The sequence below is a fragment of the Mus musculus genome, chromosome 8 (assembly GCF_000001635.26).
Source record: "Mus musculus strain C57BL/6J chromosome 8, GRCm38.p6 C57BL/6J".
NCBI lineage: Eukaryota > Metazoa > Chordata > Mammalia > Rodentia > Muridae > Mus > Mus musculus.
The window spans coordinates 11,575,604-11,636,551 of record NC_000074.6 but is presented as its reverse complement, the minus strand read 5'-3'; the positions used below and the strand labels follow the sequence as shown (position 1 = coordinate 11,636,551).

General features: G+C 46.8%; 1 protein-coding gene and 1 non-coding gene across 16 annotated transcripts; both read left to right on the top strand.

Annotated features, from left to right (window-relative positions):
* Positions 1 to 625: 625 nt before the first annotated feature.
* On the top strand, positions 626 to 24,971 carry Ankrd10 (ankyrin repeat domain 10). 15 transcript variants are annotated; one of them, XM_006508692.2, is made up of 7 exons: positions 776 to 1,141; positions 3,534 to 3,686; positions 8,022 to 8,113; positions 16,179 to 16,290; positions 17,255 to 17,490; positions 20,642 to 20,740; positions 23,605 to 24,969. In XM_006508692.2, the coding sequence occupies exons 5-7, from the start codon at positions 17,352 to 17,354 to the stop codon at positions 24,066 to 24,068; spliced, it is 702 nt and encodes a 233-aa protein (XP_006508755.1). In that variant the 5' UTR covers positions 776 to 1,141; positions 3,534 to 3,686; positions 8,022 to 8,113; positions 16,179 to 16,290; positions 17,255 to 17,351; the 3' UTR covers positions 24,069 to 24,969. The 15 variants fall into 15 exon arrangements, 14 of the variants coding, with proteins under 14 accessions (XP_006508748.1, XP_006508750.1, XP_006508755.1 ...); XM_030243220.1 differs by lacking the exon at positions 16,179 to 16,290 and adding an exon at positions 12,694 to 12,855; NM_001281974.1 differs by having other exon boundaries at positions 795 to 1,141; positions 20,642 to 20,737; positions 23,605 to 24,971.
* Mir7238 (microRNA 7238) lies at positions 816 to 858 on the top strand. The gene has a single exon (NR_106097.1). It is a non-coding gene; the product is annotated as a microRNA 7238 (primary transcript).
* Positions 24,972 to 60,948: the final 35,977 nt, after the last annotated feature.

Here is a 60,948-nt window from a genome sequence, read left to right as displayed (position 1 = left end):
GGCCGAGCTCCAACCGCTCCAGGTCACACCCACCAGCGCCAGGTCACGCCCAGCCGCCCCAGGAATCGACCAGAGCGCCGCTCCGCTCCAAATCCCAGACTCTCCTCCTTTAGTTAAGGCGTGGCTTTCAGCTGCCAATCACAGAGAGGCCGGCCTGGGCTTTGGCCTTGCCCCAGGCAAGGTTTACAGCCAGGGTCGTAGGCCTCCGGCTTCAGGCGAGGTCTCAGGCGCGGCCTCCTCAGGCTTCAGTCGCAGCCAAGTCTCCCCCCTCCTTTTTTTGTTTTGTTTTGTTTGTTTGTTTGTTTGTTTTTCGTGACAGGGTTTCTCTGTATAGCCCTGGCTGTCCTGGAACTGACTCTGTAGACCAGGCTGGCCTTGAACTCAGAAATCCACCTGCCTTTGACGCCCAAGTGCTGGGATTAAAGGCGTGCGCCACCACTGCCCGGCAAGTCTCGTCCCTCTAACCACACTAACGTGCAGGCCCACCCTCAACCCCTACACCTTCAGCGTTGGCATCAGTAGCGGCCTCCTCAAGCGGTGATCGCCTCCCAGCCCCTAACTTCACCACCAGACGCCTAAGGCGGCGTTCCTGCGCAGACCCTGAGAAGGCCCCGCCCTGCAGCCAAGGCCACGCCCTATCCCAGGCGCCAGCCTCAGCACCACCTGCGGGAGGCCCCACCCTATCCAGGCGCGGGCCTCGCCCCACCACGGGCGTCAGCAGCGGTCGGAGGCAGCGGACTGTTAGGCCCCACCCTCTCAAGGCGCAGGCTCCGCCCCGTGGCTCAGGTCCCGCCCTCAGTGCTCGCTGCGCTCGGATGCGGATGGGACGCGGCAGCAGCTCGCCTGTCCTTTGTGTTCGAGTGGCGGCAGCTTCGCAGGCCTTCACCGGCACATTCCTCTGGCCGATCAGTCGCGTGCTTCCTAGCGACCCATCATGTCAGCGGGAGCGGGCGCGGCCGTGGAGGCAGGCTTCTCCAGCGAGGAGCTGCTGTCGCTCCGCTTCCCGCTGCACCGCGCCTGCCGGGACGGGGACCTGGTCGCGCTCTGTTCGCTGCTGCCACACACGCCGCGCGCTCACCTGGCCGCTGAGGACTCCTTCTACGGCTGGACGCCCGTGCACTGGGCTGCGCACTTCGGCAAGGTGGGCGCGGGCACTTTAAGGCGCCATTTTCCGCGTGGTGTGCTGTTAGGGTCAGAGCGCACCCCACGGTGTCTGGAGAGCGCGGTCGGCAGCGGCAGCGCAACCCCTGAGAGTTCCAGGGCGCATGTGCGGTACCGCGCGGTCTGCGACCCAGGACGGTGGGGGGTGGGGGGCGCGGAAGCTGCTCAGACGCCGCGGGCGCCTCGAGGGCTTCAAGGCGCATGTGCGGCGGGCGGCGCGCGACCCAGGACCTCCGGGGGCGCGGGGAGTGTTGGGAGGCGGGGCGGAAATGGGGTCCGTCTCGCCGGCTCCCCCGAAGGATCCAGGGCGCATGTGCACACTTGTGGCTCTTCCGAGCGGGGCGGGCAGACTGCAGTTGAGGCCGTTTGCGCGGAGGCCGCCGGGCTTCGGGAATCGTGGCGAGGAGGAAACTGGGGGCCTCGCGCTTCTGTCTAATGGAAACCGGGTGCAGGGCCCCCTGAAGGCACGGAGGGATGGGCGCTGCCCTCGTAGCCGGGGGTGTCAAGTCTGCACCTGCTATGGCCGACGGCGGGGTCGCGGCCATGCCTATCGGCCCCCTCTCCACCGGGACCGTCCTGTGTAAGCTGCGCTAATTGGCCCCGTTCTCCTGGTGTTGAAAGGTGGCATGCAGTTGGGTGCAGGTAGTCGCTGGGAATCCACCTTCTCGTGGTCGCCTTAGTTAACCTGCACACAGAAGTGCTTCTGCGCCATAAAGCGGCAAAATTCACGCTGTACTGTTTACCAGAATTTGATCTAAAGCTAAAGGAGCATTTTCACGTCTACGGAGAACGAGTTGTAGACTTGACTTTGGAGACCAGTATTGTAGCGGAGGCGAGGACGTTGTAGTTCTGAGCTTTCCTATCTGAAACCTGGATGGTCTTAAGATACGGAACCATCTTGTTAACCCGTTCCAACTATTACGGAAAGCTCTTAGAGGCGAAAAGGCTGAGCCTTTCACCCCAGCCGGGCCATGTGTTACTGCTCTCCCTCCTGTAGGTTTCCAGCGTGTTTCCCTAGGTTGTACCTACCAGTGATGCTCAGGTTACCCAGTAATTTATGGGGCTTATTTATTCCCGGAAAACTGGCCATTGTGAAGGCTAACTATCTTGCTTTTACCAGATGCCCCATTTAAAAGGACCCTCCACAATTCCAAAGCCAGTTTCCTAGGTTGAACACGGCATAGCTAACAGGTTCAAATCCTGGCTCCACGTTAAAGGTTAACTAACTGCTTTTCTCTTGACACCTGTTCATCTTACTGCCACTTTGTACTTGTATGTTTCCCTTGGGAAATCTCACCAGCGATTACTTTTTGGTTTGGTTTGGTTTGGTTTGGTTTTCCGAGACAGGGTTTCTCTGTATAGCCATGGCTGTCCTGGAACTAACTTTGTAGACCAGGCTGGCCTGGAACTCAGAAATCCGCCGGTCTCTGCCTCCTGAGTGCTGGGATTAAAGGCGTGCGCCACCACCGCCTGGCCAGCCATCACTTTCTAACACTGTCCTAATGTCTGTTTGCTGTGGACTGTGCAAGTTTTGCAGCCTGCCGATCAATAAAAACTCAGAGAATCTGTGTTTATTGAAGTGACCAGTCCTTTGTAAGGACAAGCTTACCTTGCTTGGGGAGACAGATAGGAGGTTCGGGGTGCTGTTTGTTCTCAGGAATTGCTTGCAACCAAGCACAGCTTCTTCACTGCCTGTGGTCAGTTGAAGAGAAACAGACAGTCCAAAATTGGAGAACAAGTAAGTACCGAAGAAATTCCTGGCCAGTGTAGGCACATGTTGAATGTGGTGGACTCATAGCCAGCTGCCAGCGCAGTGGGACCTGGCTGGATCTTGTCTGCGCTTGCCAGTCTTTGAGTTAGTCACCTACTGGGTGAGCTCAGCCGTGGTGTGACTCTTTTATTATAGTTAGTTATTTATCTCGCATACTTGGTTTCTGTTCAGTTTTAAAGGCCGAGAGAGAGAGAGAGAGAGAGAGAGAGAGAGAGAGAGAGAGAGAGAGAGAGAGAGAGATACAGACTGGGCTTTGGGGCAGTTCAGTGTGTCGGGGTTGTGCACGGTGTGGGAAAGTCTGACTATAAAGAGTTTACTGCACTTTTTACAGTACAGTACAATTTGTACAATTTTTACAGCCCGATGTTTACTTACCATGAGTGTGAACGCCTTTATAGGAGGTTTGTGTGTGTGTTTTAAGAACACTCCACTCAGCATAAATGCTTTTAAAGTTTTGCTTAGTGATTGGAGAAAATTAACTTACTGTCAGAAGAAAATAATGCTAGCAAAAATGCCACTGGTGACTGTTAGAGAATTTAGGTTGTGTCCTATTAATTGCTATACTGACATGTACTGTTTCTCCTCCCACCTTTGTTTGAAGTTGGAGTGCTTAATGCAGTTGGTAAGAGCAGGAGCCTCACTGAATGTCTCGACCACCCGCTATGCCCAGACCCCAGCCCACATCGCTGCTTTTGGAGGACATCCTCAGTGTCTGGTCTGGCTGATTCAAGCTGGGGCCAACATTAACAAACCGGTAAGAAGGCCTGATTGACACTGCCTTTGTTTGTTTTTCCAGTTCCAGTTATTCACATGATACTGCTTTAAATTGGGCCCTTAATTAGAGTTGAATGTCTTCACCTGAGGTGAGCTGGAATCTGTCCCTTCAGTTACTTGTGACTAATAGGCCCTTTCCTCTGGAGGCGTGCACTCAGTTTATAGAGTGCTTTTGCGTGTCCTGTGGCTCCCTCAGATCTGATTTGATGATTTGCCCAAGGTCACAGCTGATAATAGAAGGCTGTTGGCCCACAGCCCAGATTTCTTGGCTCCAGCTCACTACTGCCTTAACTTCATAGACACTGCAGAAACATATCCAGATGTGCAAAAGGGTGGGTTTGCCCTTCACATACAAATTGGGTGTAGTGACTAGGTGTAGAAATGTCATTTTAAGTGTCATTTCCTTAGTGGAACACAGAATGACTTGAGGAATTTTTGTATAAGTATACAGTTAGAGGTTATGTGAACTAGATTTTTTTTTAAAGATTTATTTATTTTTATTATATATAACTACACTGTAGCTATCTTCAGACACTCCAGAAGAGGGTGTCAGATCTCATTACGGATGGTTGTGAGCCACCATGTGGTTGCTGGGATTTGAACTTCAGACCTTCGGAAGAGCAGTCAGGTGCTCTTACCCACTGAGCCATCTCACCAGCCCCTAGATTTTCTTTTAATATAATTTTAGACTCTCTTACCTAAGTGTATTCCAAATCTATGTTTATGTTATTAGCCTATCATAGAGAAACATCCAGTAGATGGTCTGAAAGGGAGCAGATGGAATTTGCTGCCCAGCCGCTGGCAGCACTGGTGGCTGATGTTTGTCTATGTGTGACTACGTGTACATGCCTGCTGAAACCAGAGGCATTAGTTTCTCCTGGAGGTGGTGGTTGTAAGCGCTCTGAACTGATAGGGGTGCTGGAAGGGAAGCTTGTACCCTCAGACAGATGAGCTGCCCTTCCAGCCCCTTAAGTAATTTCTAATTGCCATCCGCATCTTGTATGCAAAGAACCTTCCTTTCCTCCCTCCTGCATGGCTATAGCAGCAGTAGTCCCTTTCCTGAAGATAACTTAGCTACTCACATAAAATGGCAAGTGTTTGTTTGGCCATGGTTAAAAGCCTGGATGAAGGGGACCCACCTGTATCAGGCAGTTTCCTTCTCCTTGAGACTGACAGAGAGGCCCATTTTCTGTCACTGAGACTTGAGTAGGGACAGCTTTAGATCCTTACATGCTTGCTTTCCTTCTCTGACATGAATCTCTCTTTTGCACCGTCACCTTGCAGGGCAGGGGCTTGTCTGTCCGCCTGCTAACATCCACACTGTTGCCCCCTGGTCTCAGCAGGTGTGGGCTCGAGCTGGGTCCTCTGCTCACCTGGCAGTCCGGCTCTGGACGGCTTACTTAGCAGGCTGTGCTTCCAGCTCTACCAAAGAGACATATATGGGTAGTCATTCTGGGAAGGAAAATAACTCATTTGCTGTTAATATGGAATTTAGGTACATATTAACTTTAAGTAGTTAACAAAATGTAGTTTAGAAAGGTATAAAGAAATTGGTACTGTTTTAAGGCTTTTTCAAAGCTAGATGTTCCTTTGAGTTAGCATTTATGGTAGTTTCGTTGTTTTCAGCAGATGCGGAAAATACAGACTTGCAGGTGTGTCCCCGTGTCCCCGCTACGCTCTGGGGTGCCTTCCCAGAGCAAGTCTTCCTAGCCTTCCTAGCCTTGTTGTAATTTCTCAACTTCAGGTGCTCACCTGGACCTAGAATGTCTTGTCTCCTTTTGCTGGCTCTGGAGGTCACTGTAGATGTGGCAGTGACTTATGCTCTGTTGTGGGGTAGACAGTTTGTTTGCTTGTTTCTCACCTTGTTTGTGTCTACTTAAATTTCTTCTGTTTGCCCTTGGCATGTCAGCTGCCAGCAGTTCCATGGTCAGGTTTGTATCCACGTTCTTTTGACCGTCTGTCAGGTGAGACTCAGTGCTGCAGGTTTTCAACAGGGAAGTGGAGCTAGTCTTCATGCCGCTGTATTTTGGTGCCATTACTAACAGCCTTGCTAAAGACTTGCAGAGCATCTCTGGTTGGTTGTAACTAGCTTTTATTGGACTGGAACAGGGATAATAGTATTCACCAGACAAAAGCCAACATTTAAAAAATTAAAGAACAGTCTAAGGATCTGTGGGCTGGGAGTTAACAAACAGCTCAGTGGTAGAGCACTTGTACAGCATGAGTGAGGGCCTAAGTTCAGCTCCAGCACCAGACAGGGTGCTAAGTTCTCGGATCTCAGCCCTGGTGGGGTGGGATCTTCTGCATTAGTGACTGAAAAGTTACCTGGCTTTGCCTTCTGAGCCATGGGAGTGAGGAAGGGCACTGTTTAAAGTATCAGTTGTCCTCCCTGCAACTGGCCAGGATTTCTGGTGCCTCTTCCTCTTTCTTTCCTGCCTCCCAGAGTTTGTGATGGTTCTAGCCTCTTATGCATGCACACCACTGGGTACTTTAGAAATGTAATGGAAACTGGAGCATCATCATTCAGGGAGTTTCTGGGTTCTCTTGATTGAAGATTGCTTCCACATGCGCCTTCTTCAAGTGTGTAAATCACAAAGCAAGGGCTAGAAGTAGTCCTGCCTGTTCTCTAACCACTGTTACTAGTCTCCATCTTTTTTGAGAAATAGTTTGCTGTGTTCCAAAATTAACTGTAAGATTTTTTTAACATGTTTTGCAAAATTCTCATTTAAATCTGTTAGCTTTCTGCAGAGAGTATGTGTCTGTGGTATATGAATAATCTATTTGCAGGTGGGTGCGTGTATGTGGGAGAGGGAGCCAGAGGTGGGTGTTTGCCACAGTTTCCCTCTCCCTTACTCTTGAGGATGGTTCCTCACTGAAGCTGGGGCTCAGCAGTGTGACGAGGCACTTTCTTTACAGAAACTTCTTCCCTTCCAGCCAATTTGTGTGGGTTTTGTTTCTTCCATTTTTCTTTTAAAAGGTGGCTTGGCCGGATATGGTGGCACACACCTTTAATCCCAATGTTAGGTGGAGGCTGGTCAATGAATCTGTGTGAGGCCTCCCTGCTCTATGTAGCAAGTTAGAAGACATGGAGATGTGCAATAGAGAGACCCCCATCTCCAATAAAGGGGGAAAATGAAGGCAGCTTGGGGTTTTGTCTTCTTTGTTGTTGTTTTTCTGAGTTCACTAGGTAGCTCCTGGATAATCATGTGGCTTGCTTGTTTCTTTCTTTAAAAAAAAAAAAAAAAACAAACTAAAAAACAACTTTTTCCTGACCAGACTCTTGAATCACTTTTAAGTCCATTTAGAGCCATTTGGAACCCTTGTTTAAATAAGTGGCCAATTCTCCCTGTGTGGTGCTGTGCACTGGGAAGGACCTTGGGCTTTTGCTATATTTATGAGTGACCCTTTCCCAGGGCCAGTCAGTGAGCATTTGCCCCACCCCTGCCTTTTGTTCTTTATCACAGCCAACTGCTGTTCCCAGGAACCTTGAAGGGGGATCCATTTAAGTGCTAGGGACACTCTCTCCTCAGGTGTCCTAGAAGGCCCGTGGTCCTTGAGTCTCTGCCTCCTCTTGCTCGCTTTCGTCTTCTGATGCACTTCGTGCGTTGGTTCTTACAACCTAGAAGCATCACACTAGAAGGGTTTTCTCACTAACACAGTAAAGCAGGTTCATTTTTTAAAAAACGACTATCACTTGGAAGAGGCTTCTGAGTGCTCACTGCCTTCTGTTGGCCTTTGTGTTTGCCTGGCTGAAGGTCTGTCTGTGCTACAAAGCCTCGCCTGCCCAGCTTAGGTTTTCCTCTCTTTGCTTCATCCTCTGACTTGATCGTCTTCTAACATGTGGTTCTCGTTCAGCATAGAGAGTTGAAGGTGCTCTTGTGGTTTAGTGGCGTCAACACCATAGAAGCTGTAGAGGGATAGATGGGAACTTTTAAGATTCTTGTGGGCTTTCTCTTGTCCTGACTGTTTTAATGTGAATTGTTTTTTGCTAGTTATTTTGAGTTTCTATACAATACAGTTGTGCCAAGCTCCAGGATAAAATGCTTAGTAAATCAGCATTGCTGGCACGCACTAACCACATCATCAGAACTGGACATCTCCCAGGTCTTCTCTCATCAGGATCTTGTAGCAGAATGTTGTGGGCAGTCTGCCCTGTTGCCTGGCTTTCAGCCTCCTCTCACTGGTGCACTGTGTTCTATTCCACTTTAGGTTTTGCTCACACTACTTTATTTCAGGGACGGAGCAGGGTGTGTGGGCTCCCTGCTTCTCACTGTGAAGGCGTGGTAACCCTGAACATATGCATTCTGTTTTTCAGGACTGTGAGGGGGAAACTCCCATTCACAAGGCGGCCCGCTCAGGGAGCCTCGAGTGCATCACTGCCCTGGTAGGGAGCGGGGCTCACACCGAGTAAGTGTCTTCAATTATTCCTCCCACTTAGAGATGTAGTCAAGATGTTATATCCAGAAGGAGTGTTTAGAGCAGCAAAAGCCTTACAAGTCTTTATTCTGAAATTAGCAGTAGAGTTGTGCCTGTTTGGTCAGGTGTTAGTGAAGAAGTTGTGTTGGAGTGACCACTAGCAGATGCAGGCTTCATTCCCCCATGGCTCAGAGTGAGGCATCAGAGTGGCATGAAAAGAACAGTCCGTCCATGAGATGTCATTGACTGTGCCACAAGTAGTGCCACTGTGGCAGGTCTTCACACTTGGTTTGCTGGGCTCTCATTTCAGACAGGAGAGGGGTTGGATTAGAGGAGAGTGCCTTCGCAGGTCCCTTTGGCTCATAGTCTTGACTATTTCTAAGTCTGGTTTCCTTGGCTATGAGAGGCTTCATAAAAGTCTCCTTTGACCCAAAGCTTCATAGCGTCTAGTAACCTGGAGCTGCACGTGGAGAGACTGCATGCTGAGAGGTGAGGTTAGAACGTCCTTGAGTGAATTCCCGGAACTGGAGTCCACCTCCTCTTAGAGCAGTGCTAGTGTGTGAGCAGGTTAGTTCAGAATCGTGGTCTCATGTAGATCATTAGCTAGCCGTAGCATTACACGTTTATTTAGGTATTATATTCATTTGTTTCACTATTTTTACATTATAAAAATTTTCTTCTACAGTTCACAGCATTAACAAATGGATGCGGTTTTTTCACCCCAAAATGTTGAGTGTAAGCTATAGAGAGCTGTAATAACCAAAAAAACTGACAATACCAGCTTTTAAATTTTTACTGTAACTTAATGAGTAATTCATAAAGAAAGTATTTAATTAGAAACCACTTTATTCTAACAGGAAATGTGAACATCGAGACTTTGGATGAAATAAGACCCATAAAATTTAGTTTAACCCTTTGGTTTCCATTTTGTTATTCTGACTTCATATTACAGTAAATTCTAAACATAGGTCCTGGGTAGCAAAACCATGTATGTTAGATCATATGTCTGTCCAGAGCTCAGCTTAGTCACTGTCTTAGCTTCAGTTTCCTTCTTTATTGCCAAGTTTAGCCGTTAGCTCAGGCTTGGGTGTTTAATGTTATATATATGGCCTGGGTTGCCCAGGCATGTTAGCACATGACAGTAATCCAAGCACCCAGGAGGCTGAGACAGGAGTGCACCTTTGAGGCCTAGTTGCTAACATCTGAGAGAGACCCTTGTAACTTATATTTAGCTGGGATGTAAGGTAACGGAAAATCAACTTGATAATGTGAATATGTATTATATAATCGTAAAACATTTAAGATGAGTCTCAATTGCTTTAAAGTTGTAGAATCAGTTTTATTCTCTGTATTTATATTTAAAGACTCAAGCTTTAATAACAAGCTTTAATTATAAATACAGTCATATATAACAATTGATTAAATTATTTAATTATCATTTATGGAAATAATGAACAATTAAAGTTGGGTTTTTTTAAAAATAGTTTACTTTTATTTTTTTTCTAAATTATATTTTAATCGGTCCTGAACATTTTATTACAGAGATGTTTTAATTTTAATGGGTAGCTTAATCCTTTGAGCCATTAAATATCTGTCACTTGTCCTTTTTTTTTTTTTTTCCTTTAAGTAGGTATCTTAAATGAGTATCATATTTACAATTCTGTCCTTGGTTACAGGACCCTCAAGTGTCTCTTTTCTACCAGGTGTGGCTGAGCATGGCCTCGAGTGCCAGTCTGTCCCCCATCTCAGTACAGGAGCCACCCCTCGAGACCCTGCACTATGGTGACTGCCCTGGACTGAGCGCTCACATTTTTTGGGAAGGGAATTTAGCTTGAACTACCTAGGCAAAAGCAATTCTTAAAATTAGAAGTCTTTGGCCTGGACTTAGAACACAAGTAGTCATTATTGCTATTGTATATGTGGTTATTGGGTTTATAATCTAGAGAAAATGTTGCATTTTCCAGTAAGCTAAATCGAAAACTACTTCTTGGTGTCTATTCTGCACATTTTTATAATTGATCCTGTTTACTCTGTCTACATAGGCAGTTTGACTCCTCCCAAATAGCAGTGCCTAGGTCTATAATGATGCTTACAAGGCCAGATATATCTCAGCACATGATAGGACTTTTTCCCCCAAAGACCAAAGGTCTTTACATTAGTTTACATATTTAAAATCACTTAATATATTTTCCATTTCAGAATGGGTCATAATTGTTCATTTTATAATCTATAATATTTAGGAAATTAAAAACTTTCCTTCTATGAATAGGTTAAAAGCTGCCTCTTACTGCTATTTTTAAATTAATGACTCGGTTTTTAATTCCGACTCTGCTTTTTATATATGTGCTACATTAAAGTGGCCAAAGACTAAAGCTGTGCTTTTTCTGGTCATCGGGTAGATGAGGGTAACTGCTAAGTGTCTGTGGCTAGAATGGTTTGTTATGTGACTGACTTGTTAATGTAGGTTGCAACTGTAAGATAACACATTTCAGCAGCTGTGCATCGTATTAAATTTTCTAGCATCACACGTGAGTATGTTGACAGACTTTTGTTTTCTTCTCTTAATTTAAGTCTTGAGTTTTGGTGCCAAGTTATCTTTCCACGTGAGATTGTGCTTCTGGCTTCTGTGGTGGTGCTCCGTGCTTGCCACTGTTGACGCTGGGGCTGAGATACACAGGGTCAAATCTCAGGAATGTGGGCACACGTGTCCCCAAAGGAACTCAGCTGTTTCAGCATGGTGAATTGGGGCGGCTCTCAACTTCTTACCTGTGCTAGCTGCTGCCTCTGCTCTGAGTAGACAAGGGCGGCAAACACCAACATGGGAGAGCCGCCCACTTCCTCTGGTATCAGAGGAACAATAGAAGGTTGGGTTTTAGTGTGATTTTTTTTTACAGAAAGACAAAAATTTGCTATTCTTTTATCATGTTTGGTAACTTTACCTTCTTGAGGAAAGGGATGCTTCTAAGCCCACCTGATACTAAAGTAGTATTTTTTTCCCTCTGGGTAGAATCAAGGTACCCACACATGCAGGCATATTGTGCTTTTTCTCTGATTCAGTCTTAATGGGGTGGAAGGCGGGGCTGATAGCAATCTTCCCCTCTTTAGAATATGACTTCATCAGAACTTGTATGTTTTATGATAGGTGAAGTGGGCAGCCTTTGAAATATTTACGGTTAACCCAAGAGTGGGCGGGCAAGATAAAGCAGGGTCTGTGGTTCATTGTCAAGAGGCTTCACCTCGGATGAAGTGAGCTCAGTTGTCTGACAGAAGTGGCTGTAGGCCACAGATGCAGCTCCTGTGGAGCTGTTAGGCTTTTGTACTTAGGAAGCAGGTGTGTCTGCTTCACCTGAGAGGCAGGGCTAGCACCGGGACAAACATATCTTGAACATACAAACACATATGAACATAAGTGTTTAATGTGTTTGGTCAGAAGCTCACTTGTAACTTTTTTCAGGACAAAGCCAAGATTTACTGTTAGCCCCTTCCTTCTGATGCTGAAGGTTCCTTCGTCTTGATGCGTCTGTCCTTCAGAGCACTGATCCTGTTAGATGTCTCAGCACTGTGACTGAATTGGTCTGATGCTCTAGCGCTCCAAGGAGTTCTCTGTACCCTCACACGCAGCCTCTTCTCAGATGCTGCTACCACAGATCCTCTGCTCTTGCTGCTGCCTTTCCTCCATCCGGGTGGGACAGCTGTGTGGCTCTGCCTACAGGCAGAAGCAGTCAGTATGACTGACGGCGTCCCAGAGGTGACAGACAACTTAAATAAGAAGTAGATTTCACTATTTAACTGTTGCTTTTATATTAAATTAGTGCTTTAAAAACAAACCAGCAACTTCCAAATACCAATTTTCTCTCTGTTAAATCATACTGAAACATGCTAAGTATTTTAATGTATGCAAACATAATTGTGATTCACTTGCAATGCTAAACATCTTCAATAATGTTGAACTTGAAATGAAAACTTGGCACCAAATTTATTCAGGTAGAAACTTTTAAAAATTAGTTTCTTCCTACTGTTACCTGAAGAGTGCATTGATGAAAGTCTCCATGATAATGTGTTTGGATACCAAAGGGTTAAAAATACACGTGTATTTCTTTTACTGCAATAACAATGTTTGCTAATGTTTGTCTGTACAAATGGACATTTAGTAAATGTTTTTATTTTATCTTTTTTTTAATGATCCCATGTATTTGCTTATTTCCATCTAGGAATAGTTACTAATGTATTTGCGATACAGCATACAAATTTTAAAGTAACCAGAATCGTGAGTTGATGGTTTTCAGTCCATACTGTTAAAATTTTGTTGAAATATTGACATAAATTGGCTTCATGCTAAAGTTACTAGAGGTAACTCTTAAAGCCAGCACAAAAACAGTCAAGGTGGCTGCACACAGTGGCTCAGCTCTGTGTCTGCTCCTGCACCTCGTATGTGTGTATGTATTTTTAATCCAGTGTTGCCTGCAAATGTGATCCCTTATGATTGACGTTTCCTGTGTATGAACCATGCCCGTTTCAGTCACGCAGAAGATGCTGAATCTGTAAAAACTACACGTGTCAATGTTTTACAGCTGCGTAATTCGAATTGACTTGGTTTTTTCAAGTAATCCTAGAAAGGGGGAGCATTCCCATAGAAACTGCTGAAACTGCCACAGGTGCTTCTCCGAAACCTTACGGTTGTGGCATTGAATGTTCAGTATGGCTTCCCTTCTGCACACAAGCATACTGTTGAGGTATTTGTTGCGGTGATTGGTTTTAATGCTAATCTAGGAATTCAGATATAGATTCTTTAGATTTGCATGCTTTGCTTACCCTAATTTATGATATCTACCTTTTTATTTGTAAACTAACAATAGCTAAATTCAGATCAGAACTTTAACAGAAATATTATTTATATAAAAATTGTTGTTAATTTTTAATTGTCACATGGCATTAGCACAAAGAAAGTGTTACAGTGGTGATGTGACACTATCTAGTTCTGAAAACTAGATATTTCTTGATCTGTGATTATTACTCTAATTAAAGGGAACACTCATTGGAACGGCTTCTCTCTTCTGGTATTGTGACACTGTAAGTGGAAAATCAAAGGGGTCTTTGTGACAATATGTTCTAAAGTTCCTGGGGAGTGGTTCTTATGTAAGTTAAATTTAATACTCTGTTTAAAGTGTTTGAGGGCAGTTTGGTTCATTTTTGCCACTTTGGCAAAATATTTAATGTGTAGCTCCCATGTGCTAGTTTCCTGATTCTGAAACATTCGCAGGAGGGCTCGGTGGCGTAGAGCTTGCCTAGCGTGCTCTAAGAGATCGAACCTAATCTCTCAGTGCTGTGAAGATAGTTGGCTGGAGAACAGTTATTTTCCTGTAGCGGGGCAGTGAGAGCTGGGACTGGTAGCCAGGAGGAACATGGTTTGCCGCAGACTGGGCTCAGCAGCAGGGAAGTCTGAGCCTGCTGACTTCCTTCTCAAAGCTGCTTGCAGAGTCTCAACAAGACTAGCGTTTTTAATAGACTCCCTGTTTTCATATTTTTATATGGGTATTAGGACCAGAGAGAGTGGATAAGATCTTTCTTTAAAAGTTTTAGCGATTTCTCCCAGGTAATTTATGTCTGTTGATACTTCATTAGAGTCTGTGTCTACATGACCTAGTTAGTCAGAAAACACTCTGGTAAATGTTGGTGAATCACAGGCTGAAGGGGTGGACTGTTAGCAAGCACTTGACCCAAAGTAGACATGGAGGTCATAGAGGAGTTGTCTGATTCATTCATGTGCCTGCCTCCCATGGAACTTTGGAACTTAGGACGGGAAAGGTGAAAGTGCCTCCTTAAACTGGGAGCGCTGCATAGAGGTCAGTTAGCTTGGAGTATTTTACCCAAGATCGCAGTCCCACCTGTTAAAACACTGAAGTTGAAATGTGAGCTAATAAAGCAAGCAAATGTGAAAACAGAATTTTAAGGCCCAAGCTTCTTTCATTAAAAATTAGTATTTTGATGACTAAGGGTGCAACTCAAAGGCAGAGTGCTTATTGTGTGTGTGGCCCAGGATTTGATCCCCAACACTGCAAAAAAAGAAAAAAAAAAAGCAAAACCTGTTTTGAGGGGATATAAGTTAGTGCTTACTCTGATTTTAATGTAGCTTGAAGACCTTGAGAGCAGCTCTTACTCTGTATGTTCCCTGGATCAGATGTTCCCTGCTGATCAGTGAGGGCCTCTCACCCAGGAACAGAGTACATATGGTGAGTGGGGATGAGGAAGAGAGGAAACAGGTGGGACATTGAACAGAGGACAAGTGGAGAGTGGTGGCTGTGCTCAGTATACTGGCATCATCAAGCAGGCCCTCCAACTTGAGACAGTAACACAGGACGCCATGCTAGAATCAGAAGGGGGCTCCACATTCCTATTCTCTGATAATGCCACAAGTTACTGCCACTTAAAATTGAGCAAAATGAGCTCCTCTGTAGCACTGTGTAGCACAGATTCCAATGTATCCAGTACACTGTGTAGCACAGATTCTAACATTTTCTAGACGTTTTTGTTTCCAGTTCATGTTTACTTCCCATCCTTGAAAATCCTACTGGAGGCTCAGCTTGACCCCTGGCTCTGCCTGCTGCTGCATGGGACAGCTTAACTCTCACTTTTTTGAGCTTTTGAGTTCAAAAGTTGGGGAGGGCCTTTAAACATGTTGGCTCTGGTGTAGAGGAACTCTCCAGTGTTGTCAGCTACATGGGTAGTCAGGGGAGCAAACTGTTAGCCCGCTGTAGTTTATATCGGAGGATCCTAGTGCATTTCCATTTCTTACTGTTGAATGTTGGCCTTTTGTTTCTGTATTCTTGAATTTTGATGAACAGACCATATTCATCTATAGAAAGGGTTATTCGGGGACCAGTGAGATGGTTTAGTGAGTTCAATCCCTAAAACCCATTTAATGAAAGAAGACGAGTTGTCTTCACACACATGTGCACACACACACTCAGATGTAACAATAAAAGTGATCATCATAATTTTGTCTATAGGGCTGGAGAGATGGCTCAGCGGGTAAGAGCACTGACTGCTCTTCCAAAGGTCCTGAGTTCAATTCCCAGCAACCACATGGTGGCTCACAACTACCTGTAATAGAATCTGATACCCTCTTCTGGTGTGTCTGAAGACAGCTATAATGTACTCATAGAAATAAATCTTTAAAAAATAATAATTTTGTCTATAGCATTGCTCTTGACCTTTCTGAGGAAATTTATTTATCACATAGCAGTTTGCTTGAAAAACTGGACATGCCTAGACAATCTTTACTCTGCTGTCTGATGAGTTCCACATGTTTATAAGACCTGTGAGATGTGTGGCTGGGTGGGGCACTTAAAACATGGATATCATGTTTTAATGACAAGTGGGCTTGTTTGGGCCGTGTATTCACTCTTGTTTTCTTTTAATTCATGTATCAGTAAAGATGCTGGGATGGCTACATCAGAACTCACAGTGCTGAAGTCATAGCAGCTTTAGTTTCTGCTGGTCCTATACATAACTGCTTTTTATTTTGAAGAAAGTGCTACTGGTTTCTGGGATCCTCAAGTCTTGCCTCTTTGTATCTCCTCAAGCTGGGCTTGAGGGCTGGGGAGATAACTCGGTCACCACAGTGTTATGCAAGCATCAAGACCCGAATTTGGATCCCCAGGTATTGGGAAGACAGGGAGATGATACAGTTCACTGGCCAGCCACATCAGTGAATTTCAGGTTCAGTGGGAGACCTATCTACAAACACAAGATGGAGAGAGATTGAAGAAGACAGTCAACCTTTAGCACACACACACCAACACTACACCTGTGTGCACCACACACACAAACTCGGCTTGAGCCTGTCTTTCAGATACATATTTCCTTTCTCTCTCTCTTTTTAAGTAGATATGTTTGATGAGTATCTAAAACTTTCTGAAGCTGAAGCCTTGTGCATGCGACCACTGACTGGAAGTAGAATACAAGGCTGTGATTATCCTTGTGAACTAAGAACCATTATTTGTCCCCAAGTCTATAGTTATTTTTAAGTTTGTTTGTTTGTTTGTTGCCTTAACAGTAACCCTAACAAGCGCAAGCATCAGGGTTTGGATTGCTCATCTCTCTGATACAAAGCGAGGCCTTCATTTCATCACGTCTTGGTTGGACGTGAAGAATAGCTGGCTGAATAGGTATGGAAGCTCTCCTCACCATTGTTATATCCAGTACAAGTTGATGAGCCCGCAACTAACAGTGTTGCTTCCCTGCAGTTGCTCTCAGAGCAACACATGTACTTGCCTTCTGAGGGAGCTTTAACACAGTGGCTTTCATTCCCTCAGTTTTCTCTGTTCCTCTTGTTTACAAATTAAGCTGTTTCTTTCCTATTCAGCTCTTTGGCTTAAACTCTCCCAGTACGTCTTTCTTTCATCAATGACTTACTTTTTAGTGTTATCACTAAACAACACATACGTTCCTGTTGGAGAGTAGGCCTCAGCCTAAGGAATGAGCTCCTGTGGCAGTACTGCAGGGTTATCAGAGAAACACCCACCCAAGCTCTGTAGAATGCCAACATGTACACTTCTGAAAACTTTCCTATGGAGGGCCAAATCTACTGACGTGGAGTTGACCTTGTCTCGGATGGGGAGCCAGTGGCAGCTCACTTTGTCAGGATACCTTCTGAACTTCCACTTAGAGTGTCACATATCAGCCCAAAATCTGGCTTGTTGCTAAGCTGTGACTTTGCATTCAGGGAGCCGCTTGCTCTGAATGCCATGGACAATGCTGTCAGTACATGCTTGTTTGTATTCATTTACTCAGTTAGAGGATGGGCTTTAGAGTTAGCTGCAGGAGTCAGATCTCAGGTGAAGTCTGAAGTTAGAATAACTCGAGAGTCTTCAGACTAACATAAGACACAGCTTTGAGAAGTCAAACAGGAAGATGCCTTTTAAGTTTAGTATATTGATTTTTTTTTTTAACTGTCTTCCAAATCAGATATATGCAGGAGAAGTTAGTTAGAGAACAGGCTGATTAACTGCTCCCTTAATGAAGATTTGCTGTAGATCTGTTAAGGCCTTCAGATAGTTTAGTCAGCTTGGCAGGAGCAGACACCAGGGTCAAATGCTGTGGGATGTAATTCATTGTTTTTGTGTTGTACAGCCTGAGAAATGCCAGTGGCCTGACAGCAGCAGACATTGCACAAACCCAGGGTTTCCAAGAGTGCACCCAGTTTCTCTTGAGCCTCCAGAACCATCAAATGAGCCGTTTCTGTCATAATGGCACCTTGAGTGGAGGTCATGAGAGCATACTGCCCACTCACGTTAGCCTGGGAACAAACCGAAAGAGATGCCTGGAAGACTCAGAATCTTTGGGAGTGAAGAAAGCTAGAACCAGAGGTGAGATCTGTGGGTGGTGCGAAAAGGAAAGGGGCCTACCCTTTTTCATGGCTAAAGCAACTTTGAGAGGCATCTTGTACCAAGTAAGTACCTGGAGAGTCCTGTGTGGGGACTTTGAAGTACTGCCCTGTGTCACACTGTAATATGTCCCGCTTGTCAGAAAGGGAAATGCAGAAATAATCCTTCCCGTGTCTGCCCTAGCAGAATGCCATCTGACACGACTGGCTTTCCAAAGAACCAAAGTTTCCACTTCAGAGGTCATGGTATATAATTCCAGAATTCCAAGCCAGAATAGAACATGCCTAATTTTGATCTGTTTATATATACCCAACTTTTCTATATGCTTATAAAGTTTGTTTTAGTCAAGTGAAAACAGTAGCTTCAATTTTTGTCTACATATTTTGTGTCTGTGTATGTTTAGGTATGTTATGTGCATGTAAATGCATGTACTTTAAGAGGGAAAGATGTCAGGTTCCCCTAGAGTGGGTGAGGTAGTGCTCGCTTCCCTTCCAAACCCAAGCAGAATAAACGTGGGTCACTGAGACATCCATAGGCTGCTTTCTCAGATGTAGCTTAGATTGCTTCTTCAGCAATGACAGACTACAAGTACAAACACCAGTGACAGGAGAGTGGGGTGGTACACATGTCAAATCCAAACATGGTGTCGTTAGGATTGGGAGAGATCAATTTTGCGGTTTGAAAAGTAGATGATAGCTATGGTGACTGTGTGCAGCATGCTGAACAGCTGTTCATAGGCAGGAGGAAGAGAGAGCCTGTATGAAGATGTCAGCCAAGATCTGTTTTCCTAGCAACTCAGAAAATGAGATGCTAAGCTGTAGACTATGGAAGAATTTCACTCCTGCTCAGCCTGCTGGATCAGTGCCTTCCTATGGTGATAGGCTCCTCTGCCCTGTGCTGGTATAGTTCCATCCATGTCTTACTGCACCCCCCAGACCTGTTTGAGATCAACAATCATTGATGGTTTTAATACTGGAGGAAGAGTTACCTTCCTATGTTTTGTTTTTCTTGGCTGATGTGAGCTTCATTCCATGATAAGGAAACTGCCCTAGGTTTGGGGCATGGAGAATGAAAATCTTGTCCCTGTTCTCCTGGGGCTTTGTGGCTGCAGGCAGAGAAAATGCCCTTCACATTTGTTGGCTGTTTTTATTTTGGGGACAGAGTTTCACTATGTGATCCAGCTGCCCTCAGACTCATGATCCTTCTGTCTCGACCTTCTGAGTGCTGAGAATATAGATAACACCCCACATCTGCATTTCTAGTCAGTAGCTAAAGAGGTATTTAATCTAATTTTCAGAGATGTGAACTTGCACAAAAACAAGAACCTATAATTGTCACTTTGTACAAGGCCTGTTGAGATGCTGAGTATGGGTCTAGCCTCTAGCAGGTGTGTTTCAAGAGTGCTTGGGGTTTGATTAGAGACAATAGGCTGGGCATGAGCATTGAACCGTGGCCTCGCTGTCCTCGCTGTCCTCGGGTCCTGGGGAAACATCACCCTGGGGAGCATCTGTTACCCCTTCAGCTGGATAATCAATAATTGGGAAAGACTCTTGTGCCTCTGAAATGAGGACGGCCTAAAGCTGTGAAATTCTCCCGTTATGAAAACTTTGAATGCTGAGTTGCTTTATTTGTAGTCTCTGACCCAGAAATAATTGTAGGTACTTATTAAAGGAATGTTAACAAGTATGAGCTTATGAGTGTGTAAATGTGCTGTTTGTGAACACGCAGAAGGGAGGCACCCCAGGCTCAAAACAAGTGCCCAAGGTGTCTGTAGCCAACAGTAAATAAAAGATTCTTCTGGGCATTGGTGGCACACACCTTTAATCCCAGCACTTGGGAGGCAGAGGCAGGTAGATCTTTTTGAGTTCAAGGCCACCCAAATTGAGTTGAGCTCCAACCCTGTCTCAAAAAAAAAGATCTTTTGAAGTAGTTAGCATAGAAAATAATAGGCTCCAATGTGGCATTTTCATACGTGTAATATGTTTGTGTGTAATGGCCCTTGCTGTTTTCCCCTTCCCTCTAGACTTTTCCCCCAAGTGTGTGTGTGTAAATCTAAATTTTACATGTAAGAAGCAGTATTTTGTTTTTCAGGGTCTAGCTTATTTTATTTAGACACGGAATCTAAAACCTCGTGATAATGTAGTTCATAAAATTTCCTGCACATGACATTTTAGTCTCTTTTCTTTTGATTGATACATACAGGCTACTCTGTAGCCATGGCTAACCTGGAACTTGCTGTGGCTTGCCTCAAACTCAGACCTGCCTGCTTCTGTTTCTTGGTTGCATGAACCACACCTGGACAGTGATTTCACTCTTCCTGAGTGAAAAGCAGACTGAAGTATGTGCCAGTGAAGCAATGGGTAGTAGCAATTTTTGGAACTTTTTTTTTTTTTTTTAAACCATTCTTACTAGAATTAAGAGTCCATTTGTTAGAGAGGGGCTGGTCCTCACTGAGGGTTGTCAGGTTTGGCACAGATGAGGGGAGAGTGATGATGATGGTGGTGGTGGTGATATCTTTGCACTTCCACTCTTGGGCACAGGGTGGCAGTCTAAGGAAGGGGAGAGAATGTGGCCCAGCTCCTTTCTCCCGGGTCCTCTGGCCTGTGCCTGTGTGTTTGCCTTCAGGTTCCTGTATTTCTTCAGGGAGCTCAATCTGGACATTGCTGGGAGTGGGAGCCTGTGGATAAACTGTACTTGAACATAACCCTTTGCATAAATTTTTTAGTGAAATTAGTAGATGAATTTTAAATGTCATGATTGCTTTGAATGCTTCATATTAAGAATTGTCTTCAGTAAATTTCATTAAACTCACTTGTGGAGGGGGTGGTGCAGGAAAACTTAGAATTATCTGCAGGTTATACAACTCTCTGTGTTCCCCAAAAGAACCATCTGAGAATTAAGACTCTTGGCATCAAGAAAATGAGCAAAAATCTGGAATGTGTGACTTTGAGCTGAAATTGCATATTTTTTATTGTAGAAAGTAATTTCACAATAATATAAAGGTTTACTAGTGATCTTTGCTTCTTTAAATTACTTGAGAGTTGTAAAGCTTGTAGTGTAGATAAAAGCGATGCAAAGCACTGTCTTTGCTTTCTTTATGGACACGGAATCTAAAACCTCGTTTTCTGTGCAGTTCCCAGCCTGGATCACGCCATGCCTCTAGCAAATGGAGAGGCTGAAGATGATGCCGACAGAATGCACGTGGACAGAGAGTGTGCTGCTGTATCAGGTGGGACTGGACAGTTTCCTGTTAGCTGCAACAACACCCCAGTGGTGGAGGACACCAAGCAACAGGAGAGTAGTTCTGTTGGACCTAAAGAAATAGAGATATATACTGTTTCAGCAATGCAAACCCCTTGTCGTTGCAAGAATCAGTATGCTTACTATTTCTGAGTTCTCAAACTTTGCACTTTCTTGTCCAGTGTCTTGAAGAAAAAAAAAAGGGTTCTATTATAATTTTTGGCACTTGTACAGATGCAAGAATTAAGTGTTTTTGGTAAATTCTGTTGCTATGAGGACTAGCGCAATCTCCCTGTTAGATTTGAAGCTGTTACATGATGTGCCTTGCTTGTTTCTCATGAGGTCTACAGTTACGGTTTCCTGATGTGGCCTTTGGGTGGCTCTGCACATGCTGTTGCTCATACTCTGAAGGGAGTGCAGCAGGTGAACAGCTAGCTCACGGAAATGCTGGGAACTAACTGTGAGGGTGGTGGCTGTGGCTTGTGACCTACTCAAGACAAGTTTGGGATAACTGCCCCACGCTCTTGGTTGCTTTGGTGTCTAGCATTCCCTTGAAGACTGTAAAATACTGATCATTTTCTGCAGAGTTTATGTGTTACAGTGTCCAGAAGACTACAACATAACCCTTACTTTAATGTTTCAAAGTCAAAGGAGCTGAGTTTTCTTAGACTTAGGATTTCTAAAATGCTGTATTTATTTGGCACATGCCTTTTCCCCAATCTTTGGGTGATAACAAAAATACCATGGCTAATTTTTATATAAAAGTGTTTTGTTATGGTGTTCATTTCTTCACTGGAAATAAAAGGTCACCTGTGTGTTTCCTAACCCACAGGTAATATTGTCAAGCCCAGAACTTGCTCTGTCATAGGTGGTGATAACTTTGGCCAAATCATTAATGCACTGGGTGCTCACCCATGAACAGTTTGCTCAGAGCAAATGTTCATTTAAAGCAATGGTTTCTGAAATCAGCAGAGGCTGTTTTGCCTAACAGAGGAAAAGTGGTAAAAGCCAGAGCCTCTCCTTTATGGAGACAGCATTGTTCCCTTCCTGGTCAGGCAGGAGAAAGAAGCTCTTCGCTCTTCTCATGCCAGCAGGCAGGTCGTCCTGGATGTCAGAAGGCCACGTGGGCCTTCTGGTGTTTTCCAGTACTGTCTGACTCAGGAAACGTGTTGGCACTCCCTAGAGATTCTTGCCAATTCCTAGTGTGAAATAGCACGCTGTGCACAGAAAGGCTGTGGAGACAGCTACCCTGCCCTGAGATCTGCACAGACAGAAATAAGGAGTTTCCTCCTTAAATGCATCTCTGCTCTTTTTGAAAAGCTGTGAGATGATCCTGTCATCTTTTTAATGTCCCTTGCTTGAGACCCATCACTGGGCTTGATTGATCATCTCCCCAAGCTCAGCCTGGCTGCCTGTACCCAGTGCTTTGTACTGAGTGGCTTCTGTCCGCAGCTGAGTGAGTGGGTGTAGAGTGGACTTGGGTGAGCTGGCTGTCACTGTGAGTCTCCAGCTCCTGCCCTTGACCCAGACAAGGCTAGGCTGCCAGTCCTTTGATTTTGAGATTACATAGGGGTGCCTCACAGCCATATATAATGGGATCTGATGCCCTCTTCTTGTGTCTGAAGACAGATCATATGAATGAAATAAATCTTTAAAAAAAAAAAAAGAAAAGAGAAACTGATGTACTTCACTTGTGCACTAACTGGGAAAATACCGTCTGCACAGACGTTGATTACTTTGAAATTCACTGTGTTTTTTATGAGTTATCACCTAAAAAGGTAATTTATAATTTATCTTTGGAAAAATAGTGGATACTTTTCCCCATTGAGAATATTTTGTTTCTTTGCTAGTCTTGAAATACTCCTTTTCTAATAGTGGATTGTTTAAAGAGAAATGCTGTAATTTTAGGTGAAAAATATCCTCTGAACAGATTCCAGTTGTTAAATAAATTATGATTACTAATAATTTGGGGGAAAGTTGATTAGAGAGTCCCTGACAGGACACAGGCAAACTATAGGACACAGGAAACTGCTGGACGTGGGTCTTCCTCCATGAGCCACTAGAGCTGAGCTTGTGTGGAATATGTCATGTCTCTCTGAGCAGCCCCAAGCATTGAGATCAAATTTAATACTACCAAGCAAGAGACGTGAATTCCCAGAGAGCATCAACATAACTTTTCAGCATAGGTGGTTTCTGAAAATAACAGGCTCTGAGACCTTGGCTCTCATGGTCACTGTTGATCTGGATTCAGTAGGAACTTCTCAGCACTGCCTTTGACCCAAGACTAAGAAGAGCAACTGGTGTAGGCAGTCGCTGCTGAAGCTCCATTCTGTGCTGTGACCGTGCACTGAGTGGCACTTGTGGGATTGTGTGTAGAAATGGGTGTTGCTGAGACAAAAGCAGTTCGTTCCTCTAGTAATTATGTTTGTGCTTCCTGCACTGGAAGTGGACCCGACTGGCACCATTGGGCCTCCTCAACAGATCCACTCCATTTGTCCTTCCCTCCTTGCCTAGAAAAGTTCTGTGAGGAATATTCCCATGGGTTCTGATGGGCCCTCCCAGGAGTGACTTAAATTGTCCTCTGAGGGTCACCTTAGTAGTTAAGTATCTACTGCAGTGTGTCTGCTTTTGATGACAGCTTTTGTTTCAGAGCTCCCTCCAAGGCTACTGAAATCCGTATGTTTATACTTCTAAATCTGCCTGAGTGACCTTGAAAAGGGAACCAGTGTGTTTAGGAGAAAAAAGCAACAGGATACAAACCAAAGTCTTTTATAATTGTGGCAAGAGTTGAACATATGTTAGTGTCTCCTTCCCCATTGGTCTGCGTTTTGGTGACAGGTGTATTTCTTAATGCAGATATGAAAAACAGTAGCTCCGTGTTGAATACATTGACAAATGGAAGTGTCGTCAATGGACATTTGGACTTCCCCTGCGCGAACCAGCTCAATGGGATGGAGAGCAGGAGTCACCCGTGCTTAACAGGATCTAATGGCGTTAGCAATGGACAGCCATTGTCCAGTGGCCAGGCCTCTGTCTCTGCTAATGGGACTGAGGAGCCAGAAAAGACCATGGGCATTAACCCCGAGATGTGTGGGTCTCTCCATCTGAACGGGAGCCCAAGTAGCTGTGTGGCCAGCAGGCCGTCCTGGGTGGGGGACATAGGGGAGAGCTTGCACTACGGACACTACCATGGATTTGGGGACACTGCTGAGAGCATCCCTGAGCTAAGCAGTGTGCTGGAGCACACGAGCTGTGTTCGGGTGGAACAGCGCTACGACAGTGCTGTCCTGGGCGCTATGCAGCTGCACCACGGCTCCTGAGCCCAGCGTTACCTCAGTTCCTCTGCAGTGCCAGCTTGAGGAAGCTGGACAGCCTGTGCTGTAGGTGCCTCGGCTTTCTGAGAGAGAGTGAGTCCTTGGATTCCTTCACGTAGAGTGCTGCTCTGTGCATAGACCCTTCTCATGGCGTGGCAGGCCTCCTGCGAGGGGTGCTTTGGAGGCTTCTCTTGTTTGACACCAGCCTTTTTTTTCCCCACATCACGAGACATTGCCACCTTTTTGTGAATTGTATTTGATCAGGACAGTTGGGCATCGCTCACCTTTACTGTTTGCTGTAGCACTCCTGATGACACAGCTTTCCCCTGTGCAAGGACCTTTACAGTGTGCAGCAACCCCGGGAAGGGGGCTGACTGCTGCAGGTGCGCTCAGTGGTCGGATGTGCTAGCCCCTTCCCTCCCTGTGTAGACTGCTGCCTGTGTCTCCTTAGAAACAGCTCTGCCCAGGATGGATTAGGTTGTTGTTTTTACTCCACATTTATACTTGATCTCTAGACTTTTTTACCACAAACAATGGTTTCCTTTATATACAGTGGATGTTGCTGTTTGTAGGAACTGTCGGGTCAGAATATTTTACTATGGTGACCTATTTTTTTGTTACTGTTTTTTGAAGTTTTCTGCTTAAAGATATATACCACTATATATCCAGTTAACTGAGAGAATTTTGGGTTTCTCTTATTAAAGCTGCATTAAATTCGTGATTTTATAGAAATTAGCTTTTGTTTAGGCAACTAGTGGCTATACAGCAAATACCCAATGACTTCTGATTTTTGTAATAACTATCAGTGCAAGTGAACTGTGAGGTGACAAAGCCAATGTTTTAAGAGTGTACTAGCATTTTGTTTTCAAGCTGTTCTTTACAAATTGAATAAAGAAAATGCACTGCTGATCTGTCTCTGAAACTGCTTTGTAGGTGGGGTTAGGGTGGGGTCCAGGAGGTGTATGGTGGGAAGGAGGTTTGGCCTTGGGTTATATTTTGCTTTCCGAGTTTGTCTTCATGCCCCATGTAATGGGTTTGCTATCACACTCAGCTCTGTGTCCCTTGCTTTACTGAGACTCACATGAAGAATGTAGCCACTCTCCAGGGTCCGAAAAGCTGCCTACATGGTTGACTTGAAGCCGAGCAGTCGTTCCCTGTGAGCCATGTCCTAGAGTGTCCGACATCAAGTGTCTGTACACAAGTATCAGTGCACATACAGTCAGCAAGTTGATGGGTGACTCAGTGTGCTGTAAGGACAGAGATGTTTGAGAATTGCTTGGCACAATGTGACTGTTGGGGAAGAAATGCTACATAGACTCTGTTGGGGGACAGCATGCATGCTCTCTACAGGTCGAAGGAAAAGTGCAGTGGGTGACCAAAGGCAAGGAGCCCTCTGAAGTATGCATGGGTGGCAAAGGATTTTTTTTTTTTTTTTTTTGAGGCAGGGTTTCTCTGTGTAGCCCTGGCTGTCCTGGAACTCACTCTGTAGACCAGGCTGGCCTCGAACTCAGAAATCCGCCTGCCTCTGCCTCCCAAGTGCTGGGATTAAAGGTGTGTGCCACCACGCCCAGCCCATCTGTAAGAATTCTTAACAGACTTTACAACACCCATTTTTGGACACATTTCATCACCAGTGCCTCAAAACACTGTGTGGCCCTGCCTCCCATCGCTGGGGCTGGGCATAGAGCACAGCACTCAGGAGACCCCAACAGCAGAGTGCCCGTCCTCAGCTTTAGAAAGCTGGTAGCAGGGACTGGAGAGATGGCTCAGCTAACTGCTCTTCCAAAGGTCCTGAGTTCAATTCCCAGCAACCACATGGTGGCTCACAACCATCCGTAACGAAATCTGATGCCGTCTTCTGGAGTGTCTAAATATTTTTTTAAAAAAAGAAAGCTCGTAGCACCAGAGTCCTCCACGCTCTGATGGCAGCACAGCCATGGGTCTCCAGGAGTGGTTCTGGGGGATTCTGAAGAGTGAGTGGGTTGGAGCCCCTGGCCAGTGATACCTTCTTGCTGAGCTGACCATATTCCCTAACCCTGGTGGAACGACAATGACAGCCTGGTGGGCTACCACAGACCCAGGTTCTGTCTTTGTTAACTGCTGGCTTTAATTGTTAGTATTTACCGTGTGTTATGTGTCCATGTGTGGATGTGCACACATGAGTGGTTCCTCTGGAGACCAGAGGTGTCAGATCCCCAGGAGCTTGAGGTCACCCAACATGAGTGTCAAGAACAGAGCTGAGATCCTCTGCAGGCCTGTGTGCACTCTTAACCGCTGACCCGGCTCTTGGCCCCTGACTTTAATGAGGAATTGGCTTGGAAAAAAAATACATCTCTGCTCTCAGTAATAAGCTATGGAATGTGACCCTCCTCTTCTGTGATCCTTCTCTTTCCCTTGAGGAAATCTCAGGGCTCGGGGACACTGATAACCTGACAGAACACTGGGATGATGACCACGAGGGTAGGCTTTGGGTGGTCCATTTAGTGTCATGTTGTCTTAGTGTTTTCTTGCTGTAAAGAGACTATGACCAAGGCAACTCTTATAAAAAGGAAACATTTAATTGGGGCTGACTTACAGTTTCAGTTTAGTCCATCACCACCTTGGTAGGAGACATGGTGCCTTGAGAGCAGACATGGTGCTTGAGGAGGAGCTGAGAGTTCTACATCTTGATCTGCAGACAGTAGGAGAGTGTGTACCTCCACAGTAATACACTTCCTCTAATAAGGCCACAGCTCCTAATATGCCACTCCCTCTGGGCCAAGCATTCAAACACATGAGCCTGTGGTGGCCAAACCTATTCAAACCACCACACATGTCAACAGGTGGCTGGCTGCATCTTCCCTAGTCTCGGCATCATCTCCAGGTGTCCTGAGCACCTCGTGTCTGCTGACCTGACTGTTGGTTATTTCCTATTGCAGGTTTTCTTGCAGTCCTCTATATCAGAGGAACAGAAAGCACCCGAGTGTGTCCTCTAAAACTCAATTCATATCTCTCCCCCCCCCCATAGGTCAGTTTTTTAAAAATATTTTATTCTATTGAAAATTAATGCAATATATTTTGATCATATTCATCTCCTGAATCCTTCCCCTAATCCCAGATCTACTCCCACACCAGGTGACTTCCCAATTTGTGTTGCCTTCATACACCTGGGTTTGTAGTTATCCACTGGAATATGGTCAGCTTCCAAGTAGCCACATCCTTTAAAAGCCAGTGTCCTTATCTTTATTGTGTTAAAAGATTTTAAGCACTTTAACCAGGACCTGACACTCATGCTCCTTTCTAACCTCACAAGTGGTTGTCACTTCCCTTTAAGTGGGTCAGTGAATCCATGTCAAACTACCAGCAAACCAAGTGCCTGATCCACTTGGGAACATATTATAGTGAGGCATTGTGCACAAGACAGGTGTTCGTTCTGGTGCGGGAAGCAGGTGCGGCCGCATGGGCCAAGATGTTTGCTGCCTGCCAGGCTGGACTGTTCCTCGTGATCCGGACCTGTCCACCTATCTGTGACCAACCTGAGTTCGTGCCTGAAGCGTGTGTGAATTCTGATTGGATGAGGTGGGGTGGAGTTAGGTGAAGTCATTCGGGGTGAGTATAGGAGAGTTGCTGTTTAGCCCTTGCCCTAAGTAGAAGCTAGTTGTTGTAGAAGTTGTTGCTGCCCTTGCCGCAAGAGGTATTAGAAGAAGCTGCTGGGGAAGAGAGCTGTAAAGGAAAAAGCCCGAAGTAAAAGAAGTTGCTGCGTGAACCCGCCTTGGTGTCCCTGTCGTTCTTGTCTCTGTGGGTCGGAGACTGCGGCAAGTGGTGACCCATACACGTTGGTCGGCAACGGTAAGTAAAGATAGAAGGAAACTTTAGTAAACAGCGGTAAGGTAAGTTTAGGTAAGCGGCCAGTTTAGAACCTCTTTAGTTAGACTGTAAGAGTCTGTGGAACTTTTGATATTTGAAAATGAGAGATCAGAGTGATGCCATCTTGTAAAGGGTGAAGGAAAATGCAGTTTCCAAGTGGAGGGCATTCAGATTTTAGTAGACAAGTCAAATAGATAGGATGGGTGTATCAAGGTCAGACAGGAGAGGCAGAGCAGAGCAGAGGCAAATGTCCAAAGTGATCTAAATTATAGACCAGGCAGCTTTACATTTTAAAAATGGGACTTGCATAGATAGTACGGACAGGTGACCTCAGAGACTTGAGAAAGGACTACTATAGACTGAGACCGTCACTGTGCCTGGCAGACATGTGGCCAGTGGAAATGGCTAAAGGATGTAAGTAGACAAGTCACCAATCCCAGCAAGGAATTATAATTAAATCACCAGAAGAAGGTGGTTGAAAAGGTAAACTTATTCTGCTAGGGAGAGCAACATCTTGGTGGAAGGTTGGTGTATCTAAGCTCAGTTTCTTTTTGGAGAGGTTTGAAGTGATTGTCTCTCTTCATGAAGGAGAAAATCAGATAGGTTCCCCGGAAAAAGGGACGAAGCATTAAGGTTCTCAGGTATAGAGAGGAAGGTAAGGTTCCCAGGAGAAAAGGGGACGAAGCATTAAGGATCTCAGAAACAGAGACAAAGGGAAGGTCCCCTGAAAAAAGGGGATGGAGCACTAAGGTTCTCAGGAATAGAGACAAAGGGAATTTCAGCAACATGGGTTCAACTACGACGAAAATGAAAGTAAAAATGTTAGCCATCTGGAACTTGGTCAGGGCATGCTTGAGGGACGCTAGTGGAAAGTACAATGCTGAAATAGAGGAAGGAGTGGTGGCGCTTGAAGAGGCTAAGGAGATTGCTTCTCAGGTTAGCCGCTGAAAACCTAAACAGCTTAGGCAACAAACCAAAGATAAGAAAGAGAAGAAGGAATCTAGCTCTGAAGGGTCTACTAGTGACAGCAACAGGACTGATAGCAACAGTGACGTCTGTAGTCAGATATTCTGCTGGAGTTTGAGGCACGGTAGGCCGCCCGAACCATCAGCCCCTCTGTGGCCTTTTCCTCCCCCCTATAAAGATGAGGGAGACAAAAGAGAAAAGCATAGTCTTCATGCAAAAGTAAAATCTCGAACACACGTTTAAACTGTGATAAAGGCAGTAAGAGTTAAGGTTAGGTACTTTTAGAGCAATTTCCTTGAAGATAAAACATTGCAACCTGCAGGAAAGCTCCTGAAGACTCAGTAGTAGAAACTTGAGCCATTAAAGGAGAATGCTTTAAATGAAAGAAAAAGAGAAAAGATGGTCTTATATAGTGGATGGGAGGACTAGCCAATAGTATTAGAAGGAAAACACGATGAAAGGGACCATTGTTTTGTGTAAGATAAAAACACTTAAAGTTCTTAGGTATGCATATGTATGCTCTATGTAAATATGTTACAAATTTATGTCTATAAAATCTGTATTTCAGTAAGCATTGAAAAGATATGGAAAAGACATTTAGTGAACAGGCAGAGAACAGAAGGCAGTGTGGTATGGGGTGATAGAACAGAATATAGCCAAGTTTGAATAAAAGGTTTTTCTTTATGTACTTCTGTGTCTTGAAAGTAACAAGGTGTTCGCAAAATTAAGATCATGGTTTCCTCCCCCAGAGTGGTGTCTGCCATTTCCCCTGGAGATAGAATTGCTCAAATTTTGCTTTTGCCTAGTTACCATGCTATCTTCCCTTCAAGGGGACTGAAAAGAGGAAATCGGGGCTTCGGCTCCACTGGAATACAAATTTGAAAGCTGTTATCCTTATGGTTAACCAAAGAGTGGATTGGTTGCAGGAACAGATGAATATTTTGGAGCAGTTAGTATTTGCTTCCTGCATTACTCATATGGCAGGAATGTGTGTAACCTCTGGTCAGTATCAGAATTTTTCCAGAGCTGCAAATCTGTCGAGTGCAATTGGTGCGATGCGGCTAGGAAATTGGAGTCATGATCTCGACACAAAGATGAAGGAATTGCGAGCATCGATTGTTGCCGTGAACAACACCCGTGTGGAGATTGCAACTGCAAAGCAATGGCTGGAGATCATCCAGGGAACTGTGGGATTCTTAAAAAATTGGGGAGGGATGGCCTTTTGGGCGCTCCTGCTGACTGTTGTGTGTGGAGGAATGCTTTGGTGGATGGCACGTATGCGAAGGCGGCACAGGGCTGATAAACGAGCCTTAGTGCAGGCTATGGCAGCCTTGGAAGCAGGAACATCCCCCCAATGTTGGCTCAACATGCTGGATCAGTAATTAATGACAGGTAAGACCCTCACGTGCACATACCAACCTAAGACAGGATGGCGAAAGTGAGTTCCTCACTCCCATGACGGGTAAGGATGTGGCACAGATGGGGGCAACCTAAGACAGATGTTGATCCCAGAGCTACTAATAAAACAAAAAGGGAGAGATATGGGAAGCAGTACGGCCACATGGGCCAAGATGTTTACTGCCTTGCCCGAGCATGCGCAGTGAGGCTGCATGCGTGGGCTGCCTGCCAGGCTGGACTGTTCCTCATGATCCGGACCTGTCAGCCTATCGGTGACCCACCTGAGCTCCTGCCTGGAGCGTGTGTGAATTCTGATTGGATGAGGTGGGGTGGAGCTAGATGAGGTAAGTCGGTGTGAGTATAGGAGAGTTGCTGTTTAGCCCCTGCCCTAAGTAGAAGCTAGTTGTTGTTGTAGAAGTTGTTGCTGCCCTTGCTGCAAGAGGTATTAGAAGAAGCTGCTGGGGAAGAGAGCTGTAAAGGAAAAAGCCCGAAGTAAAAGAAGTTGCTGTGTGAACCCGCCTTGGTGTCCCTGTTGTTCTTGTGCCCGCGGGGCGGAGACTGTGGAGACCGGGACATTCTGGTACAAGCTTAAATCTAGAGTTTATTGTACTGCAAGTTCAAAGCCAGCCTGGGCTGCAAAACCAGTAAAGGTTTTCGCTTTATAGAAGCTTTATGCAAACAGCTTCTATAAGTAGCCAGTCTTACAGCCAAAGCTGTCATTTTTGCAGATAGCTAACCCATCTGCCAACAGCTGGCCCCAAACAGGGGACACCTCCTTGGCAGAGTCTGGCAGAGTAGCTGGAAGCAACTGCGAGTGAGAAAAGCCACTAGGGAAAGCAACTGCCCGGAACCAGACTGCTGCTTCCAGGAGGTGGATGTCACCTCTCCATCTGAGCACATAGTGGGAGCTTGTCTGCAGGTGAGGATAAACCGGAGGCTGGCAGAAGCAGGCCGAGGCTGGTGAATATCTGGGTGGACAGGACTGCAGTCAGGTGCTATCCTTCTCTGTGATGCCTTTGTGCAGGGGAGCCTGCATCATGAGGCACAGTCTTCTAGAACCAACACAGGAAACAATACCCTTGTGCCAAGACAGCTGAGTGAGCACTCACTCATTAACCAGACACAGCCTGCTGGAGGAGCTAATCCAGGGGGGACACCCCCACCTCCTTTAGATGAAATGCTCAAGCTCACGAGCAGCAAACTGAAGATTGAAGTGGAACATCCAAAAGCAGGCTGAGGGTCGTGCTGTGATGCGTTGTGCTCAAAGCTTGCTTAAATCATAAGACCCTGCTTTCCATCCCCTGCACCCCCTACAGTTACCACAACCAAGGTGGACGTGGTAGGAGAGACACAGAGCCATTGGGGGGGGAGGGAGGGTGTTTCACCCAACCCCATAACCCTTTGTACAGAGATGACCCTCATTCTCTCATGAAGAAAGAGGTGGACACAGACCCAGCTCTTCAGCCTCTCCCGTAGCTTCAGTAAGATCCCCTCTGAGAGGAAGAAAGGCTTCCTTGCAAGGAGAAAAGACAGAGCTGACATGAGCAGACACCATGCTTCTGCCTGGCCCATTCTGCCCCATGCTGAAGTTAGGCCACTGCCTGTCCAAGTGTACTGGGTGACAGGTGAGGTCAGGTGTGCTCATTGGTTTCTTAGTCCTCTCAGGAGGGTTCCTGGACTCCTCTAAACCCAGGAGGTCTGAAGAGAGAAAGCCTGGCCTCTTGGGACCCCTGAGCTGTTCCCCACCCCAACCCCCAAGGCTATATGACAAACTGTCACACTGAGGAAGTGCCACAGCACAGTAGGTGGTTCTGAGTCAAGGAGCCTGCTGGACACAGGAGGCAAGTCCAGCAGTGTGGGAGAACAGTGTGGTGTCACCGTGCTGCCGGGAAGCACACCTGAAGGACTCAGTTACATGGTCGTGTGTAACATGATGGCTCATCACAAAAACTACCTGGGAAGAAAATATTTGAACGACTCAAGTTCCTGGTTTCCTGTACAAGTCTCTGTCTGCTACTCCTCCCCCTTCCTGCCCTCCCCTCTCCCCGTGCTCCTCCCTCACCTCTTCCCTCCTCCCCCTCCTCCTCTCATTGCTTCTCTGCATTATTTATATGTGTGTGAATGTGCACGTGCATACGTAGGCCACAGGTCCTGTGGGAAGGGAAGAGGACAACTTAAGCTGGTTCTCCTACCTTCTTGGAGGTGGAATTTGGGTTTTCAGGCTCAGTGGCAGGCACCTTTACCCCCTTGAGCCACCCGTATAACCATTTTCTGTGACAGTAGTGGAGGCAGCCATGATCCTACCCAAACACTCAGCAATATCTAATGTACCCAAAGGCACATGAGCCAGGGCTGGCTTTTGAGCAGCCTGTGATGCACTGAAGATGGTCCCCAGGTGCTGTAAAGATGGGAGCATCATGTTTGTGGAGTATTTTGGGATGGCTGAGGCAAATTTTAGATGTGTAGTAATTTTCTAAACTAGAAAATTGGAAAGCCCTGTAAATGGAATTATGCTACTGTGATGGTTTGTATATACTTGGTCCAGGGAGTGGCACTATTAGAAGGTGTGGCTCTGTTGGAATAGATGTGGCCCTATTGGAGTAGGTATGTCACTGTGGGTGTGGGCTTAACACCCTTACCCTAGCTGCCTGGAAGTCAGTATTCTGCTAGCAGCCTTCAGATGAAGATATAGAACTCTCAGCTCCTCCTGCACCATGCCTGCCTGCATGCTGCCATGTTCCCACCTTGATGATAATGGGCTGAACCTCTGAACCTATAAGCCAGCCCCAATTAAATCTTGTCCTTATAAGAGTTGTCTTGGGCTGGTGAGATGGCTCAGTGGGTAAGAGCACCCGACTGCTCTTCCGAAGGTTCGGAGTTCAAATCCCAGCAACCACGTGGTGGCTCACAACCATCTGTAACAAGTTTTGACGCCCTCTTCTGGAGTGTCTGAAGACAGCTACAGTGTACTTACATATAATAAATAAATAAATCTTTAAAAAAAAAAAAAAAGAGTTGTCTTATGGCTGGGCGTGGTGGCACAAGCCTTTAATCCCAGCACCTGGGAGGCAGAGGCAGGCGGATTTCTGAGTTGGAGGCCAGCCTGGTCTACAGAGTGAGTTCCAGGACAGCCAGGGCTATAAAGAGAAAAACGATTGTCTTGTTCATGGTGTCTGTTCACAGCAGTGAAACCCTAACGAAGACAGCTACACTTTCAAGCGCTCCGTGGCTCAGACTAACAAAAAATGTTGCTGCTGATTTTTGAGCATTTCAACTCCAAAGGGGGAACAGATGGTCAGACAGAGGCAGACTTGGAGGGTAAATGGAAGGGAATCAGCATGAGGGGACAGCGTAGGTAATGAGAAAATATAACCAGAGCCTTATATACAAGTATAAAAATGTCACACAAAGCCCATGGCATGTGTAATTAATGTGAGCTGATAATAAAATATCTAATATGGGAAATTACAGATTTAAAAAAAAGTAGCCCAGAATAAAAAACAAATCAGAAAGAAACATAATTCACATTGGCACAGCGAATGTATTCCTAAGTACTATGCATATGAAATGGAATGACTTTTAACAAGTGTCCATGGTACACAGGAATCAAAGCAACCCGGTGAGGAGGGGCTGAGCATACAGCAGAACAAATTAATACAGCTCAGATCATTACAACCTCGAGTATCCAGTAAGCGTGCAGATTTACTATGTGGGCTAGCAGAATGGCTGGGGAGGTAACGGTGCTTGCTGGCAAACTGAGCTTCACCCCCAGGCCCCACGTGGTAGGAGAAAACTACCTCCCACAAGCTGTCCTCCGATCCGCATGGGCACTGAGGTGTGCCCACATACACAAACACAAATAAATTAAATGTGAAAGATTAAGAGTTGAAGTGGTGAGTAGGAGGGAAACAGCAAGTCCTGTCTGGAACTAGCTAAAAGTACCAACACTGTCACTTTAGGGTCACCGGGCTGTGCAGTCTTCCCCTCGGGGCTCAGGTATTAGCAGGCAGCCTCTGCACCCAGCCCGCTGTGGGTCCTAACCCTCTCGAACCTGGAAGTCTTAGATCAGGGCTCCGACTGTGTTTTCCTCTACCAGTAGGGGGCAGCATCACCACCATCACAGTCCAAAAGGCCACTGGTGGAATCATTTCTAGGATGTATTTTCAGCAGACTAATACTAGTGGTGTTTGAGCCTCTTGTATGGGCCTTCAATCCGGAAGTTAGAGGGATTCATTATCTACCTTATGCCAAGCTAAAGCATCACAGCCGTCCCCAGTGGGTGGGACGTGAGGGGTTTTGAGGTCCTCCATTCGTTCACCTTCTCTGAAGCAGGTGACTCTCAGATGACCACCACTTGGTCTGCCACTGTCTTACAAGGTTGCATTGGACCGACAGGCTGAAACATCTGCAGACAATCCACAGAGAATCCCTTTGACATTCAGCTAGGGGAGAAAAGGATGGTTTCCAATTAAACAAGAAAACACTGTGTTCCCAACACCTAGCATGCTCAGTTTACACTTGTCGAAAGAGCTATTTTCAACTTATTTAGACATAGCCTTTTATCGGATTTCTCTTTTGCATGCTTAACTAGGAAAATAAGACAGAAGCAATTAGCTCTGACTTTTTTGTTTCTTTGGGAACAGAATCTGTCTCCCAAATCTCTGCAGTGAACTGACATACCCACATTCAAGCTCACGTGGCCCCAGGGCAGGGCGAGTCCCTACCACTGTCCCTGCAGGGGCAGCCACCCTGCAGATGTCTATGCTGCAGGGCTGGACTTAGGCCTGTCAGAGGCACAGCTAGGCATCCTGACTCTAGAGGGTGCGCAGTGTGAAGGTGGCCCCTACCTCACCACACTGAATCTGCACCACAGCAAAGGTGTGTGTGTGTGTGTGTGTGTGTGTGTGTGTGTGCGTGTGCGTGTGTGTGTGTGTGTGCGCGTGCATGCGTGAGAGCAGATAGGAAGACATTCACACGTGGCCACACTCCATCTGCAGGTTCCCTGCTTCTTGTATTTTCTCCTTTTCTATTTGGGCCTTAATCTTTTGGAGTAAGAAAAGGTTATTAAAGACAGCACTAGGTGGCTGGAGAGAGGGCTCAGCAGTTCTCTTCCCAACACCCACACGGTGACTCACAAACACCCATGATCACCAATCCAGGGGATTCTCTTTTCTGGCCTCCATGGGCTGCTACATGCACACGGTACACAAAAAACTCACCCAGGTTCACACATATGTACAAATAAAGAGTTTTTAAGAAAGGAAACAAAAAACTTTCTTAGACCCAAAGTGAGATTTTACTTACTAAAGCTAACTGGTGACCGTCACATTATATGGGGAAGATAAAAGGGTCACTTGCAGGCGAGATCTAAGGAAGAACATAGGTGGGGAACCTGTACTCTCAAGGTTAAGGTGGGAGCAGGATACCTGGGCTTGAGGGTGTAGCTACTCGTCAGTATGGGGCAAACTGGAGGCCAGAACAGCCCTGCTTTATGCTGGAGCAGCTGGCTTCTGTTGAATCAGCCACATAAGGATGCATGCCAGTAAGTGGCAAGGAGGCCTGGGAACACTGACAGGAGAAAGTGGCCGTTGATCTTGTGGTTTGAGTGTGGACCATCATTCAACCACAGCTGGTATGTTTGAATGCCTGGTCTCCATGTAGGGGTGCTGTTTCAGGGTATTGTGAGGACTGACTGGTGAAGGCGGGTCACTTGGGCTGGCCTGTCAGGGTTGTAGATTGGCTCCACTCTTGCTTCATCCTCAGTGCCCTGGTCCAACAGTGTGAACAGCCTTGGCATATCCTCCGGTGGCCATGAGTTCTGCCATGCCTTTCCTACCACAGCAAAGGGATCAACCCTTGCTCCCCACAGTATTTCCAAGAGACATTTGTCATAGCAAGAAAAAGTAGCTAGCTGGGCATGGTGCTGGCATGTGTCTTTAATCTGCACAGTCATGAGGCTTGAGACAGGCTGATGGATCTCTATGAGTCTGATGCCAACCCAACATACATAGTGGGTTCCAGGTCATCCAAGGATGCTAAGTGAGACCCTGTCTCAAAACAACCAAACAGAACCTTGGCTCCTTACTTCACAGATCTCAAAAATCAATTCCATTTAGGTTAAAGAGGTAAATGAAATGCACTATAAACCCATACAGGTGATGTAGAGACTATTTCTACAGCTTCCCATTGGGTGGGTCTGAAGACAGTCACATATCATGGAAAAACTAAAATATTTCTAGTATACTAGAATTAAGAATGGCTACTAGCCCAATGGTGGTAATGTATGCCTTTATTCCCTATACTGGGGAGGCAGAGGCAGGCAGAAGTCTGTGGGTTTGAGGCCAGCCTGGTCTACAGAGAAAGTTCCAGGACAGCCAGGGCTACACAGAGAAACCCTGTCTCAAACGAATAAATGAACAAATGGCTACTCAATCAAATGACATTATCAAGAGATTGACAGGCCAGCAAGTCAGTAGGGAGAGACTCATTAGCCCAAAAAAGATTGTTTAGAAAGTGTGAATAATTCATGAAAATCAACAAATTAAGCTGAAAGTGGCCAACAATCACTGTCAGGCAGGTGACAGAAGAGGTGGACAGATGTGTCTCCCAAGTTACAATGTTCTCAACTGGGTTAATAATCACAGAACATCAAGATTTTATACCTGAGAGCCAAGTGGAGCCCAAAAGTTGGAATATACTATGGGAATGTCTTAGTCAGGGTTTTACTTCTGTGAAGAGACACCATGACCAAAGCAACTCTTATAAGGACAACATTTAACTGGGGCTGGCTTACAGGTTCAGCGGTTCAGTCCATTTTATCATCGAGGCAGGAGCATGGCAGCATCCAGGTGGGCATGGTGCAGGAGGAGCTAAGAGTTCTACATCTTCATCTGAAGTCTGCTAGCAGAATACTGGCTTCCAGGCAGCTAGGATCTTAAAGCCCACACCCACAGTGACATAGCTACTTCAACAGGGCGACACCTTGTACTAGTGTCACTCCCTGGGTGGAGCATATACAAACCATCACAGGAAATAAAGACCCTTACTCTTCTTCCATTCCAGGGAGGGTGGCACTGCCATAGCCACTGTGACAGATCAGGTTCCTCCAGGCACAGGCTCCTCCTACATCCCTGAAGCTCCTCCTCCTTTTATACACTTGGGAAGTCGTGGTCCACGCCTTTCCACGTGGCAGGCTCGTGGAAAAATGTTCACACTGGAGGGCTGATGACTGTGAGAAGCCACCGCCGTGCCTCTCTGTAGAGTTGGCGGCACAGTGCTGTAGTGTTATATTCTGCTCAGGTCACTAGTCGGTGTTGGTGAAGACTAGAACGAGTCTCTGTCAGTAGACAGGATGTACCTTGAGCAAAAAGACAGGAAGAAGATGCATAGCATGCGATGCTGTTTGTCTAAGCATCTGGGACAACAAAACCTAACAATAAATGTATATACTGTCACACATGACAGCCAAAGGTCCGAGGAGAGGGAGGAATGGCTCACATAGCAAGGGCAGCAACTTTTTCCTCTGTGTGGTCAGTTCTGAGAACGATGGGGACTGACTGGGGTGGCCCTGCGAGTGGGCTGTTGAGTCCTTTTCATCGGACTGTGTATAGAGCCTGAATATTTTTTCATATTCTCATTTCTCAGCCTAAAAAGACAACCCTCAGCAAGAAATGTGTAGTGTCCTTTCCTACTGATCCTTGGGGGCCCTTCACAAACCCTTGAGGAGGTAGGGGAAGGCTGCTCCAGTATGTTCAAGGCTTTGGTTCTGGTGTTGTTGGATATACATACATACATACATACATACATACTCATATATATATATATATATATATATATATATATATATATATATACACATATGCACATATACATATATACACACATATATATAATTTATCCTTCATGAGCCTATGGTCTGTCTCCACTTGTCAAAATGGACCAATGACCCTGGTTTCTCAGGGTGCACCAATGTGTAGAAGCCAGCAGGGCCAGCTGGGGGCCTTTGGAGTAGAAGCAGCTTCAGCCCCTGGCAGAGACTTCTGTGGACCCCTAAAGTGTTGGGGTGCCTCTCCCCATGGCAACAGGGGTTTGCAAATGACATCTCGGCTGCACTAGAAAAAGCCCCTGCAGCCTTCCCCTAGCACAGCATCAGCAAGCCCCAGCCTCTGAAGGTTAAAACGTGCAAACTGGGCCTCTAGGAGGCCAACACCTGACTCCTCTGTTAAAGTTCCTACCATGTATTCTTCTCTGAGCCTTGCAGGTTCACCTTAGGTCAGCTCTCAGGGACAGCTGACCTGGACTGACTGCTGTCCTCCTGAGCCACGCATGGGAATTCTGTGGTATCACACAAATCTACCGGGGACCACCTACCTGACTCTGTTCCATGGCAAGCAAAGAACAAGATCTAAAGACATTTATGTTTGAAAATGCTGTGGTGAAACCCATTCCTTTGAATGCTAGCTAAAAAATGATAATAATAGGAACAAAAAAACCCACTCTTCTGTGAGCAGAAAGTAGAGTATACTGGTAGTTGCATTCCAGGATTGGGGTGCTGAATATTCAAACTGTGAGCCTGTGTGAAAGAGGCCCTGAACTCTGCCCCAAGGGCCACACATTCCCAACTATGCCCTGAGTCTTCAGCTTCCTGCCCTGGATCAGGGGAAGCTAAAGGTAGGTGCCTAGGGGCCCCACAGCGCCTCATTCAGACTTGTCAATGATCACAGAGAAGAGAAAATGGGCAGAGTTGGATGAGGAGAGAGCTGGTCACCGATGAGTGGGCAGTGGGAACCTCCCCCCCCCCCAGAGTGTTCATAGATTGCATGAAGCAAAACCTGAGGGTCGCCATAAACCCCTCCTCAGTTAGAAGCAGTGTGGAAACTGGGTGTTGAGCAGAGAGACAAACTGACTGGGCGAAGAACCAGTAACAGCTGCCTCCTGCCGTGACATCAGCTGCTGCGGACCCAAGGCATGGACTGCCACCACGTAAGAGGTTCCGCAAAAAGAAATGCATGGACCAGAACCAGGATGTGGGTGGGAGAACAGGCTGGAGAGCCAGGAAGACCAGATGCTGTAGTTCATGCCACCTGTTACAGAGTCCCCCTGTACAGGATGGAGGTCAGCCTTGGAGAAGTGCAGGCTGCCACCGACAGGGCAGCCACGTGCACTGCTGGGGCTTGAGTGAGATGCCTTCCTATGTCTCAGACATTGGAACACTTGCTCCCTGTGGTAGTTTGGATAATGGCTCCCATAGGATCACATACTTGAACGTTTGGTCAGCAGTTGGTGGACCTGTTTGGAAAGGATTAGGGGGTGTGGCCTTGTTGGAGGAGTTGTCACCGGGGGTGGGCTTTGTGGTTTCAAAGGCCCACACCATTCCCATATAATGCTCTCTGTCTGTGTCTCTGTGTCTCTGTCTCTCTCTCCCTCCCGGATCTTTCTGCTCTCTGTCTGTCTCTGCCTTTCTCTGTGTCTCTTTCTCTCTGTATCTTCATCTTTGTCTGTGCCTGCCTCTCTCTGTCTCTCTCTGTCTCTCTGTCTCTCTGTCTCTCTGTCTCTCTCTCTCTCTCTCTCTCTCTGCCTCCTTCTTGATGATTAGATATAAGCTCTTGGCACCACACCTCCTGTCTGCTACAATTAAATGCTTCCTCATGGTGTCTCTTCCCAGCAATAAGAAGATAAATAAGACGGCTCCCAGTGTGGCTGTTTGGGGACAATTAGGAAGTGTGGCCTTGCTAGAAGACATTATGTCACTAAGGTGGGCTTTTAGGTTTCCCGTCATTTCAAGATATCTTTCTTGAGTTTCCTGAGCTCTCAGCTGCCGATGTCTCTCCTCCACCATCATGGATTCTAATCCTCTGAAAGCGTAAGTCCACAATAAACTCTCTAAGTTGCCTTGGCTATGGTGTTATATCACAGCAGAGAAAAGTAACTAAGCTACATGGTAGGGATGAAGTCTGGCTTGCTGCCTGAAAACTGTGCATGGGTGTGTGTGTGTGTCTGTGTTCCCATGTGCAGGCCAGAGGGTGACACTGAGTGTCTTCCTTTATCACGTTTCTCCTTCTCTTCTTTTTCAAGGCAGGGTTTCTCATTTGAACCCAAAACCTGACAGTTTGGCTAGTCTGGCTAGCTGTGTGTTCAGGAATCCTGTCTCCATCTCCAGAGCCCTGGATTACAGGAGGGCTGCCATACTGCCTGGAACATACATGAGTGCTGGAGGTCTGAACTCACCCTCAGGTCTAAGTGAAGTCACTAGGCAAACCAGGAATGGTGACCCCACATCCTCAGAACTTGCTTCTGTGAAGGACAGGATCCAGAAACAGGTCGCTGCTGAGCTCTGTCTGAGTGTGGGCTGTGAGCTGCCTCACTACTGAGGCCTAGGTGACTGCAGTTCTGTGGGAGGCTTGTGCCATCACCATAAGCCAGAACTGGAGCGTCTGGATGGTGAGGGGCCTCACCTGGGAAGAGACAGGTTCAGGGCACCTATGTGCAGACACCCATATATATATGTCTGACATATGGTATAGAATTGAACACGTAACAGGCCTCAGTCTCAAACCCAAACTCAATGGAGCCAGAAGAGTTCTGAGCGCCATGGATGTGCAGATTCAACTGTCCTGCTATGTCAGGTCACTACAGCTCTCCTGGGACAGCTGCAGCGTGTATGACCTGTTCAAGCAACTGAGTGAAGACAGGCAGGAGGCCTCTTTCTTTTGGGCAGGATAGAATTTGTAGGCATAGCCACCTACTCAGGTCCAGCAGTGGGACATCCTACCCCTGGAGATGAGGACCTCTGCCCTGACATCACTGTTAAAGGGGCCCCAGCAGAAGGCCCTCCCTGCGACATCTGTGGCAGCCTGAGACCGGTGGCCCTGCTTCCTAGCACCTGTCCTGTTAGTATTTTGGTCATCTGGCTCTTGCACACCCACACCCCGGGGATGGTTTCCAGGGGTGATCCCAGGTGCGTGGTGATGCCTCTGATCCAGGGAAAGCACTTGAACTTGTCACCTGCCATGGGTTTGTTCTGTACAAACTGCCAGTCAGTGCCGAATGTGGAACCCTTGTTCCCAAGCAGAATGTCCTAGACATGTGTGTAGAAATCAGATGTGTGTCCTAGACATGTGTGTAGAAATCAGATGTGTGTCCCAGACATGTGTGTAGAAATCAGATGTGTGTCCCAGACATGTGTGTAGAAATCAGATGTGTGTCCCAGACATGTGTGTAGAAATCAGATGTGTGTCCTAGACATGTGTGTAGAAATCAGATGTGTGTCCTAGACATGTGTGTAGAAATCAGATGTGTGTCCTAGACATATGTGTAGAAATCAGATGTGTGACCTAGACATGTGTGTAGAAATGAGATGATTACCACCAGGGCTGTCTTACTTAGGGTTGTACAGACATGACCAAGGCAACTCTTATAAGGACAACATTTAATTGGGGCTGGCTTACAGGTTCAGGGGTTCAGTCCATTACTATCAAGATGGGAGCATGGCAACACTCAGGCAGGCAGGCAGGCAGGCAGGCAAGGTACAGGAGGAGCTGAGAGTTCTACTTCTTCATCTGAGTTAGTTAGGATGAGGGTTTTAGAGCCCACGCCCACAGTGACACACCTAATCCAACAGGGTCACACCTTCTAGTAGTGCCACTCCCTGGGCGGTCATATACAAGCCACCACAGGGGCCACTTCTCTCCTTGCCCCTTGTTGGGGAAAGGTCTGACTTGTTTCTACTGCACTGCGCACTCCAGGCTGGCTGGCCCAGGAGAGTCTGTCCCCTCTCATGTCCCATCTCTGTAGGAGTGCTGAGATTCTGGGACTCTGGGATTATGCATCATGGCACCTGAGTTTTTATGAGGGTTCAGGGGACTGAGTTCAAATTGTCAAGCTTGTGACACAAGGCCCTTTACTTGCTCTTGACCCGTCCTCAAGCTATGATAGGACAGTCACAGTTGTGACAATCAAAGATGCCTCTCATGGCTGGAGAGTAAAGTGGCTCTCATAGTGGATCCAGGTTCAGTTTCCAGTGTGTCCTGTGGTAGTTTCTAAGTCTGTAACTTCAGTTCCAGGGCATCCAATGTCTTCTTCAGCCTCTTTGGGCTCCTGCACACATGCGGTCTCCACCAACCCAGGCAAGCACACACACATACACATAACAATACTTAATTAATTTAGAAACTGTTGCCAGAAACTGCCAGGCATCCTCCTAAGTGGCAAGCTGCCCTCCCGTGAGAATCATCTAAATGGAGATTGTCCTGAACACTGTGAATGTTTTGTTATGAAAAAGCTGGGATTCTGTTTTATTTTCCTGAAAAGTGATGGTTTTTCCATTTTCCATTTTAACCTTGTTGAAATCAAGCCGCAAACTCAGTGTCTGTGTACCACATGCTTGCCTGATGCCGTTGGAGGTCAGAAGAGGACATTGGATCTTCTGGAACTGGACTTACAAACAGTTGTGAGCCACCACACGGGTGCTAGGAATTGAACCCCGGTCCTCTGGAAGAGCAGCCAGTGCTCTTAAGCACCAAGTCTTTTCTCCTTCCCCCACCCCACCCCCGCCACAGCAGCCCTGTTCTTATCTGAGTTGTTTGGCATCATTCCAAGAATGTTCAGTGTTCAGTCCCACAGGTCAGCTATATCTGGGTGGTCTCTGCACAGAGCCTCGGCCTTCCCAAGCCCAATGTCATCTTTCTTGACCACCCCACCCCAGCTCTCTCCCCCGCCCAGCTCCCCAACCCCACAGTCTCCAGAGCTCTTTGCAACTGAGCCACAGTATTGCTTTACCTTTTCTCATTGTGACTGCTCAGCAAAAAAGCAACTTAAAGAAGGAACGTTTGTTTCGGCAAGGACACAGGGTCCATCCTGGTGGGAACAGCATGGAGGATGCACCGAGTGAGGTGGGGCGGGACCAGAGAGAAATGCATGTTCCTGCTTAACTCCCTTCTCACTCAGTCTGGCAACCCAGCCCACGGGTGATGCCGCTGCCCGCAGTCAGGGTGAGTCTTCTTTCAGTTAAGCTTCTTCTTCCCCCACCCCAATTTTTTATTAGGTATTTACTTCATTTACATTTCAAATGCTATCCCGAAAGTCCCCTATACCCTCCCCCCTGCCCTGCTTCCCTACCCACCCACTCCCACTTCTTGGCCCTGGCATTCTCTTGTACTGGGACATATAAAATTTGCAAGACCAATGGGCTTCTCCTCCCAATGATGGCCGACTAGACCATCTTCTGCTACATATGCAGCTAGAGACACGAGCTCTGGGGGTACTGGTTAGTTCATATTGTTGTTCCACCTAGAGGGTTGCAGACCCCTTCAGCTCCTACGGTACTTTCCCTAGCTCCTCCATTGGGCACCCTGTGCTCCATCCAATAGATGACTGTGAGCATCCACTTCTGTGTTTGCCAGGCACTGGCATAGTCTCACGAGAGACAGCTATATCAGGGTCCTTCTGCAAAATCTTGCTGGCGTATGCAGTAGTGTCTGCGTTTGGTGGCTGATTATGGGATGGAGCCCTGGGTGGGGCAGTCTCTGGATGATCCATCCTTTCATCTCATCTCCAGACTTTGAAGACTCCCTCCGCAGGCTCATGAGCTTGTCTTCTGCGTGAGTCTGAAGCTGGTCAAACTGACCGTGAGGCATGGCGTGTCCTAGTCAGCTTGATAAGGATTGTGTCACTTCAAATCAGGGCAGGCAGCCATGCCTGGCCACAGCACATCTCCCTCCAACATCTGTGCCCCCAAGTTTCCTCCGTGCCCCCTCCAGTGAGCTTAAGAAACAAGAACTGTCAGCACAGGCGTATGCCCCTCCCCTCGGCCCTGAGGCCTCTCCCCTCGGCCCTGAGGCCCCTCCCCTCGGCCCTGAGGCACCGCCGAGGTGCCCTTGGCAAACCTGCAGCCAGAGGCACAAGTTCCTTCCCTAGAAACGTCTCGAATATACCAGGATCCACGAGGGTGACTTCCAACAGGAAACCCCAGGTGCTTTCCTGGTCAGCACCGATACTTAAGTTGCTTATTTGTAGAACACTGTCTCTTGTTTCCCTCTGATTAGATCCCAGTTCACCAGTCACCTCTGCTGTCTGGGTCTCTCACAAAGACCCCGTGGCTTGGACCGTACTGCACAGTTGTGTCTTGGAAAGAACATCATGACTTTTGCCTGAAAGTAATTTTTTATGTGGTGAAATTCAAGCATGTGGCTTGTCCTTGGCACGACTTCCTTTGGTCATGGTTTAATGCAGAACATGTTGGACATCCCCAGAGCATAAGGTTTTACTTGTTTTTCTAATTCTCCTGTGAGTGTGGAGTGTTGTGTGTGGTGCATCCGAGGGTGCATGTGGAGCCCAGGAGATGGAAGTGTCCTCTCATTCCTTAGATGTATTCCTTTGAGGCAAGATCTCTCCCTAAACTCAGAACTTGCATTTATTTAGCTAGCCTGGCCAGCAAGTGGTCTTCCTCTCTCTGTCACCCACAGCACTGGAGTTATAGGCATTCGTTTTATTTTTTTAAAGATTATTTATTTTATGAATATGAGTACACTGTAGCTGTCTTCAGACACACCAGAAGAGGGCACCAGATCACGTTACAGATGCTTGTGAGCCACCTTGTGGTTGCTGGGAATTGAACTCAGGACCTCTGAAGAGCAGTCAGTGCTCTTAACCACTGAGCCACCTCTCCAGCCCTGGAGTTACAGGCACGCATAAAACCATACCCAGCTTGTTACTTGGGTGCTGTGACTTGAACTCAGGTCCTCACAGTTGGTGCACTTAACCACTGAGCCATCTCTCCAGCCTCAGAGTGACTGGTTCTATTTGAGCTTTGAATGCTTGCGTGAAGGGGGCTTCTTAGTAATAAGTCATCGAAAGAGGTGAGGAGCTACTGGCTCATCCTGACCCAACAAGCCCCCCTCTCTCAGCCCTGTCACCCTTTCCCAGGGATCCTGTGTCTTCAGCATTGACTAGTAGCCTGCGAGTAAGCTGGAGGTTGGCTGGTCGTCCAAGCGGTTCATAGGTTTGTGGTTGGAGCCAAAGAGCACTTGGCGGTCCTGAGGGCGAGAGAACACAGCCTTCCCCAATCAGCCACAAGTACACAGCCTGTCTATACACCCCACCCTTGCTTGGGGACCCTCCCAGGTGCTGCACTAAGTCCTTCCAGTCCGAATGAGGCATCCTTCCACTTTTTCACAAGCCTTATGTGTTCTTGGGGGCCACACCCCATATGAGCTAGTGTCTCATGTCACTCAGGCTGGCCTAAAAGTTAATATAGAGTTGAGGATGACCCTCAATTTTTGACCGCCCTGCATGCTGGGGTCACGGTATGCCCCATCACACCTGATCAATGCGGTGCTGGGTTCGGTGCTGCAGGACAAGCTGCTCATTGTGTTCCCAGTACTCTATGTTCCAAAGATTCGTACCCCGGGAGAGGCAGGTAGAAATGGTTCCCCTCTCTCAGGGTGACACAGGACAGCTTGTTCCGCCGCCATTCTTGGCAGTTTTGAGTTAACAAATCCCTTCCATCTGTGCCCAGTGGGCACTGGGCACACGATGCCATTAACATCTGGAAGGATACAGAGGATCTAACCCTTCCAGCTCCAAATGGGGGCAGGTCCAGTTGAGCACAGCCCACCAAGCCCCAGGACAGTTTCCTCTCTGAGTCACAGTGATGTGGAGAGAAGAGGCACAGGATCCGATTTTCAGCCTGGCACATCCTTTGTTTTCAAACCAACACTCTCTTTCTTTTGTAACTTTTCACAATCTCAGGGTTCCTGAACTGAAAACTGGACCTAACCATTTGCTGTACAGTTGCAACCTGTCGCCCATCCTTGTGGGGCTGCAGACAACACACAGAGTCCACCCGGGCACCTAAACTGAGAGCATGAGTTCCTCGTCTTGAACACGGATCTAAGCGGCTCTGACCACACACACTCACCAGCCGTCCTGACACAGATGCATATTCAAAGGCTACCTGTGCGTGTGGGCATGTGGGGCTCTTGGTACAGTGCTTGCCTACCGTTCATGAAGTTCTAGCTTTAATCCATAGTTGTAGAGCAAACCGGGCAGGCATTCAGCAGAGGGACAGGAGGACAGATCTAGATCATCCTCAGAAGCACAGTGAGTTCAAAGCCAGCCTGAGCTACTTGACACCACACCTCCAAGGCAAGACAAAGCATTCCAGGGTCTGAGAAGGAACGCCAGTGTCCAGATGAAAGTCAAAATAGACCAGGCCCTTTCCTCCATCTATCCAGGCTTTGAAGAGGCTGGGTTAGCCCCACTCTACTCTTGCCCTATATTCCTCCCTCCTTCCTTAAGAACACGATTTGACCAGTCTGCCTGGTCTCTGTACTTCAGAATATAAAGCAAACCAGCAAGCCCATGTTTCCTGCTAAGCCATCTCTCTAGCCCTTACTGTCGACTTTTTTAAACATACAGCCAGGAGCATTTTGCTAATAGCTTAAGCTATTCTGGGCCGCAATAAAATTGTAGCCCATCTGTCTCCAGAAAGTTCCCTCAAATGTCTTTCCAAAAGATGTTGATTTTTCTTGTTACTTTAAAAAACAACAGATCACCTTTCTCTTGAAAGTACAAATTAACATTAACAGTGTTTCGTTTCGTTATTCTTTTTTTTTTTTCTTTCCTTCTTCTTCTTCTTTTTTTTTTTTTTTTCCGTTTTTTCGAGACAGGGTTTCTCTGTGTAGCCCTGGCTGTCCTGGAACTCACTTTGTAGACAAGACTGGCCTCGAACTCAGATATCCGCCTGCCTCTGCCTCCCAAGTGCTGGGATTAAAGGCATGTGCCACCACGCCAGCGGTATGTGAAAACTCTTAAACAAATATATTTACCTTTAAAAAAAAGAGAGAGCCAGGCGTGGTGGCGCACGCCTTTAATCCCAGAACTTGGGAGGCAGAGGCAGGCGGATATCTGAGTTCGAGGCCAGCCTGGTCTACAGAGTGAGTTCAAGGCAGGACAGCCAGGGCTACACAGAGAAACCCTGCCTCGAAAACAAACAAACAAACAAACAAACAAACAAACAAAGTTTATGGATTAAAAAGGGCTTTATGTCCTGCCCATTCCAAAGGCTGTCGGTAGCCTTCTTTACATGAAGGTCTGGTTTTTCATCTCTAGGTCACCAGAGTCACCTTGGAAGTCTCGGGAGTCTGTGTGGCCCCTGGGCTTCAGTCTCTATAATCTTACTCCAAATCCTTTCCTTTAGCCTTACCCGGTGCTCACAGGTTTCCCAACAGATAAAGTTGCATTTTAAGAACTAAGCCACTTCCTGTCAAGTACATAGAGCTTTCTTCAGATACAGAGAGCTTTTTCAGAATTTAGTTTTGGTCTGAGCATGACAGTACATAACTGTCATCTCAGCATTTGGAAGGAGAATCTGGAACAGGCCAGCCTGGTCTACCTATCGAGACCTTGTTCCTATCATCATCATAATCGCCATCCTCCTCCTCTCCCTCCTCCTCTATAGCAATAATAATAATACATTTAAGACATATAGCAGATGCCAACAGCCACAATACATGGCTTTATCATGTATACACTGGATCCGCAATGTGCTGGCCTCACTTGCCCTATGTGGGGAACAGGGTGGACACGCCCCATGGGATTCCTGCCAAGGCAGAAGACCCTCCATCCATCCCTGCAAAAGAGAGCTGTGCATCCCCGAGGGAGAGGCGTCCTAAGAACCATGGCTCAGAACCTTCCCGAGGGTCAAGGCTGTGATGGACTAGAAGATAAAGGGACCGTTCTTCATGGGAGAAGCCCAAAGAGACACAGCTGTAAAGGGTGCTCACACATAGTCCTGAGGGTTGCCAACTTAAAGCTTAAAAGTACAATTGTCCGGGCTGGCGAGAGGGCTCAGTGAGTGAAGGTGATTGCTGTCAAGTTGATTATCTGAGTTTAATTCCTAGGACCCATGTGGTGGCAGGAGAGACCTGACTCTGTCTAGTTGTCCTTTGACCTCCACACACACTCTATACCCCAACAACCCATCCATCAATCAATGTAATTAAAAAAAAAAAAGCAAAACTGTTGCTCTTAAAAGTACTTCTCAGTGGTGGCGCATGCCTTTAATTCCAGCATTTGGGAGGCAGAGGCAGGCGAATTTCTGAGTTCGAGGCCAGCCTGGTCTACAAAATAAGTTCCAGGACAGCCAGGGCTACAGAGAAACCCTGTCTCGAAAAACCAAAAAAAAAAAAAAAAAAAGTGCTTCTCAAAGAATCAAAGTCCAGGTAGAAATTAGTCACTGGGAAGGAAGCTGTCTGTGCTGACTAGCGTTTAATGTCAACTTGACACAGGCTAGAGTCATTTGAGAAGATGGAAACTCAATCGAAAAAAATGCCTCTGTAAGACTGGATTATAGGCAAGTCTGTGGGGTGCTGTCTTAATAATTGATGTGGGAGGGTCAGCTCACTGTGGTTGGTGCCACCTCTGGGAAGGTGGCCCTGGGTGCTATAAGAAACCAAACCGAGCAAGCCATGAAGACTGAGCCAGTAACAGCGTTCCTACGAGACCTCTTCAGCTCCTGCTTGAGTTCCTGCCCTGACTTCCCTGGATGATGAACTAAAAACCCTTTCTTCCCCAAGTTGTGTTTGATCATGGTGTTTTACCACAGCAATAGAAACCCTAACTAAGACATATCGAAAAATCAGGAGAGAGGATTGTGTCTCAGGACTGCCTTGTTCCAAGGCTTGCTCTGTGGTTAGTTTTAGGGAGGGGGTGTGGCCATGCACAGCTCTCTAGAAGTTTACAGAGGCACCTCTGTTGTCCTTTGACCCTGGCATGCTCCTGCAGTGAGCTGAGAGTTCAATTCCTCAGTTCCTTTGGTGGCAGGCACATGCTGTTGCTGTATTGCGTTTCCTCTTGCCACCTGCTACTCTGTCTCTATCTGGGCTGCTTAAGACTCAACTGGCTTGGCTTCTGTCCTGGGACTAGACTAAAGCTGCTCCTGAGTTAGCAGCAGAATCATCACATATTGAGTTTTGGCAACGTCCTGTGGCTTAGGGTCCTAAATGGTAAGAGTCTCTCCATCTTCCAGTGTCTAGCTGGCTCTGCATCATTAAATGACACTTTCAAGTCCAGCAATGCCTTGGTAATGGGCGATGTTGATGGTCAGCCCGGTCTGCTGCTCTGAATTCGGTCAGTCTTGACTAGCCACTAAGGTTTTAACTGCCCAGTGGCTGTCATGATGTAGCTGCAAGTCCTGCCTTGCTGTTCTCTGGTTTGCTTGGGCTGGTTTCCATTGTGAAGCAGGTTTTCTTTCCTTCCTTGCTTCCTTCCTTCCTTCCTTTTTTCATTTCTTTTGGCTTATGATTTTCGAGGCTCCATCCCTCATGGTGGGCTCTTTCCCCATTGTCCCTGGGCTTGTGGCACCTCAGCAACAGGAGTTACGGTAAATTGAGGCAGTTACCTCATAGTAGACAGGAAGCAAGGGAGATAGGATGGGGCCAGAGGCAAGATATCCCTAAGGAGCCAAGTGTGATGGTGTCACCTTTAATCCCAGGAGTCAGAAGCAGGCAGATTTAAGGCCAGCCTGGGCTACATTGCAAGTTCCAGTCCAGCCTGGCTAGTGAGGCTGTTTCAAACAACCCTAAGGTGTTGTGGGTTATCCAGCTGAGAAGACTGCCCAGACATGGGTTTAAGCCAATAGAAAGTCTTTATTAGCCAGCTGGCAACTACACTGGGTGTTCAAGCACAGCCCAGATCCTGTGGGAAGGTTACTCTCTGCTAGGTAGCCACTATAGCTGTGCAGTGGCTTGCCTCTACTCAAGCACCATGCCACCAGGCACAGATAGGGAAAGCACAAGGCTTCCACTGCCATCGTTTGGAAGGCTTTCTTCTTGACCAGGCCCTTTCCCAGATGCTGATGAAGTAGGGGTTACCCGTGAAGCCCTTGTCAACTCTGCTGAGGTGGGGGTCGTGGAGGATATAAGAGCTTTTGAGCCAGCTCGGAACAGCTCATGCCTTGCACATGTGAAAAAGACCCACAGTGCCTTGGGCCTACAGCTCCATAAATCAGCCCCTGCCTGCAAGAAAGTGCCAGCATTGCTTCTGGGTTTTATCACGGGGCTGCTTATTAAGATGTCAAGAAAGTACAGCCCTGCATGGAAACCCCTCAGGAAGGGCAGCGGAGAGCTCATGTGGAAGGAAGAGGAGGTGGGAGGGGAGAGGGGGTGTAGGGCTGCTATTTCAGAGAGGACATGGGGGATGGGCTGGAGGAGCCCCTGGTCAGCTTCCTGGTTGGTCGAGACCACTGCGCTGGGCGTGGGTTGGTCGGAAACCAGCAATGGTTTCTGATGAAGAAGCAAAGGTCACCTTCGAAAGCTCAGAGAATGGTGCCAGTCAACCCATGGGGTGGCTGCCCGACCCCCCAGCTGGCACGTACCCTCGGAGAGTCTCTGGTTGCCCTGCAGAAGAAGGCCTGGTGGAAACGCCAGCTCCGGTGGAAAGAGAGAAACTTATCACAGGCAGAAAGTACTTGCACTGCAGAAAGTAAAACTATCACAGCGGTCCCTCCAGGCACAGAGCAGGGCATGACCGAGGCTCCCAAACCCTGGAGAAGGAGGCGGTTGAGATGCCAGGGCAATGTCGGGAGATCTATAGCACACTTCAGCCACAGGAAGCGACATCTGTTTTTACTCAGAAGCCAAGTCATACTTCTCCAAGTCTGTCTCAGCACCGGCCTTTCTTTTACTGGCAAACCAGAATGGCTTCTTGTAAATTTGAAGTAAACACTTTTTCATAACGTATTCCCTCTGAAGTCACACAGCAGGTAAAGAAAAGCCTGTATCGCTGCCTCCCTGCATGGTACTCAGTCCCTGAGGGAGGCCTGGAAGAGGTTCTCATGCTCAGTGAATAGGACTGCATCAACCTGGGCACCTGTGGGCTGAGGGCACAGCCTGCTCCCCTCTGTTCTCATCTTGCATTTCTTTCCTTGGATAAAGTCAAGATGCCCACATTGAGGAAGGGTCCTGTTCACCTCCCAGGGACAAGAGGAGAAATCCTGCGCCATACAATGCCGCCCCTCCCCTTTATTTACTTTCCTGTCACTGTGATAAAACACCACACCCAACCCAGCTTATAGAAGGAAGTGTTGGATCTGAGCTCACTGTTTCAGAGGATTCGAGTCGATGACAACTCCAAGCGAGGCATGAGGGCAGAAGAGCTGAAAGCTAGCATCGTGATCTGAAAGTAGGAGGCAGAGAGTGTTGTTAAATGGGAATGGCTCAAGTCTTTAGAAACCTAGAACTCACCTCCAGTGACACACATCCTCCAACGAGGCCATACCTCCTAATCCTTTCCAAACAGTTCCACCAACTTAGGAACCAACTAAACTTATATGAACCTATAGATAGGGGAGGCAGCATTATCATTCAAACTACCTTACCCAGCTCCCCTTCTCTCTCTCTCTCCCTCCTCCCCCTCTCTCTCATTCTCTCTCTCTCTCTCTGCTTTCTGTGACAAAGCTTTGCTATGTATCCTAGACTGGTCCCAAACTCATAGCCATCTAGCTGATTCACCTCCTGAGTGCTGGAATTACGGGTGTGAAGTGGAAACTTCAGGGTTCTCTGGAAAGCCAGTTGTGTTGGATGGTGTTTTGCTGGGGAGGGCAAACACGTGAAGGAGTGTTTTCCTGAAGCAGACAAAAGTGAAAGGATGTTTTGCTAAAGCAAGCATGTGAAAAGACACGTGATGAGGTATTCTTCACTAATGGCACCCATGTGTATTGGTCTGCCTTACATTTCGTAGTTGAGCTCCATTTGTTGGGACTCCATAGAAGGAAATATACCAAAAAACTTCTAATGGTGTGGTGCAGCTTCTTGCCAATTTCATGGAGTCAGGCTGATTGGCAGAGTGATGTCAGCTGATAGACATGGAGTCTGCTAAGTCAGTCTCACATGCTGAGGCAAGACCCATGTAGGACATGTGATGTTTGGAGGGAGTGTAAATAGGACTTACTGGACAGTGACAGAGGCTGAGCTTGGCTTGCTTGCATAGCTAAGTGCTTGTTGGTCTCCCATCTTTGCTGATCTTTGCTTTCCTGAGAGATGCACAGCTGCGAACTTTTCCTGGTGTTACTGTTGGTCCTAGTTCCTCCTGCTGACTTGTGCTGATTCACCTGAGGCCTCTCTGTTCCTGCTAGGTTGTGCCACCATTGCTGCTATCCCAACATTACCTAACTAGTACCATGATGTGTTTGCGAGTGGATCAAGTTGCCGCTACTGACCTGTAAACAGAACTGCTGATTTCCTGACCATGCAAATGGGATTGGCTCCAAAGAACCATTTCTAAACAGCCTCTGTATCCTTTCTTTTCCACTACCTCTGGCAGGTGGTGGGCTAGAAGGGAGGTTAAAGCATTTAAGAACCATCATTAAAAGTAGGCATTCGGACAGTGGTGGCGCACTTAATCCCAGCACTTGGGAGGCAGAGGCAGGTGGGTTTCTGAGTTCGAGGCCAGCCTGGTCTACAAAGTGAGTTCCAGGACAGCCAGGGCTACACAGAGAAACCCTGTCTTGAAAAACCAAAAACAAACAAACAAACAAAACAACAACAACAAAAAAGTAGGCATTGAAAAAAAATTAAAGTTACATAGGTACACCACCACACCCAAAGGAAAGAGCATTGGGAGCTGAACTTTGGACCTCAGAAAGAACAGCAGATGCTCTTAGCCACTGAGCCATCTCGCAGTCTGAGCAGCCTCAGAAACACTCAACAAGCTTTGTCTTTGGACAACAGTAAACACAGATGTCTGCCTAGTGTCCAGGAGTTGTGGAAGGCTTTGAGGTAAGAACGGAGCTGTTTGTCTTCTTTGTCAAGGACCATTCATGCTGCTTCTAGAGACGCATGTGCCCAGCTGCTTGGCTGACAAAGGGATGAGACTACCTTCCAGCTTACGACCATCCTGGCAGCAGACCTGGGATACACGTTAGGCGCTGAGCACTAGGCTAAAAACACTGCTTTTTTTCTGGTTGGTGGACTTTGCTTTTAATTATATTTTGCCAGCAGTTAATGGTGCTCTTCCACGGGGATGTTTCTGAGATTTATTTAGCCAACTTCATCGGTGTTGTCTCACTGGCTTCAACTGTCAATACTTAAAGGTCAGACTTGCTTCCCTCTCTCACAGTTTATCTTCTTATAACACTGTCCACACATACGCACAGCAAACCTGGGGTGTGTATGAGCTGGAGAACTGTTATGTTCTCGAAGCTCACTGGGAAGCTGGTTCTCAGAGCAAGGTTGATCCCTACACTTCAAACTCAAACATGTTTATGTGAAGTATCCTCCAAGACCCTAGGTCTGGAAATGGGTTGCCCCCCTACCCCAGGACAGACAGGGAGAGAATAGCAAAACAGCCCAAGAGTAAAGCAAAGATCCCTGAGGATAGCTGGAAGGTGAATTATATGAAAATAGCAAGATTTTCCCTGTCCAATGACATTAGTGCAGAGGAGGTCTATGATTGGACCTTTAATCTGAGCCATACCTTCTGCTGGAAGTCTATATGTTATATAGGTTTATATTTGATAGTATAGAAGGACATGGAAGGAGGAGCTTTTGCTCCTTGCCTGTTTGCCCTTGCCTTGTTAGCACATCCATTCCTTCACTGGCATTGAAGCCTAGTTTTTCCCGATTTCAGCACACGCTGAAGACCAGCTGAGATATCCAGCCTTGTAGGACTTTCACTTTACTTGTAGTCATTGTTGGATTAATTGGACTGTAGTCTGTGTCTTAGTTAGGGTTTTACTGCTGTGAACAGACACCATGACCAAGGCAAGTCTTATTATAAAGGATAACATTTAATTGGGGCTGGCTTACAAGTTCAGAGGTTCAGTCCATTATCATCAAGGCAGGAGCATGGCAGCATCTAGGCAGGCATGGTACAGGCAGAGCTGAGAGTTCTACATCTTCATCTGAAGGCTGCTAGCAGAATTCTGGCTTCTGGAAAGCCAGGACAAAGCCCACATCCACAATGACATACCTACTCCAACAAAGCCACACTTCCTAATATCAGCACTCCCTGGCCCAAGCAAATACAAAGGAGACAATTTCCCAACTAGACATCACACGCTAGCAAGTTAAACCTAGTACAAGAATGGATTACATCTGTTGAATCATTGGATAAAGGAGTCTCATAGACCCTTTCCTAAACATCACAGTTTATAGCCAAGGCTATTTGTTACTCTTCCACAACATGGAAGGTCCATGGCTGAAGAATCCATGTACCTATGTCACCAGAGAGAAATCTAACTCTTTCCCAACTAAAATCTTTGCCCCTACTGACTGGCATTTTAGACCCTATCAGAGAACAGAAGCCATCAATTTCACCTGGCTGTGAACCCTGCAAATCTACAACAGTGACCTGCCTGCAGAATACACTGGTGCAGTCGTGGCACAAATGAAATGGGGGTAACCAACCACTTTCTGATTGAATTTAAGGCCCACTCCATGGAGCCCATACCTCACACTACTAAAGTGACCAAGAACCTGAGAATATGTGAGCCATGGGCCTGGGGGGTGGGGGTGGGGGAATCTCCTGCAATTATTCTGCTAACAGAACACATCAATAAAATAACTTTTTTTGGTTTTTCAAGACAGGGTTTCTCTGTGTAGCCCTGGCTGTACTGGAACTCACTCTGTAGACCAGGCTGGCCTCGAACTCAGAAATCCACCTGCCTCTGCCTCCCAAGTGCTGGGATTAAAGGCGTGCGCCACCACGCTTGGCTAAAATAACTTTTAATGTCATATTGCTGTACCCATAGATCATCATGTCACTCAACCCTCATCAATGAAGCATCTTCTTGTAATAGAAGGGAAATAGCATAGTGTCTTAGGGTGGCGGCTGCTATGATGGAACACCACGATCAAAAGCAACTTGTGGAAGAAAGGGTTTGTTTTGTTTGCAGTTCCATAGACCAGGTCATCATCGAAAGCAGTGAGGACAGAAACTCAAGCAGAGCAGGAACCTGGAGGCAGAGCTGATGCAGAGGCCATGGGGAGGGGGTGCTGCTTACTGGCTTGATCATTGTGGCTTGCTCAGCCTGCTTTCTTATAGAACCCAGGGCCACCTGCCCAGGAGTGGCTCCACCCATGTGAGGCTTCATTCTCACGTCAATCACTAATTAAGAAGATGCCCTGCAGGCTTGCCTACAGCCTGAATAGGAAGCAATTTCTCGATTGAGGCTCCCTTGTCTCCAACGACTCTATCTTTCGTTAAATTGACATAATACTAGCCAGCACGACTGACCCCTTGTCAACTGGACACACAAACACATCACTGGTAAGTCCAACATCTCCTTTCTTGTTCATCCCCAAGATCACAGGTTAATAAAGACATCACAATATAAAGCATTTCACAACTTTAAACAATTTTACAGCCTTTAAAAATTCAAACACAGCCGGGTGGTGGTGGCGGCGGCGCACGCCTTTAATCCCAGCACTTGGGAGGCAGAGGCAGGAGGATTTCTGAGTTCAAGGCCAGCCTGGTCTACAGAGTGAGTTCCAGGACAGCCAGGACTGCACAGAGAAACCCTATCTCAAAAAAAAAAAAAAAAAAAAAGAAAAAAAAAAAAGAAAAAAAAAAAGAAAAGAAAACTCAAGCAGTTAAAATTTCAGCCTATTTAAAATACCCAGTCTCTTTTATAATTCAAAGACTTTAAAATCTGATGTTAAGAAGAGACCAGCACGGACAGTTGGTGCTGGTTAGCTGGAACTGAAAGACTCCGAGAGGAGCCCCTCGCTCAGGCCTCAGGACAATAGCAGACACCCAAGAACTCACGATAGACGGAGCTTGTTGCAAACCACATGAGGCTTTATTCGGGGAAAGCCAGAGCTCTGGGGATGACTCATATCCCACGCAGGGGTAGAGGAGTCGACCTCGAGGGGAAAGAGTTCCCAGTTTTTATAGGCCCTCGGTGGGGAAAGGAGAAGGGGGAGAGTAGGGGATTTCCAGATCTAAACAATGTCTGTTCTCAAGAAATTGGTATGGGAGGGGTACAAGGAAAGAGTCTGGTGCGGGTGTAGCAACTCAGGATTGGCCGGGCTGTGGTTGCTGGGGAGATTTTCTGACTCTTTCTCAGCAACCAATATCACAAACACCTGGCAGTGAGGTGCAGCAGTGGGCACACACCTGGGTTCAAGGAATGGTCAAAACATTGGCAGACACACAGGTTCAAGGAGTGGCCAGAGCATTGGGCATTTCTATTTTTCTAAATCAGTGAAGCTAGTTCTGCTAACAGTGACATCTTGCCAATTTCAGGGCTTCTGTGACCTTTTACATTCTGTCAGGATCTTTCAGAAGTAAGGAATTACTTGGTGATTAAGAAGAGACCAACGAGATGGAGAGATGGCTCAGTGGTTAAGAGCACTGACTGCTCTTCCAAAGGTCCTGAGTTCAAGTCTCACAACCACATGGTGGCTCACAACCATCCATAATGAGATCTGGTGCCCTCTTCTGCTGTGTCTGAAGGCAGCTACAGTGAACTTACTACACTACAATAAATAAACCTGAAAAAAAAAAAAGAGAAGAGACCAGCATCATTGAAGTGAGATCTAGTAGGTTTTCCCGAGAATCAAACATGGGTTTCTATAAATTAAAAAACAAGTTAACTACTTTCTTACTTCAAGAGGGAAGAACCAGCCGGGCATGGTGGCACACTCCTTTAATCCCAGCACTTGGGAGGCAGAGGCAGGCGAATTTCTGAGTTCGAGGCCAGCCTGGTCTACAAAGTGAGTTCCAGGACAGCCAGGGTTACACAGAGAAACCCTGTGAAGAGGGAAGAACCAGGATACAATCACAATCAAATCAAATCAAAACCAAAACGCTCCTTCTGTGTAAATGACTCATGATCTTCTGGCCTCCCACTAAGGGTTCGGTCAAGTTCCTCTCCTTTCCTCTTTCCTCTTTCCTTTTTTCTTTCTTTCTTTCTTTCTTTCTCTCTTTCTTTCTTTCTTTCTTTCTTTCTTTCTTTCTTTCCTTCCTTCCTTCCTTCCTTCCTTCCTTCCTTCCTTCCTTCCTTTCTTCAATATTTATTTATTTTATATATGTGATTACACTGTTGTTCTCCTCGGACATACCAGAGGAGGGCATCGGATCCCATTACAGATGGTTGTGAGCCACCATGTGGTTGCTGGGAATTGAACTCAGGACCTCTGGAAGAACAGTCAGTGCTCTTAACTGCTGAGCCATCTCTCCAGCCCCTGGCCTCACCTCCTGCAGTACACACAGTTTGTCTTCTAGGCTCAGGCCAGCTCAATTAAACAGAAGTTACTGTTCATGGTGGATGTCCCATGGTACTGGCATCCCCAAATGCTGGTGTCTTCTGCTGCAGCTGGGATTAACTTTAACCAATAACCTCTCATAGGTTCTCTTCATGATGCCAAGCTGTGGGAAAACAGCTAATTAAGGTTGAAGTCCACCATGACCAGATAGCTCTAGACTCGCTGCAACATGGGGGACAGGCATCATTAGCAGGGATTCTCCTCTGAACTTGTCTGGAGAATTTTAAGCACCACACAGGCCTCTACCTAAGGAATGTCACATAGCCTTAGTTAGGTTACAAGCTTCCTTTGCCTGCATGGACCCTAATGGCTGATGATCCATGAAGACCCACACCAAGCCTCAACTTCTCTCCATGATCCTGGGGCTTCAATGGCTACTGAGGCTGCGCCTTCTCCAACGGCCTATTCTGGTTTCTCACAGTCTCAGGCCTCAGCTGCTTGCCATGACTGTACCATGCATTCAAACCCAGACCACCTGGGAGACTTGTACACTACCAAGTTCAGCTGCCAGTGACAGGTACAACCTAGGCCATCTCTGGGACACTTCTTTGTGTTGACTCTTAGGAAAGCCTCCCTAGATCTCACCTCAGTGGTGCTGGTGTCTTCTTAATCATCAACTAATTTCTTAGCTCCAGCTCACCAGCATCAGTTGTACCAGTAAAGCGAATGCTTCCACACCGTGATGCTGGTCTCTTGCTAATCATGGCTGACTCCTGAGCCCCACAACCACAGACTTTTCATTTAAAATAACAAATATGCAATAGTCCTAATACTCTTAATAGCTGTAGTAACTCTCCAACTTCCCTCTTGAATTCCCACAAGTCAGGCCTCCATGGTCTTCATTTCTTTCAACAGTTATCTCCCAAGAGTTTTGAACATTAAATGGCTTTTCAAGTTCAAAGTCCCAAAGTCCTTTCACAGTCCTCCCAAAAACTCACGGTCAAGTCTGTCACCGCAATGCCTCACTCCAGGTACTAATTCTACTGTCTTAGAGTTACTATTGCCGTGGTGAAACATGACTAATGTCAATTTGGAGAGGAAAGGGGTTTATTTCAGCTTATACTTCCAGGTAAGAGGTCACCATCAAAAGCAGTGAGGGCAGGAACTCAAGCAGAGCAGGAACTTGGAGGCAGGAGCTGCGGCAGAATGTGAGGGAGTACTGCTTCTTGTCTTGTTCCCTGTGGTGGTTTGAATATGGTTGGCCCAGGGGGTGGCACACTTAGGATGGTGATCTTGTTGGAGGAAGTATGTCACTGTTGGGGTGGACTTTGAGAGAACTTCCTCCTAGCTGGAAGCCAGTTTTCTGTTTGCCTTCAAAACAAGATGTAAAACTCTCAGCTCCTCCAGCCCCATGCCTGCCTGGATGCTGCCATGCTCCTGCCTTGATGATAATGGACTGAACCTCTGAACTTGTAAGCCAGCCCTAATTAAATGTTGTCTTTTATAAGAGTTGCCTTGGTCATGGTGTCTCTTCACAGCAACAGAAACCATATATAACTATGACACTCAGCATTCATTGATCAACCTGCTTTCTTAGAGAGCCCAGGGCTGAGAAGGGCAAGTGAAGGCAGAGTCCTGCCCCCTCCCAGGAAGCTATTCGATTCCTGCTGAGCTGTCTTCAGTGGGGTGACACTGAGCAAGCGCGAGAGAGCATCACCCACTCTAGAGAAGGCTCCATGCTTAGGAGGAGTGAGCCAATGCAAAGTGGATGCCATATTTCTGTATGTGCTTTTTGTTGTTGTCTTTATGGTTTCTGTTTTTTTTGGGGTTTGATTTTGTTTTCTTGTTTTTGGCTGTTGTGTTTTTTTTTTAAAGTACTAACGGGAAGGAAGCTTTTTTTTTTTTTTTAATTTTTATTTATTATTATATGTAAGTACACTGTAGCTGTCTTCAGACACACCAGAAGAGGGAGTCAGATCTTGTTACGGATGGTTGTGAGCCACCATGTGGTTGCTGGGATTTGAACTCTGGACCTTCGGAAGAGCAGTCGGGTGCTCTTACCCATTGAGCCATCTCACCAGCCCAGGCTGTTGTGTTTTTGAGGATGGGAGAAGGAACATGAGTTGGGGGTGGAGGATCTGGGGGGACTTGGGGGAAGGGGTGAGAATATGGTCAGAATATACTGTATGCAAATTTTAAAAAGTTTCAAATGTACTAAAAAAATAAATAAATAAATAAAATAAAACACTAAGGAGCTAGCAATTCAGGCGTGGGAAGAATTTCTCATCCACAGACAGAGCTCAACTGAGAACTGACTGACTGTCTCAGCTCCCCTGGTCTGGGTTTGTGAGCCTCTACTTGGTGACACCCTTGACACCTATTGCTGCTTGGTCCTGCACTTGGAAGCCTTGCTGAGGGCCACTGCTCAGTCTGGACTCTCCTGGTCAGGAACTCTGGCTACTCGCCTCAGCACGTCCCCAGGTCCCGCTCGCTGGATGCTTGTAAGTCCTGGTTCAACAGTGTGGCCTTTTGTGCTCAATCACAGGCTAGACGTGAGTGCTGGGCTTGTGTTGCTGTCTGTCATCTGTCCCTGCTCTCTAGCTGCCATCTGTCCCTACTTCTTTCCTCACTCTTTCTGTTTTACCTTTAGCTTGCTATATATGTAAAAGACTCACTCAGATCCCACATTGCAGCCTTGTAGGCCGCTCTCTGGACCGCACAGCACAAGACTCGAGGAGCTGGCAAAGGGATGGGCTGTCTGTGGTGGTAAGGAGCTTCCCCACCCCAGAAGTCTCTGCTGTCACACCCCTCAGGGTCCTGCACAGCCCGTGTGGTGGCACCTTCCTCTATGCCCACTTTTCCAAAATCTAGCCAATAAGAGGCTCTTAGCCCTGGCCACACCATCCCTGTCTTTTGAGAAGCCTAATGACAAGGGACTCAGCAGTCCCAGGCCGGGGGAACAAAGAATAGCAGCAGGGCTGGAAGACCAGCCCCCTCCCACACCAGGACCGCCCTCCTGGTTACAGGTTTATGTCTCCCAACTCACAAATCGTTTTACCTTCTCGTGGAAAGTTAATGATTCCTCTGGGCTGCCACGGCTTGAGTTTGCCGAGCCTTTTTAAATCTCTCTGCATGCTGAACTGGGGGACTTAAGCTGAGAGACATGCTGAGACTTCATCTCTTGGCTGCCCTGAATAGAACCCGAGGCCTTGTATATACTCAGCAAGCACCTGCTGACCAGTTATTGCCAACACGGCCCAGCCCTGGGTCTCCAGATGTTGACAGCTTGCAGCTGACAGTATTTACTCCGGATCTCCCAGGGAACAAGAAACACGTGGTCTCTAAAAAGAAAGTGCAATTGTGCAACCCTGATACGTGTCACCTAAGACGAGACCTCCCCCAGAGGAAAAGTTCCTCACAAAATGAATTAAGGTTGCCACTTGGATGCCAAGAGATAATGTGGAGGGTAT

What these genes read in the sequence shown, in the direction of transcription:
- Ankrd10 (XM_006508685.4), top strand. Translation starts at nt 935, where the DNA reads ATGTCAGCGGGAGCGGGCGCGGCCGTGGAGGCAGGCTTCTCCAGCGAG. An exon ending in GGGCCAACATTAACAAACCG is followed by an intron (nt 3,687 to 8,021) that starts GTAAGAAGGCCT and finishes TCTGTTTTTCAG; the next exon opens with GACTGTGAGGGGGAAACTCC. An exon ending in GTGTGCTGCTGTATCAGGTG is followed by an intron (nt 20,741 to 23,604) that starts GGACTGGACAGT and finishes TTCTTAATGCAG; the next exon opens with ATATGAAAAACAGTAGCTCC.